This window comes from Diceros bicornis, chromosome 6, assembly GCF_020826845.1.
Source record: "Diceros bicornis minor isolate mBicDic1 chromosome 6, mDicBic1.mat.cur, whole genome shotgun sequence".
Classification (NCBI taxonomy): domain Eukaryota; kingdom Metazoa; phylum Chordata; class Mammalia; order Perissodactyla; family Rhinocerotidae; genus Diceros; species Diceros bicornis.
In genome coordinates, this window is record NC_080745.1 from 1,849,810 (window position 1) to 1,921,898 (window position 72,089).

Sequence of the window (72,089 nt, forward strand, 5' to 3'; positions counted from 1 at the left end):
GCTATATGTTCTGAATGCCCGAATTGGGAATCTGTGTCAAATCTTTGTTAGGAATTATGTGATCCTTACTAGCTGGAAGTAAGGGAGATGGGGCATGAAGTTATTTCTAGGAGTTGGAGACATACCAAGATTAGCTCAGTTCTGGGCTTCTTTGAAATACCTATACAAACTTGTTCCTACATAGTAACTTGCAACTTTGAATGAGAATGTGCTTGCTTAGAGCAACGTGCTATATGATCTGAATGCCCGAATTGGGAATCTGTGTCAAAACTTTGTTAAGAATTATGTAATCCTTACTAGCTGGAAGTAAGGGAGATGGGGCATGAAGTTATTTCTAGGAGTTGGACACATACCAAGTTTAGCTCAGTTCTGGGCATCTTTGAAATACCTATACAAACTTGTTCCTACATAGTAACTTGCAACTTTGAATGAGAATGTGCTTGCTTACAGCAACGTGCTATATGTTCTGAATGCCCGAATTGGGAATCTGTGTCAAAAATTTGTTAGGAATTATGTGATCCTTACTAGCTGGAATTAAGGGAGATGGAGCATGAAGTTATTTCTAGGAGTTGGAGACATATCATGTTTAGCTCAGTTCTGGGCATCTTTGAAATACCTATACAAAGTTGTTCCTACATAGTAACTTGCATCTTTGAATGAGAATGTGCTTGCTTACAGCAACGTGCTATATGTTCTGAATGCCCGAATTGGGAATCTGTGTCAAAACTTTGTTAGGAATTATGTGATCCTTACTAGCTGGAAGTAAGGGAGTTGGGGCATGAAGTTGTTTCTAGGAGTTGGACACATACCAAGTTTATCTCAGTTCTGGGCATCTTTGAAATACCTATACAAACTTGTTCCTACATAGTAACTTGCAACTTTGAATGAGAATGTGCTTGCTTACAGCAACGTGCTACATGTCATGAATGCCCGAATTGGGAATCTGTGTCAAAACTTTGTTAGGAATTATGTGATCCTTACTAGCTGGAAGTAAGGGAGATGGGGCATGAAGTTATTTCTAGGAGTTGGAGACATATCAAGTTTAGCTCAGTTCTGGGCATCTTTGAAATACCTATACAAAGTTGTTCCTACATAGTAACTTGCATCTTTGAATGAGAATGTGCTTGCTTACAGCAACGTGCTATATGTTCTGAATGCCCGAATTGGGAATCTGTGTCAAAACATTGTTAGGAATTATGTGATCCTTACGAGCTGGAAGTAAGGGAGTTGGGGCATGAAGTTATTTCTAGGAGTTGGACACATACCAAGTTTAGCTCAGTTCTGGGCATCTTTGAAATACCTATACAAACTTGTTCCTACATACTAACTTGCAACTTTGAATGAGAATGTGCTTGCTTACAGCAACGTGCTATATGTTCTGAATGCCCGAATTGGGAATCTGTGTCAAAACTTTGTTAGGAATTATGTGATCCTTACTAGATGGAAGTAAGGGAGATGGGGCATGATGTTATTTCTAGGAGTTGGAGACATACAACGTTTAGCTCAGTTCTGGGCATCTTTGAAATACCTATACAAACTTGTTCCTACATAGTAACTTGCAACTTTGAATGAGAATGAGCTTGCTTACAGCAACGTGCTATATATTCTGAATGCCCGAATTGGGAATCTGTGTCAAAACTTTGTTAGGAATTATGTGATCCTTACTAGCTGGAAGTAAGGGAGTTGGGGCATGAAGTTATTTCTAGGAGTTGGACACATACCAAGTTTAGCTCAGTTCTGGGCATCTTTGAAATACCCATACAAACTTGTTCCTACATAGTAACTTGCAACTTTGAATGAGAATGTGCTTGCTTACAGCAATGTGCTATATGTTCTGAATGCCCGAATAGGGAATCTGTGTCAAAACTTTGTTAGGAATTATGTGATCCTTACTAGCTGGAAGTAAGGGAGATGGGGCATGAAGTTATTTCTAGAGGTTGGACACATACAACGTTTAGCTCAGTTCTGGGCATCTTTGAAATACCTATACAAACTTGTTCCTACATAGTAACTTGCAACTTTGAATGAGAAGGTGCTTGCTTACAGCAACGTGCTATATGTTCTGAATGCCCGAATTGGGAATCTGTGTCAAAACTTTGTTATGAATTATGTGATCCTTACTAGCTGGAAGTAAGGGAGTTGGGGCATGAAGTTATTTCTAGAGGTAGGACACATACCAAGTTTAGCTCAGTTCTGGGCATCTTTGAAATACCTATACAAACTTGTTCCTACATAGTAACTTGCAACTTTGAATGAGAATGTGCTTGCTTACAGCAACGTGCTATATGTTCTGAATGCCCGAATTGGGAATCTGTGTCAAAACTTTGTTAGGAATTATGTGATCTTTACTAGCTGGAAGTAAGGGAGATGGGGCATGAAGTTTTTTCTAGGAGTTGGAGACATACAACGTTTAGCTCAGTTCTGGGCATCTTTGAAATACCTATACAAACTTGTTCCTACATAGTAACTTGCAACTTTGAATGAGAATGTGCTTGCTTACAGCAACGTGCTATATGTTCTGAATGCCCGAATAGGGAATCTGTGTCAAAACTTTGTTAGGAATTATGTGATCCTTACTAGCTGGAAGTAAGGGAGTTGGGGCATGAAGGTATTTCTAGGAGTTGGACACATACCACGTTTAGCACAGTTCTGGGCATCTTTGAAATACCGATACACACTTGTTCCTACATAGTAACTTGCAACTTTGAATGAGAATGTGCTTGCTTACAGCAACGTGCTATATGTTCTGAATGCACGAATTGGGAATCTGTGTCAAAACTTTGTTAGGAATTATGTGATCCTTACTAGCTGGAAGTAAGGGAGAAGGGGCATGAAGTTATTTCTAGGAGTTGGACACATACCAAGTTTAGCTCAGTTCTGGGCATCTTTGAAATACCTATAAAAACTTGTTCCTACATAGTAACTTGCAACTTTGAATGAGAATGTGCTTGCTTACAGCAAGGTGCTATATGTTCTGAATGCCCGAATTGGGAATCTGTGTCAAAACTTTGTTAGGAATTATGTGATCCTTACTAGCTGGAAGTAAGGGAGATGGGGCATGAAGTTATTTCTAGGAGTTGGACACATATCAAGTTTAGCTCAGTTCTGGGCATCTTTGAAATACCTATACAAACTTGTTCCTACATAGTAACTTGCAACTTTGAATGAGAATGTGCTTGCTTACAGCAACGTGCTATATGTTCTGAATGCCCGAATTGGGAATCTGTGTCAAAACTTTGTTAGGAATTATGTGATCCTTACTAGATGGAAGTAAGGGAGATGGGGCATGAAGTTATTTCTAGAGGTTGGACAGATGCAACGTTTAGCTCAGTTCTGGGCATCTTTGAAATACCTATACAAACTTGTTCCTACATAGTAACTTGCAACTTTGAATGAGAAGGTGCTTGCTTACAGCAACGTGCTATATGTTCTGAATGCCCGAATTGGGAATCTGTGTCAAAACTTTGTTAGGAATTATGTGATCCTTACTAGCTGGAAGTAAGGGAGTTGGGGCATGAAGTTATTTCTAGGATTTGGAGACATACAACGTTGAGATCAGTTCTGGGCATCTTTGAAATACCTATACAAACTTGTTCCTACATAGTAACTTGCAACTTTGAATGAGAATGTGCTTGCTTACAGCAACGTGCTACATGTCATGAATGCCCGAATTGGGAATCTGTGTCAAAACTTTGTTAGGAATTATGTGATCCTTACTAGCTGGAATTAAGGGAGATGGGGCATGAAGTTATTTCTAGGAGTTGGAGACATATCAAGTTTAGCTCAGTTCTGGGCATCTTTGAAATACCTATACAAAGTTGTTCCTACATAGTAACTTGCATCTTTGAATGAGAATGTGCTTGCTTACAGCAACGTGCTATATGTTCTGAATGCCCGAATTGGGAATCTGTGTCAAAACATTGTTAGGAATTATGTGATCCTTACGAGCTGGAAGTAAGGGAGTTGGGGCATGAAGTTATTTCTAGGAGTTGGACACATACCAAGTTTAGCTCAGTTCTGGGCATCTTTGAAATACCTATACAAACTTGTTCCTACATACTAACTTGCAACTTTGAATGAGAATGTGCTTGCTTACAGCAACGTGCTATATGTTCTGAATGCCCGAATTGGGAATCTGTGTCAAAACTTTGTTAGGAATTATGTGATCCTTACTAGATGGAAGTAAGGGAGATGGGGCATGAAGTTATTTCTAGGAGTTGGAGACATACAACGTTTAGCTCAGTTCTGGGCATCTTTGAAATACCTATACAAACTTGTTCCTACATAGTAACTTGCAACTTTGAATGAGAATGAGCTTGCTTACAGCAACGTGCTATATATTCTGAATGCCCGAATTGGGAATCTGTGTCAAAACTTTGTTAGGAATTATGTGATCCTTACTAGCTGGAAGTAAGGGAGTTGGGGCATGAAGTTATTTCTAGGAGTTGGACACATACCAAGTTTAGCTCAGTTCTGGGCATCTTTGAAATACCCATACAAACTTGTTCCTACATAGTAACTTGCAACTTTGAATGAGAATGTGCTTGCTTACAGCAATGTGCTATATGTTCTGAATGCCCGAATAGGGAATCTGTGTCAAAACTTTGTTAGGAATTATGTGATCCTTACTAGCTGGAAGTAAGGGAGATGGGGCATGAAGTTATTTCTAGAGGTTGGACACATACAACGTTTAGCTCAGTTCTGGGCATCTTTGAAATACCTATACAAACTTGTTCCTACATAGTAACTTGCAACTTTGAATGAGAAGGTGCTTGCTTACAGCAACGTGCTATATGTTCTGAATGCCCGAATAGGGAATCTGTGTCAAAACTTTGTTATGAATTATGTGATCCTTACTAGCTGGAAGTAAGGGAGTTGGGGCATGAAGTTATTTCTAGAGGTAGGACACATACCAAGTTTAGCTCAGTTCTGGGCATCTTTGAAATACCTATACAAACTTGTTCCTACATAGTAACTTGCAACTTTGAATGAGAATGTGCTTGCTTACAGCAACGTGCTATATGTTCTGAATGCCCGAATTGGGAATCTGTGTCAAAACTTTGTTAGGAATTATGTGATCTTTACTAGCTGGAAGTAAGGGAGATGGGGCATGAAGTTTTTTCTAGGAGTGGGAGACATACAACGTTTAGCTCAGTTCTGGGCATCTTTGAAATACCTATACAAACTTGTTCCTACATAGTAACTTGCAACTTTGAATGAGAATGTGCTTGCTTACAGCAACGTGCTATATGTTCTGAATGCCCGAATAGGGAATCTGTGTCAAAACTTTGTTAGGAATTATGTGATCCTTACTAGCTGGAAGTAAGGGAGTTGGGGCATGAAGGTATTTCTAGGAGTTGGACACATACCACGTTTAGCACAGTTCTGGGCATCTTTGAAATACCGATACACACTTGTTCCTACATAGTAACTTGCAACTTTGAATGAGAATGTGCTTGCTTACAGCAACGTGCTATATGTTCTGAATGCACGAATTGGGAATCTGTGTCAAAACTTTGTTAGGAATTATGTGATCCTTACTAGCTGGAAGTAAGGGAGATGGGGCATGAAGTTATTTCTAGGAGTTGGACACATACCAAGTTTAGCTCAGTTCTGGGCATCTTTGAAATACCTATAAAAACTTGTTCCTACATAGTAACTTGCAAGTTTGAATGAGAATGTGCTTGCTTACAGCAACGTGCTATATGTTCTGAATGCCCGAATTGGGAATCTCTGTCAAAACTTTGTTAGGAATTATGTGATCCTTACTAGCTGGAAGTAAGGGAGATGGGGCATGAAGTTATTTCTAGGAGTTGGACACATATCAAGTTTAGCTCAGTTCTGGGCATCTTTGAAATACCTATACAAACTTGTTCCTACGTAGTAACTTGCAACTTTGAATGAGAATGTGCTTGCTTACAGCAACGTGCTATATGTTCTGAATGCCCGAATTGGGAATCTGTGTCAAAACTTTGTTAGGAATTATGTGATCCTTACTAGCTTTATGTAAGGGAGATGGGGCATGAAGTTATTTCTAGGAGTTGGAGACATACCAAGTTTACCTCAGTTCTGGGCATCTTTGAAATACCTATACAAACTTGTTCCTACATAGTAACTTGCAACTTTGAATGAGAATGTGCTTGCTTACACCAATGTGCTATATGTTCTGAATGCCCGAATTGGGAATCTGTGTCAAAACTTTGTTAGGAATTATGTGATCCTTAATAGCTGGAAGTAAGGGAGATGGGGCATGAAGTTATTTCTAGAGGTTGGACACATACAACGTTTAGCTCAGTTCTGGGCATCTTTGAAATACCTATACAAACTTGTTCCTACATAGTAACTTGCAACTTTGAATGAGAATGTGCTTCCTTACAGCAAGGTGCTATATGTTCTGAATGCCCGAATTGGGAATCTGTGTCAAAACTTTGTTAGGAATTATGTGATCCTTACTAGCTGGAAGTAAGGGAGTTGGGGCATGAAGGTATTTCTAGGAGTTGGACACATACCAAGTTTCGCTCAGTTCTGGGCATCTTTGAAATACCCATACAAACCTGTTCCTACATAGTAACTTGCAACTTTGAATGAGAATGTGCTTGCTTACAGCAATGTGCTACATGTTCTGAATGCCCGAATTGGGAATCTGTGTCAAAACTTTGTTAGGAATTATGTGATCCTTACTAGCTGGAAGAAAGGGAGTTGGGGCATGAAGTTATTTCTAGGATTTGGAGACATACAACGTTTAGCTCAGTTCTGGGCATCTTTGAAATACCTATACAAACTTGTTCCTACATAGTAACTTGCAACTTTGAATGAGAATGTGCTTGCTTACAGCAACGTGCTATATGATCTGAATGCCCGAATTGGGAATCTGTGTCAAAACTTTGTTAGGAATTATGTGATCCTTACTAGATGGAAGTAAGGGAGATGGGGCATGAAGTTATTTCTAGAGGTTGGACAGATGCAACGTTTAGCTCAGTTCTGGGCATCTTTGAAATACCTATACAAACTTGTTCCTACATAGTAACTTGCAACTTTGAATGAGAAGGTGCTTGCTTACAGCAACGTGCTATATGTTCTGAATGCCCGAATTGGGAATCTGTGTCAAAACTTTGTTAGGAATTATGTGATCCTTACTAGCTGGAAGTAAGGGAGATGTGGCATGAAGTTATTTCTAGGATTTGGAGACATACAACGTTGAGATCAGTTCTGGGCATCTTTGAAATACCTATACAAACTTGTTCCTACATAGTAACTTGCAACTTTGAATGAGAATGTGCTTGCTTACAGCAACGTGCTATATGTTCTGAATGCCCGAATTGGGAATCTGTGTCAAAAATTTGTTAGGAATTATGTGATCCTTACTAGCTGGAATTAAGGGAGATGGGGCATGAAGTTATTTCTAGGAGTTGGAGACATATCATGTTTAGCTCAGTTCTGGGCATCTTTGAAATACCGATACAAAGTTGTTCCTACATAGTAACTTGCATCTTTGAATGAGAATGTGCTTGCTTACAGCAAAGTGCTATATGATCTGAATGCCCGAATTGGGAATCTGTGTCAAAAATTTGTTAGGAATTATGTGATCCTAACTAGCTGGAAGTAAGGGAGTTGGGGCATGAAGTTATTTCTAGGAGTTGGACACATACCAAGTTTATCTCAGTTCTGGGCATCTTTGAAATACCTATACAAACTCGTTCCTACGTAGTAACTTGCAACTTTGAATGAGAATGTGCTTGCTTACAGCAACGTGCTATATGTCATGAATGCCCGAATTGGGAATCTGTGTCAAAACTTTGTTAGGAATTATGTGATCCTTACTAGCTGGAAGTAAGGGAGATGGGGCATGAAGTTATTTCTAGGAGTTGGAGACATATCAAGTTTAGCTCAGTTCTGGGCATCTTTGAAATACCTATACAAAGTTGTTCCTACATAGTAACTTGCATCTTTGAATGAGAATGTGCTTGCTTACAGCAACGTGCTATATGTTCTGAATGCCCGAATTGGGAATCTGTGTCAAAACTTTGTTAGGAATTATGTGATCCTTACTAGCTGGAAGTAAGGGAGATGTGGCATGAAGTTATTTCTAGGAGTTGGACACATACCAAGTTTAGCTCAGTTCTGGGCATCTTTGAAATACCTATAAAAACTTGTTCCTACATAGTAACTTGCAACTTTGAATGAGAATGTGCTTGCTTACAGCAACGTGCTATGTGTTCTGAATGCCCGAATTGGGAATCTGTGTCAAAACTTTGTTAGGAAATATGTGATCATTACTAGCTGGAAGTAAGGGAGATGGGGCATGAAGTTATTTCTAGGAGTTGGACACATATCAAGTTTAGCTCAGTTCTGGGCATCTTTGAAATACCTATATAAACTTGTTCCTACATAGTAACTTGCATCTTTGAATGAGAATGTGCTTGCTTACAGCAACGTGCTATATGTTCTGAATGCCCGAATTGGGAATTTGTGTCAAAACTTTGTTAGAAATTATGTGATCCTTACTAGCTTTATGTAAGGGAGATGGGGCATGAAGTTATTTCTAGGAGTTGGAGACATACCAAGTTTAGCTCAGTTCTGGGCATCTTTGAAATACCTATACAAACTTGTTCCTACATAGTAACTTGCAACTTTGAATGAGAATGTGCTTGCTTACAGCAAGGTGCTATATTTTCTGAATGCCCGAATTGGGAATCTGTGTCAAAACTTTGTTAGGAATTATGTGATCCTTACAAGATGGAAGTAAGGGAGATGGGGCATGAAGTTATTTCTAGGATTTGGACACATACCAAGTTTAGCTCAGTTCTGGGCATCTTTGAAATACCTATACAAACTTGTTCCTACATAGTAACTTGCAACTTTGAATGAGAATGTGCTTGCTTACAGCAAGGTGCTATATTTTCTGAATGCCCGAATTGGGAATCTGTGTCAAAACTTTGTTAGGAATTATGTGATCCTTACTAGCTGGAAGTAAGGGAGTTGGGGCATGAAGTTATTTCTAGGAGTTGGACACATACCAAGTTTAGCTCAGTTCTGGGCATCTTTGAAATGCCTATACAAACTTGTTCCTACATAGTAACTTGCAACTTTGAATGAGAATGTGCTTGCTTACACCAATGTGCTATATGTTCTGAATGCCCGAATTGGGAATCTGTGTAAAAACTTTGTTAGGAATTATGTGATCCTTAATAGCTGGAAGTAAGGGAGATGGGGCATGAAGTTATTTCTAGAGGTTGGACACATACAACGTTTAGCTCAGTTCTGGGCATCTTTGAAATACCTATACAAACTTGTTCCTACATAGTAACTTGCAACTTTGAATGAGAATGTGCTTGCTTACAGCAACGTGCTATATGTTGTGAATGCCCGAATTGGGAATCTGTGTCAAAACTTTGTTAGGAATTATGTGATCCTTACTAGCTGGAAGTAAGGGAGTTGGGGCATGAAGTTATTTCTAGGAGTTGGACACATACCAAGTTTCGCTCAGTTCTGGGCATCTTTGAAATACCCATACAAACTTGTTCCTACATAGTAACTTGCAACTTTGAATGAGAATGTGCTTGCTTACAGCAATGTGCTATATGTTCTGAATGCCCGAATTGGGAATCTGTGTCAAAACTTTGTTAGGAAATATGTGATCCTTACTAGCTGGAAGTAAGGGAGATGGGGCATGAAGTTATTTCTAGATGTTGGACACATACAACGTTTAGCTCAGTTCTGGGCATCTTTGAATACCTATACAAACTTGTTCCTACATAGTAACTTGCAACTTTGAATGAGAATGTGCTTGCTTACAGCAAGGTGCTATATGTTCTGAATGCCCGAATTGGGAATCTGTGTCAAAACTTTGTTAGGAATTATGTGATCTTTACTAGCTGGAAGTAAGGGAGATGGGGCATGAAGTTATTTCTAGGAGTTGGAGACATACAACGTTTAGCTCAGTTCTGGGCATCTTTGAAATACCTATACAAACTTGTTCCTACATAGTAACTTGCAACTTTGAATGAGAATGTGCTTGCTTACAGCAACGTGCTATATGTTCTGAATGCCCGAATAGGGAATCTGTGTCAAAACTTTGTTAGGAATTATGTGATCCTTACTAGCTGGAAGTAAGGGAGTTGGGGCATGAAGGTATTTCTAGGAGTTGGACACATACCACGTTTAGCACAGTTCTGGTCATCTTTGAATTACCGATACAAACTTGTTCCTACATAGTAACTTGCAACTTTGAATGAGAATGTGCTTGCTTACAGCAACGTGCTATATGTTCTGAATGCACGAATTGGGAATCTGTGTCAAAATTTGTTAGGAATTATGTGATCTTTACTAGCTGGAAGTAAGGGAGTTGGGGCATGAAGGTATTTCTAGGATTTGGAGACATACAACGTTTAGCTCAGTTCTGGGCATCTTTGAAATACCTATACAAACTTGTTCCTACATACTAACTTGCAACTTTGAATGAGAATGTGCTTGCTTACAGCAACGTGCTATATGTTCTGAATGCCCGAATTGGGAATCTGTGTCAAAACTTTGTTAAGAATTACGTGATCCTTACTAGCTGGAAGTAAGGGAGTTGGGGCATGAAGTTATTTCTAGAGGTAGGACTCATACCAAATTTAGCTCAGTTCTGGACATCTTTGAAATACCTATACAAACTTGTTCCTACGTAGTAACTTGCAACTTTGAATGAGAATGTGCTTGCTTACAGCAACGTGCTATATATTCTGAATGCACGAATTGGGAATCTGTGTCAAAATTTGTTAGGAATTATGTGATCTTTACTAGCTAGAAGTAAGGGAGTTGGGGCATGAAGGTATTTCTAGGAGTTGGAGACATACCAAGTTTAGCACAGTTCTGGGTATCTTTGAAATACCTATACAAACTTGTTCCTACATAGTAACTTGCAACTTTGAATGAGAATGTGCTTGCTTACAGCAACGTGCTATATGTTCTGAATGCCCGAATTGGGAATCTGTGTCAAAACTTTGTTAGGAATTATGTGATCCTTACTAGCTGGAAGTAAGGGAGATGTGGCATGAAGTTATTTCTAGGAGTTGGACACATACCAAGTTTAGCTCAGTTCTGGGCATCTTTGAAATACCTATAAAAACTTGTTCCTACATAGTAACTTGCAACTTTGAATGAGAATGTGCTTGCTTACAGCAACGTGCTATATGTTCTGAATGCCCGAATTGGGAATCTGTGTCAAAACTTTGTTAGGAAATATGTGATCCTTACTAGCTGGAAGTAAGGGAGATGGGGCATGAAGTTATTTCTAGGAGTTGGACACATATCAAGTTTAGCTCAGTTCTGGGCATCTTTGAAATACCTATATAAACTTGTTCCTACATAGTAACTTGCATCTTTGAATGAGAATGTGCTTGCTTACAGCAACGTGCTACATGTTCTGAATGCCCGAATTCGGAATTTGTGTCAATACTTTGTTAGAAATTATGTGATCCTTACTAGCTTTATGTAAGGGAGATGGGGCATGAAGTTATTTCTAGGAGTTGGAGACATACCAAGTTTAGCTCAGTTCTGGGCATCTTTGAAATACCTATACAAACTTGTTCCTACATAGTGACTTGCAACTTTGAATGAGAATGTGCTTGCTTACTGCAACGTGCTATATTTTCTGAATGCCCGAATTGGGAATCTGTGTCAAAACTTTGTTAGGAATTATGTGATCCTTACAAGATGGAAGTAAGGGAGATGGGGCATGAAGTTATTTCTAGGAGTTGGACACATACCAAGTTTAGCTCAGTTCTGGGCATCTTTGAAATACCTATACAAACTTGTTCCTACATAGTAACTTGCAACTTTGAATGAGAATGTGCTTGCTTACAGCAAGGTGCTATATGTTCTGAATGCCCGAATTGGGAATCTGTGTCAAAACTTTGTTAGGAATTATGTGATCCTTACTAGCTGGAAGTAAGGGAGTTGGGGCATGAAGGTATTTCTAGGAGTTGGACACATACCAAGTTTAGCTCAGTTCTGGGCATCTTTGAAATACCTATACAAACTTGTTCCTACATAGTAACCTGCAACTTTGAATGAGAATGTGCTTGCTTACAGCAAGGTGCTATATGTTCTGAATGCCCGAATTGGGAATCTGTGTCAAAAATTTGTTAGGAATTACGTGATCCTTACTAGCTGGAAGTAAGGGAGTTGGGGCATGAAGTTATTTCTAGAGGTAGGACTCATACCAAGTTTAGCTCAGTTCTGGACATCTTTGAAACACCTATACAAACTTGTTCCTACGTAGTAACTTGCAACTTTGAATGAGAATGTGCTTGCTTACAGCAACGTGCTATATGTTGTGAATGCCCGAATTGGGAATCTGTGTCAAAACTTTGTTAGGAATTATGTGATCCTTACTAGCTGGAAGTAAGGGAGTTGGGGCATGAAGTTATTTCTAGGAGTTGGACACATACCAAGTTTAGCTCAGTTCTGGGCATCTTTGAAATACCTATACAAACTTGTTCCTACATAGTAACTTGCAACTTTGAATGAGAATGTGCTTGCTTACACCAATGTGCTATATGTTCTGAATGCCCGAATTGGGAATCTGTGTCAAAACTTTGTTAGGAATTATGTGATCCTTAATAGCTGGAAGTAAGGGAGATGGGGCATGAAGTTATTTCTAGAGGTTGGACACATACAACGTTTAGCTCAGTTCTGGGCATCTTTGAAATACCTATACAAACTTGTTCCTACATAGTAACTTGCAACTTTGAATGAGAATGTGCTTGCTTACAGCAACGTGCTATATGTTGTGAATGCCCGAATTGGGAATCTGTGTCAAAACTTTGTTAGGAATTATGTGATCCTTACTAGCTGGAAGTAAGGGAGTTGGGGCATGAAGTTATTTCTAGGAGTTGGACACATACCAAGTTTAGCTCAGTTCTGGGCATCTTTGAAATACCCATACAAACTTGTTCCTACATAGTAACTTGCAACTTTGAATGAGAATGTGCTTGCTTACAGCAATGTGCTATATGTTCTGAATGCCCGAATTGGGAATCTGTGTCAAAACTTTGTTAGGAAATATGTGATCCTTACTAGCTGGAAGTAAGGGAGATGGGGCATGAAGTTATTTCTAGAGGTTGGACACATACAACGTTTAGCTCAGTTCTGGGCATCTTTGAATACCTATACAAACTTGTTCCTACATAGTAACTTGCAACTTTGAATGAGAATGTGCTTGCTTACAGCAAGGTGCTATATGTTCTGAATGCCCGAATTGGGAATCTGTGTCAAAACTTTGTTAGGAATTATGTGATCTTTACTAGCTGGAAGTAAGGGAGATGGGGCATGAAGTTATTTCTAGGAGTTGGAGACATACAACGTTTAGCTCAGTTCTGGGCATCTTTGAAATACCTATAAAAACTTGTTCCTACATAGTAACTTGCAACTTTGAATGAGAATGTGCTTGCTTACAGCAACGTGCTATATGTTCTGAATGCCCGAATTGGGAATCTGTGTCAAAACTTTGTTAGGAAATATGTGATCATTACTAGCTGGAAGTAAGGGAGATGGGGCATGAAGTTATTTCTAGGAGTTGGACACATATCAAGTTTAGCTCAGTTCTGGGCATCTTTGAAATACCTATATAAACTTGTTCCTACATAGTAACTTGCATCTTTGAATGAGAATGTGCTTGCTTACAGCAACGTGCTATATGTTCTGAATGCCCGAATTGGGAATTTGTGTCAAAACTTTGTTAGAAATTATGTGATCCTTACTAGCTTTATGTAAGGGAGATGGGGCATGAAGTTATTTCTAGGAGTTGGAGACATACCAAGTTTAGCTCAGTTCTGGGCATCTTTGAAATACCTATACAAACTTGTTCCTACATAGTAACTTGCAACTTTGAATGAGAATGTGCTTGCTTACAGCAAGGTGCTATATTTTCTGAATGCCCGAATTGGGAATCTGTGTCAAAACTTTGTTAGGAATTATGTGATCCTTACTAGCTGGAAGTAAGGGAGTTGGGGCATGAAGGTATTTCTAGGAGTTGGACACATACTAAGTTTAGCTCAGTTCTGGGCATCTTTGAAATACCTATACAAACTTGTTCCTACATAGTAACTTGCAAATTTGAATGAGAATGTGCTTGCTTACAGCAAGGTGCTATATGTTCTGAATGCCCGAATTGGGAATCTGTGTCAAAAATTTGTTAGGAATTATGTGATCCTTACTAGCTGGAAGTAAGGGAGTTGGGGCATGAAGTTATTTGTAGGATTTGGAGACATACAACGTTTAGCTGAGTTCTGGGCATCTTTGAAATACCTATACAAACTTGTTCCTACATACTAACTTGCAACTTTGAATGAGAATGTGCTTGCTTACAGCAACGTGCTATATGTTCTGAATGCCCGAATTGGGAATCTGTGTCAAAACTTTGTTAAGAATTACGTGATCCTTACTAGCTGGAAGTAAGGGAGTTGGGGCATGAAGTTATTTCTAGAGGTAGGACTCATACCAAGTTTAGCTCAGTTCTGGACATCTTTGAAATACCTATACAAACTTGTTCCTACGTAGTAACTTGCAACTTTGAATGAGAATGTGCTTGCTTACAGCAACGTGCTATATGTTGTGAATGCCCGAATTGGGAATCTGTGTCAAAACTTTGTTAGGAATTATGTGATCCTTACTAGCTGGAAGTAAGGGAGTTGGGGCATGAAGTTATTTCTAGGAGTTGGACACATACCAAGTTTAGCTCAGTTCTGGGCATCTTTGAAATACCTATACAAACTTGTTCCTACATAGTAACTTGCAACTTTGAATGAGAATGTGCTTGCTTACACCAATGTGCTATATGTTCTGAATGCCCGAATTGGGAATCTGTGTCAAAACTTTGTTAGGAATTATGTGATCCTTAATAGCTGGAAGTAAGGGAGATGGGGCATGAAGTTATTTCTAGAGGTTGGACACATACAACGTTTAGCTCAGTTCTGGGCATCTTTGAAATACCTATACAAACTTGTTCCTACATAGTAACTTGCAACTTTGAATGAGAATGTGCTTGCTTACAGCAACGTGCTATATGTTGTGAATGCCCGAATTGGGAATCTGTGTCAAAACTTTGTTAGGAATTATGTGATCCTTACTAGCTGGAAGTAAGGGAGTTGGGGCATGAAGTTATTTCTAGGAGTTGGACACATACCAAGTTTCGCTCAGTTCTGGGCATCTTTGAAATACCCATACAAACTTGTTCCTACATAGTAACTTGCAACTTTGAATGAGAATGTGCTTGCTTACAGCAATGTGTTATATGTTCTGAATGCCCGAATTGGGTATCTGTGTCAAAACTTTGTTAGGAAATATGTGATCCTTACTAGCTGGAAGTAAGGGAGATGGGGCATGAAGTTATTTCTAGAGGTTGGACACATACAACGTTTAGCTCAGTTCTGGGCATCTTTGAATACCTATACAAACTTGTTCCTACATAGTAACTTGCAACTTTGAATGAGAATGTGCTTGCTTACAGCAAGGTGCTATATGTTCTGAATGCCCGAATTGGGAATCTGTGTCAAAACTTTGTTAGGAATTATGTGATCTTTACTAGCTGGAAGTAAGGGAGATGGGGCATGAAGTTATTTCTAGGAGTTGGAGACATACAACGTTTAGCTCAGTTCTGGGCATCTTTGAAATACCTATACAAACTTGTTCCTACATAGTAACTTGCAACTTTGAATGCGAATGTGCTTGCTTACAGCAACGTGCTATATGTTCTGAATGCCCGAATAGGGAATCTGTGTCAAAACTTTGTTAGGAATTATGTGATCCTTACTAGCTGGAAGTAAGGGAGTTGGGGCATGAAGGTATTTCTAGGAGTTGGACACATACCACGTTTAGCACAGTTCTGGTCATCTTTGAATTACCGATACAAACTTGTTCCTACATAGTAACTTGCAACTTTGAATGAGAATGTGCTTGCTTACAGCAACGTGCTATATGTTCTGAATGCACGAATTGGGAATCTGTGTCAAAATTTGTTAGGAATTATGTGATCTTTACTAGCTGGAAGTAAGGGAGTTGGGGCATGAAGGTATTTCTAGGATTTGGAGACATACAACGTTTAGCTCAGTTCTGGGCATCTTAGAAATACCTATACAAACTTGTTCCTACATACTAACTTGCAACTTTGAATGAGAATGTGCTTGCTTACAGCAACGTGCTATATGTTCTGAATGCCCGAATTGGGAATCTGTGTCAAAACTTTGTTAAGAATTACGTGATCCTTACTAGCTGGAAGTAAGGGAGTTGGGGCATGAAGTTATTTCTAGAGGTAGGACTCATACCAAATTAGGTCAGTTCTGGACATCTTTGAAATACCTATACAAACTTGTTCCTACGTAGTAACTTGCAACTTTGAATGAGAATGTGCTTGCTTACAGCAACGTGCTATATGTTCTGAATGCACGAATTGGGAATCTGTGTCAAAATTTGTTAGGAATTATGTGATCTTTACTAGCTAGAAGTAAGGGAGTTGGGGCATGAAGGTATTTCTAGGAGTTGGAGACATACCAAGTTTAGCACAGTTCTGGGTATCTTTGAAATACCTATACAAACTTGTTCCTACATAGTAACTTGCAACTTTGAATGAGAATGTGCTTGCTTACAGCAACGTGCTATATGTTCTGAATGCCCGAATTGGGAATCTGTGTCAAAACTTTGTTAGGAAATATGTGATCCTTACTAGCTGGAAGTAAGGGAGATGGGGCATGAAGTTATTTCTAGGAGTTGGACACATATCAAGTTTAGCTCAGTTCTGGGCATCTTTGAAATACCTATATAAACTTGTTCCTACATAGTAACTTGCATCTTTGAATGAGAATGTGCTTGCTTACAGCAACGTGCTACATGTTCTGAATGCCCGAATTGGGAATTTGTGTCAATACTTTGTTAGAAAGTATGTGATCCTTACTAGCTTTATGTAAGGGAGATGGGGCAAGAAGTTATTTCTAGGAGTTGGAGACATACCAAGTTTAGCTCAGTTCTGGGCATCTTTGAAATACCTATACAAACTTGTTCCTACATAGTGACTTGCAACTTTGAATGAGAATGTGCTTGCTTACTGCAACGTGCTATATTTTCTGAATGCCCGAATTGGGAATCTGTGTCAAAACTTTGTTAGGAATTATGTGATCCTTACAAGATGGAAGTAAGGGAGATGGGGCATGAAGTTATTTCTAGGAGTTGGACACATACCAAGTTTAGCTCAGTTCTGGGCATCTTTGAAATACCTATACAAACTTGTTCCTACATAGTAACTTGCAACTTTGAATGAGAATGTGCTTGCTTACAGCAAGGTGCTATATGTTCTGAATGCCCGAATTGGGAATCTGTGTCAAAACTTTGTTAGGAATTATGTGATCCTTACTAGCTGGAAGTAAGGGAGTTGGGGCATGAAGGTATTTCTAGGAGTTGGACACATACCAAGTTTAGCTCAGTTCTGGGCATCTTTGAAATACCTATACAAACTTGTTCCTACATAGTAACTTGCAACTTTGAATGAGAATGTGCTTGCTTACAGCAAGGTGCTATATGTTCTGAATGCCCGAATTGGGAATCTGTGTCAAAAATTTGTTAGGAATTATGTGATCCTTACTAGCTGGAAGTAAGGGAGTTGGGGCATGAAGTTATTTGTAGGATTTGGAGACATACAACGTTTAGCTCAGTTCTGGGCATCTTTGAAATACCTATACAAACTTGTTCCTACATACTAACTTGCAACTTTGAATGAGAATGTGCTTGCTTACAGCAACGTGCTATATGTTCTGAATGCCCGAATTGGGAATCTGTGTCAAAACTTTGTTAAGAATTACGTGATCCTTACTAGCTGGAAGTAAGGGAGTTGGGGCATGAAGTTATTTCTAGAGGTAGGACTCATACCAAGTTTAGCTCAGTTCTGGACATCTTTGAAACACCTATACAAACTTGTTCCTACGTAGTAACTTGCAACTTTGAATGAGAATGTGCTTGCTTACAGCAACGTGCTATATGTTGTGAATGCCCGAATTGGGAATCTGTGTCAAAACTTTGTTAGGAATTATGTGATCCTTACTAGCTGGAAGTAAGGGAGTTGGGGCATGAAGTTATTTCTAGGAGTTGGACACATACCAAGTTTAGCTCAGTTCTGGGCATCTTTGAAATACATATACAAACTTGTTCCTACATAGTAACTTGCAACTTTGAATGAGAATGTGCTTGCTTACACCAATGTGCTATATGTTCTGAATGCCCGAATTGGGAATCTGTGTCAAAACTTTGTTAGGAATTATGTGATCCTTAATAGCTGGAAGTAAGGGAGATGGGGCATGAAGTTATTTCTAGAGGTTGGACACATACAACGTTTAGCTCAGTTCTGGGCATCTTTGAAATACCTATACAAACTTGTTCCTACATAGTAACTTGCAACTTTGAATGAGAATGTGCTTGCTTACAGCAACGTGCTATATGTTGTGAATGCCCGAATTGGGAATCTGTGTCAAAACTTTGTTAGGAATTATGTGATCCTTACTAGCTGGAAGTAAGGGAGTTGGGGCATGAAGTTATTTCTAGGAGTTGGACACATACCAAGTTTAGCTCAGTTCTGGGCATCTTTGAAATACCCATACAAACTTGTTCCTACATAGTAACTTGCAACTTTGAATGAGAATGTGCTTGCTTACAGCAATGTGCTATATGTTCTGAATGCCCGAATTGGGAATCTGTGTCAAAACTTTGTTAGGAAATATGTGATCCTTACTAGCTGGAAGTAAGGGAGATGGGGCATGAAGTTATTTCTAGAGGTTGGACACATACAACGTTTAGCTCAGTTCTGGGCATCTTTGAATACCTATACAAACTTGTTCCTACATAGTAACTTGCAACTTTGAATGAGAATGTGCTTGCTTACAGCAAGGTGCTATATGTTCTGAATGCCCGAATTGGGAATCTGTGTCAAAACTTTGTTAGGAATTATGTGATCTTTACTAGCTGGAAGTAAGGGAGATGGGGCATGAAGTTATTTCTAGGAGTTGGAGACATACAACGTTTAGCTCAGTTCTGGGCATCTTTGAAATACCTATACAAACTTGTTCCTACATAGTAACTTGCAACTTTGAATGAGAATGTGCTTGCTTACAGCAACGTGCTATATGTTCTGAATGCCCGAATAGGGAATCTGTGTCAAAACTTTGTTAGGAATTATGTGATCCTTACTAGCTGGAAGTAAGGGAGTTGGGGCATGAAGGTATTTCTAGGAGTTGGACACATACCACGTTTAGCACAGTTCTGGTCATCTTTGAAATACCGATACAAACTTGTTCCTACATAGTAACTTGCAACTTTGAATGAGAATATGCTTGCTTACAGCAACGTGCTATATGTTCTGAATGCACGAATTGGGAATCTGTGTCAAAATTTGTTAGGAATTATGTGATCTTTACTAGCTGGAAGTAAGGGAGTTGGGGCATGAAGGTATTTCTAGGATTTGGAGACATACAACGTTTAGCTCAGTTCTGGGCATCTTTGAAATACCTATACAAACTTGTTCCTACATACTAACTTGCAACTTTGAATGAGAATGTGCTTGCTTACAGCAACGTGCTATATGTTCTGAATGCCCGAATTGGGAATCTGTGTCAAAACTTTGTTAAGAATTACGTGATCCTTACTAGCTGGAAGTAAGGGAGTTGGGGCATGAAGTTATTTCTAGAGGTAGGACTCATACCAAGTTTAGCTCAGTTCTGGACATCTTTGAAATACCTATACAAACTTGTTCCTACGTAGTAACTTGCAACTTTCAATGAGAATGTGCTTGCTTACAGCAACGTGCTATATGTTGTGAATGCCCGAATTGGGAATCTGTGTCAAAACTTTGTTAGGAATTATGTGATCCTTACTAGCTGGAAGTAAGGGAGTTGGGGCATGAAGTTATTTCTAGGAGTTGGACACATACCAAGTTTAGCTCAGTTCTGGGCATCTTTGAAATACCTATACAAACTTGTTCCTACATAGTAACTTGCAACTTTGAATGAGAATGTGCTTGCTTACACCAATGTGCTATATGTTCTGAATGCCCGAATTGGGAATCTGTGTCAAAACTTTGTTAGGAATTATGTGATCCTTAATAGCTGGAAGTAAGGGAGATGAGGCATGAAGTTATTTCTAGAGGTTGGACACATACAACGTTTAGCTCAGTTCTGGGCATCTTTGAAATACCTATACAAACTTGTTCCTACATAGTAACTTGCAACTTTGAATGAGAATGTGCTTGCTTACAGCAACGTGCTATATGTTGTGAATGCCCGAATTGGGAATCTGTGTCAAAACTTTGTTAGGAAGTATGTGATCCTTACCAGCTGGAAGTAAGCGAGATGGGGCATGATGTTATTTCTAGGAGTTGGATACATACAACGTTTAGCTCAGTTCTGGGCATCTTTGAAATACCTATACAAACTTGTTCCTACATAGTAACTTGCAACTTTGAATGAGAATGTGCTTACTTACAGCAACGTGCTATATGTTCTGAATGCCCGAATTGGGAATCTGTGTCAAAACTTTGTTAGGAATTATGTGATCCTTACTAGATGGAAGTAAGGGAGATGGGGCATGAAGTTATTTCTAGGAGTTGGAGACATACAACGTTTAGCTCAGTTCTGGGCATCTTTGAAATACCTATACAAACTTGTTCCTACATAGTAACTTGCATCTTTGAATGAGAATGTGCTTGCTTACAGCAACGTGCTATATGTTCTGAATGCCCGAATTGGGAATGTGTGTCAAAATTTGTTAGGAATTATGTGATCCTTACTAGCTGGAATTAATGGAGATGGGGCATGAAGTTATTTCTAGGAGTTGGAGACATACCAAGTTTAGATCAGTTCTGGGCATCTTTGAAATACCTATACAAACTTGTGCCTACATAGTAACTTGCAACCTTGAATGAGAATGTGCTTGCTTACAGCAACGTGCTATATGTTCTGAATGCCCGAATTGGGAATCTTTGACAAAACTTTGTTAGGAATTATGTGATCCTTACTAGCTGAAAGTAAGGGAGATGGGGCATGAAGTTATTTCTAGGAGTTGGAGACATACCAAGTTTATCTCAGTTCTGGGCATCTTTGAAATACCTATACAAACTTGTTCCTACATAGTAACTTGCAACTTTGAATGAGAATGTGCTCGCTTGCAGCAACGTGCTATATGTTCTGAATGCCCGAATTGGGAATCTGTGTCAAATCTTTGTTAGGAATTATGTGATCCTTACTAGTTGGAAGTAAGGGAGATGGGGCATGAAGTTATTTCTATGAGTTGGAGACATACCAAGTTTAGCTCAGTTCTGGGCATCTTTGAAATACCTATACAAACTTGTTCCTACATAGTAACTTGCAACTTTGAATGAGAATGTGCTTGCTTAGAGCAACGTGCTATATGTTCTGAATGCCCGAATTGGGAATCTGTGTCAAATCTTTGTTAGGAATTATGTGATCCTTACTAGCTGGAAGTAAGTGAGATGGGGCATGAAGTTATTTCTTGGAGTTGGACACATACCAAGTTTACCTCAGTTCTGGGCATCTTTGAAATACCTATACAAACTTGTTCCTACATAGTAACTTGCAACTTTGAATGAGAATGTGCTTGCTTACAGCAACGTGCTATATGTTCTGAATGCCCGAATTGGGAATCTGTGTCAAAACTTTGTTAGGAATTATGTGATCCTTACTAGCTGGAATTAAGGGAGATGGGGCATGAAGTTGGTCTAGGAGTTGGAGACATATCATGTTTAGCTCAGTTCTGGGCATCTTTGAAATACCTATACAAAGTTGTTCCTACATAGTAACTTGCATCTTTGAATGAGAATGTGCTTGCTTACAGCAACGTGCTATATGTTCTGAATGCCCGAATTGGGAATCTGTGTCAAAACTTTGTTAGGAATTATGTGATCCTTACTAGCTGGAAGTAAGGGAGTTGGGGCATGAAGTTATTTCTAGGAGTTGGACACATACCAAGTTTAGCTCAGTTCTGGGCATCTTTGAAATACCTATACAAACTTGTTCCTACATAGTAACTTGCAACTTTGAATGAGAATGTGCTTGCTTACAGCAACGTGCTATATGTACTGAATGCCCGAATTGGGAATCTGTGTCAAAACTTTGCTAGGAATTATGTGATCCTTACTAGCTGGAAGTAAGTGAGATGGGGCATGAAGTTATTTCTAGGAGTTGGAGACATATCAAGTTTAGCTCAGTTCTGGGCATCTTTGAAATACCTATACAAAGTTGTTCCTACATAGTAACTTGCGTCTTTGAATGACAATGTGCTTGCTTACAGCAACGTGCTATATGTTCTGAATGCCCGAATTGGGAATCTGTGTCAAAACTTTGTTAGGAATTATGTGATCCTTACTAGCTGGAAGTAAGGGAGTTGGGGCATGAAGTTATTTCTAGGAGTTGGACACATACCAATTTTAGCTCAGTTCTGGGCATCTTTGAAATACCTATACAAACTTGTTCCTACATAGTAACTTGCATCTTTGAATGAGAATGTGCTTGCTTACAGCAACGTGCTATATGTTCTGAATGCCCGATTTGGGAATCTGTGTCAAATCTTTGTTAGGAATTATGTGATCCTTACTAGATGGAAATAAGGGAGATGGGGAATGAAGTTATTTCTAGGAGTTGGAGACATACAACGTTTAGCTCAGTTCTGGGCATCTTTGAAATACCTATACAAACTTGTTCCTACATAGAAATTTGCATCTTTGAATGAGAATGTGCTTGCTTGCAGCAACGTGCTATATGTTCTGAATGCCCGAATTGGGAATCTGTGTCAAAACTTTGTTAGGAATTATGTGATACTTACTAGCTGGAAGTAAGGGAGATGGGGCATGAAGTTATTTCTAGGAGTTGGAGACATACCAAGTTTAGCTCAGTTCTGGGCATCTTTGAAATACCTATACAAACTTGTGCCTACATAGTAACTTGCAACCTTGAATGAGAATGTGCTTGCTTACAGCAACGTGCTATATGTTCTGAATGCCCGAATTGGGAATCTTTGAGAAATCTTTGTTAGGAATTATGTGATCCTTACTAGCTGGAAGTAAGGGAGATGGGGCATGAAGTTATTTCTAGGAGTTGGAGACATACCAAGTTTAGCTCAGTTCTGGGCATCTTTGAAATACCTATACAAACTTGTTCCTACATAGTAACTTGCAACTTTGAATGAGAATGTGCTTGCTTGCAGCAACGTGCTATATGTTCTGAATGCCCGAATTGGGAATCTGTGTCAAATCTTTGTTAGGAATTATGTGATCCTTACTAGCTGGAAGTAAGGGAGATGGGGCATGAAGTTATATCTTGGAGTTGGACACATACCAAGTTTAGCTCAGTTCTGGGCATCTTTGAAATACCTATACAAACTTGTTCCTACATAGTAACTTGCATCCTCAATGAGAATGTGCTTGCTTACAGCAATGTGCTATATGTTCTGAATGCCCTAATTGGGAATCTGTGTCAAAACTTTGTTAGGAATTATGTAATCCTTACTAGCTGGAGGTAAGGGAGTTGGGGCATGAAGTTATTTCTTGGAGTTGGACACATACCAAGTTTAGCTCAGTTCTGGGCATCTTTGTAATACCTGTACAAACTTGTTCCTACATAGTAACTTGCAACTTTGAATGAGAATGTGCTTGCTTACAGCAACGTGCTATATGTTCTGAATGCCCGAATTTGGAATCTGTGTCAAAACTTTGTTAGGTATTATGTGATCCTTACTAGCTGGAAGTAAGGGAAATGGGGCATGAAATTATTTCTAGGAGTTGGACACATACCATGTTTAGCTCAGTTCTGGGCATCTTTGAAATACCTATACAAACTTGTTCCTACATAGTAACTTGCAACTGTGAATGAGAATGTGCTTGCTTACAGCAACGTGCTATATGTTCTGAATGCCCGAATTGGGAATCTGTGTCAAATCTTTGTTAGGAATTATGTGATCCTTACTAGCTGGAAGTAAGGGTGATGGGGCATGAAGTTATTTCTAGGAATTGGAAACATACCAAGTTTAGCTCAGTTCTGGGTATATTTGAAATAGCTATACAAACTTGTTCCTACATAGTAACTTGCAACTTTGAATGAGAATGTGCTTGCTTAGAGCAACGTGCTATATGTTCTGAATGCCCGAATTGGGAATCTGTGTCAAAACTTTGTTAGGAATTATGTGATCCTTAACTAGCTGGAAGTAAGGGAGTTCGGGCATGAAGGTATTTCTAGGAGTTGGACACATACCAAGTTTAGCACAGTTCTGGGCATCTTTGAAATACCTATACAAACTTGTTCCTACATAGTAACTTGCAACTTTGAATGAGAATGTGCTTGCTTACAGCAACGTGCTATATGTTCTGAATGCCCGAATTGGGAATCTGTGTCAAAACTTTGTTAGGAATTATGTGATCCTTACTAGCTGGAAGTAAGGGAGATGGGGCATGAAGTTATTTCTAGGAGTTGGAGACATACCAAGTTTAGCTCAGTTCTGGGCATCTTTGAAATACCTATACAAACTTGTTCCCACATAGTAACTGGCAACTTTGAATGAGAATGTGCTTGCTTGCAGCAACGTGCTATATGTTCTGAATGCCCGAATTCGGAATCTGTGTCAAAACTTTGTTAGGAATTATGTGATCCTTAGTAGCTGGAAGTAAGGGAGATGGGGCATGAAGTTATTTCTAGGAGTTGGAGACATACCAAGTTTAGCTCAGTTCTGGGCATCTTTGAAATACCTATACAAACTTGTTCCTACATAGTAACTTGCAACTTTGAATGAGAATGTGCTTGCTTAGAGCAACGTGCTATATGTTCTGAAGGCCCGAATTGGGAATCTGTGTCAAAATTTGTTAGGAATTATGTGATCCTTACTAGCTGGAAGTAAGGGAGTTGGGGCATGAAGGTATTTCTAGGAGTTGGACACATACAGAGTTTAGCACAGTTCTGGGCATCTTTGAAATACCTATACAAACTTGTACCTACATAGTAACTTGCAACTTTGAATGAGAATGTGCTTGCTTACAGCAACGTGCTATATGTTCTGAGTGCCCGAATTGGGAATCTTTGTCAAAACTTTGGTAGGAATGATGTGATCCTTACTAGATGGAAGTAAGGGTGATGGGGCATGAAGTTATTTCTAGGAGTGTGGAGACATACAACGTTTAGCTCAGTTCTGGGCATCTTTCAAATGCCTATACAAACTTGTTCCTACATAGTAACTTGCAACTTTGAATGAGAATGTGCTTGCTTACAGCAACGTGCTATATGTTCTGAATGCCCGAATTGGGAATCTGTGTCAAAACTTTGTTAGGAATTATGTGATCCTTACTAGCTGGAAGTAAGGGAGATGGGGCATGAAGTTATTTCTAGGAGTTGGAGACATACCAAGTTTAGCTCAGTTCTGGGCATCTTTGAAATACCTATACAAACTTGTTCCTACATAGTAACTTGCATCTTTGAATGAGAATGTGCTTGCTTACAGCAACGTGCTATATGTTCTGAATGCCCGATTTGGGAATCTGTGTCAAATCTTTGTTAGGAATTATGTGATCCTTACTAGATGGAAATAAGGGAGATGGGGAATGAAGTTATTTCTAGGAGTTGGAGACATACAACGTTTAGCTCAGTTCTGGGCATCTTTGAAATACCTATACAAACTTGTTCCTACATAGTAACTTGCAACTTTGAATGAGAATGTGCTTGCTTACAGCAACGTGCTATATGTTCTGAATGCCCGAATTGGGAATCTGTGTCAAAACTTTGTTAGGAATTATGTGATCCTTACTAGCTGGAAGTAAGGGAGATGGGGCATGAAGTTATTTCTAGGAGTTGGACACATACCAAGTTTAGCTCAGTTCTGGGCATCTTTGAAATACCTATACAAACTTGTTCCTACATAGTAACTTGCAACTTTGAATGAGAATGTGCTTGCTTACAGCAACGTGCTATATGTTCTGAATGCCCGAATTGGGAATCTGTGTCAAAACTTTGTTAGGAATTATGTGATCCTTACTAGATGGAAGTAAGGGAGATGGGGAATGAAGGTATTTCTAGGAGTTGGAGACATACAACGTTTAGCTCAGTTCTGGGCATCTTTGAAATATCTATACAAACTTGTTCCTACATAGTAACTTGCATCTTTGAATGAGAATGTGCTTGCTTACAGCAACGTGCTATATGTTCTGAATGCCCGATTTGGGAATCTGTGTCAAATCTTTGTTAGGAATTATGTGATCCTTACTAGATGGAAATAAGGGAGATGGGGAATGAAGTTATTTCTAGGAGTTGGAGACATACAACGTTTAGCTCAGTTCTGGGCATCTTTGAAATACCTATACAAACTTGTTCCTACATAGAAATTTGCATCTTTGAATGAGAATGTGCTTGCTTGCAGCAACGTGCTATATGTTCTGAATGCCCGAATTGGGAATCTGTGTCAAAACTTTGTTAGGAATTATGTGATCCTTAACTAGCTGGAAGTAAGGGAGTTCGGGCATGAAGGTATTTCTAGGAGTTGGACACATACCAAGTTTAGCACAGTTCTGGGCATCTTTGAAATACCTATACAAACTTGTTCCTACATAGTAACTTGCAACTTTGAATGAGAATGTGCTTGCTTACAGCAACGTGCTATATGTTCTGAATGCCCGAATTGGGAATCTGTGTCAAAACTTTGTTAGGAATTATGTGATCCTTACTAGCTGGAAGTAAGGGAGATGGGGCATGAAGTTATTTCTAGGAGTTGGAGACATACCAAGTTTAGCTCAGTTCTGGGCATCTTTGAAATACCTACACAAACTTGTTCCTACATAGTAACTTGCAACTTTGAATGAGAATGTGCTTGCTTGCAGCAACGTGCTATATGTTCTGAATGCCCGAATTCGGAATCTGTGTCAAAACTTTGTTAGGAATTATGTGACCCTTACTAGCTGGAAGTAAGGGAGATGGGGCATGAAGTTATTTCTAGGAGTTGGAGACATACCAAGTTTAGCTCAGTTCTGGGCATCTTTGAAATACCTATACAAACTTGTTCCTACATAGTAACTTGCAACTTTGAATGAGAATGTGCTTGCTTAGAGCAACGTGCTATATGTTCTGAAGGCCCGAATTGGGAATCTGTGTCAAAATTTGTTAGGAATTATGTGATCCTTACTAGCTGGAAGTAAGGGAGTTGGGGCATGAAGGTATTTCTAGGAGTTGGACACATACAGAGTTTAGCACAGTTCTGGGCATCTTTGAAATACCTATACAAACTTGTACCTACATAGTAACTTGCAACTTTGAATGAGAATGTGCTTTCTTACAGCAACGTGCTATATGTTCTGAGTGCCCGAATTGGGAATCTTTGTCAAAATTTTGGTAGGAATGATGTGATCCTTACTAGATGCAAGTAAGGGAGATGGGGCATGAAGTTATTTCTAGGAGTGTGGAGACATACAACGTTTAGCTCAGTTCTGGGCATCTTTGAAATACCTATACAAACTTGTTTCTACATAGTAACTTGCAACTTTGAATGAGAATGTGCTTGCTTACAGCAACGTGCTATATGTTCTGAATGCCCGAATTGGGAATCTGTGTCAAAACTTTGTTAGGAATTATGTGATCCTTACTAGCTGGAAGTAAGGGAGATGGGGAATGAAGGTATTTCTAGGAGTGTGGAGACATACAACGTTTAGCTCAGTTCTGGGCATCTTTCAAATGCCTATACAAACTTGTTCCTACATAGTAACTTGCAACTTTGAATGAGAATGTGCTTGCTTACAGCAACGTGCTATATGTTCGTATTGCCCGAATTGGGAATCTGTGTCAAAATTTGTTAGGAATTATGTGATCCTTACTAGATGGAAGTAAGGGAGATGGGGCATGAAGTTATTTCTAGAAGTTGGAGACATATCAAGTTTAGCTCAGTTCTGGGCATCTTTGAAATACCTATACAAACTTGTTCCTACATAGTAACTTGCATCTTTGAATGAGAATGTGCTTGCTTACAGCAACGTGCTATATGTTCTGAATGCCCGATTTGGGAATCTGTGTCAAATCTTTGTTAGGAATTATGTGATCCTTACTAGATGGAAATAAGGGAGATGGGGAATGAAGTTATTTCTAGGAGTTGGAGACATACAACGTTTAGCTCAGTTCTGGGCATCTTTGAAATACCTATACAAACTTGTTCCTACATAGTAACTTGCAACTTTGAATGAGAATGTGCTTGCTTACAGCAACGTGCTATATGTTCTGAATGCCCGAATTGGGAATCTGTGTCAAAACTTTTTTAGGAATTATGTGATCCTTACTAGCTGGAAGTAAGGGAGATGGGGCATGAAGTTATTTCTAGGAGTTGGACACATACCAAGTTTAGCTCAGTTCTGGGCATCTTTGAAATACCTATACAAACTTGTTCCTACATAGTAACTTGCAACATTGAATGAGAATGTGCTTGCTTACAGCAACGTGCTATATGTTCTGAATGCCCGAATTGGGAATCTGTGTCAAAACTTTGTTAGGAATTATGTGATCCTTACTAGATGGAAGTAAGGGAGATGGGGAATGAAGGTATTTCTAGGAGTTGGAGACATACAACGTTTAGCTCAGTCCTGGGCATCTTTGAAATACCTATACAAACTTGTTCCTACATAGTAACTTGCAACTTTGAATGAGAATGTGCTTGCTTACAGCAACGTGCTATATGTTCTGAATGCCCGAATAGGGAATCTGTGTCAAAACTTTGTTAGGAATTATGTGATCCTTAACTAGCTGGAAGTAAGGGAGTTCGGGCATGAAGGTATTTCTAGGAGTTGGACACATACCAAGTTTAGCACAGTTCTGGGCATCTTTGAAATACCTATACAAACTTGTTCCTACATAGTAACTTGCAACTTTGAATGAGAATGTGCTTGCTTACAGCAACGTGCTATATGTTCTGAATGCCCGAATTGGGAATCTGTGTCAAAACTTTGTTAGGAATTATGTGATCCTTACTAGCTGGAAGTAAGGGAGTTGGGGCATGAAGTTATTTCTAGGAGTTGGACACATACCAAGTTTAGCTCAGTTCTGGGCATCTTTGAAATACCTATACAAACTTGTTCCTACATAGTAACTTGCAACTTTGAATGAGAATGTGCTTGCTTACAGCAACGTGCTATATGTACTGAATGCCCGAATTGGGAATCTGTGTCAAAACTTTGTTAGGAATTATGTGATCCTTACTAGCTGGAAGTAAGGGAGATGGGGCATGAAGGTATTTCTAGGAGTTGGAGACATATCAAGTTTAGCTCAGTTCTGGGCATCTTTGAAATACCTATACAAAGTTGTTCCTACATAGTAACTTGCGTCTTTGAATGAGAATGTGCTTGCTTACAGCAACGTGCTATATGTTCTGAATGCCCGAATTGGGAATCTGTGTCAAAACTTTGTTAGGAATTATGTGATCCTTACTAGCTGGAAGTAAGGGAGTTGGGGCATGAAGTTATTTCTAGGAGTTGGACACATACCAATTTTAGCTCAGTTCTAGGCATCTTTGAAATACCTATACAAACTTGTTCCTACATAGTAACTTGCATCTTTGAATCAGAATGTGCTTGCTTACAGCAACGTGCTATATGTTCTGAATGCCCGATTTGGGAATCTGTGTCAAATCTTTGTTAGGAATTATGTGATCCTTACTAGATGGAAATAAGGGAGATGGGGAATGAAGTTATTTCTAGGAGTTGGAGACATACAACGTTTAGCTCAGTTCTGGGCATCTTTGAAATACCTATACAAACTTGTTCCTACATAGAAATTTGCATCTTTGAATGAGAATGTGCTTGCTTGCAGCAACGTGCTATATGTTCTGAATGCCCGAATTGGGAATCTGTGTCAAAACTTTGTTAGGAATTATGTGATACTTACTAGCTGGAAGTAAGGGAGATGGGGCATGAAGTTATTTCTAGGAGTTGGAGACATACCAAGTTTAGCTCAGTTCTGGGCATCTTTGAAATACCTATACAAACTTGTGCCTACATAGTAAGTTGCAACCTTGAATGAGAATGTGCTTGCTTACAGCAACGTGCTATATGTTCTGAATGCCCGAATTGGGAATCTTTGAGAAATCTTTGTTAGGAATTATGTGATCCTTACTAGCTGGAAGTAAGGGAGATGGGGCATGAAGTTATTTCTAGGAGTTGGAGACATACCAAGTTTATCTCAGTTCTGGCCATCTTTGAAATACCTATACAAACTTGTTCCTACATAGTAACTTGCAACTTTGAATGAGAATGTGCTTGCTTGCAGCAACGTGCTATATGTTCTGAATGCCCGAATTGGGAATCTGTGTCAAATCTTTGTTAGGAATTATGTGATCCTTACTAGCTGGAAGTAAGGGAGATGGGGCATGAAGTTATATCTTGGAGTTGGACACATACCAAGTTTAGCTCAGTTCTGGGCATCTTTGAAATACCTATACAAACTTGTTCCTACATAGTAACTTGCATCTTTGAATGAGAATGTGCTTGCTTACAGCAATGTGCTATATGTTCTGAATGCCCTAATTGGGAATCTGTGTCAAAACTTTGTTAGGAATTATGTAATCCTTACAAGCTGGAGGTAAGGGAGTTGGGGCATGAAGTTATTTCTTGGAGTTGGACACATACCAAGTTTAGCTCAGTTCTGGGCATCTTTGTAATACCTGTACAAACTTGTTCCTACATAGTAACTTGCAACTTTGAATGAGAATGTGCTTGCTTACAGCAACGTGCTATATGTTCTGAATGCCCGAATTTGGAATCTGTGTCAAAACTTTGTTAGGAATTATGTGATCCTTACTAGCTGGAAGTAAGGGAAATGGGGCATGAAATTATTTCTAGGAGTTGGACACATACCATGTTTAGCTCAGTTCTGGGCATCTTTGAAATACCTATACAAACTTGTTCCTACATAGTAACTTGCAACTGTGAATGAGAATGTGCTTGCTTACAGCAACGTGCTATATGTTCTGAATGCCCGAATTGGGAATCTGTGTCAAATCTTTGTTAGGAATTATGTGATCCTTACTAGCTGGAAGTAAGGGTGATGGGGCATGAAGTTATTTCTAGGAATTGGAAACATACCAAGTTTAGCTCAGTTCTGGGTATATTTGAAATAGCTATACAAACTTGTTCCTACATAGTAACTTGCAACTTTGAATGAGAATGTGCTTGCTTAGAGCAACGTGCTATATGTTCTGAATGCCCGAATTGGGAATCTGTGTCAAAACTTTTTTAGGAATTATGTGATCCTTAACTAGCTGGAAGTAAGGGAGTTCGGGCATGAAGGTATTTCTAGGAGTTGGACACATACCAAGTTTAGCACAGTTCTGGGCATCTTTGAAATACCTATACAAACTTGTTCCTACATAGTAACTTGCAACTTTGAATGAGAATGTGCTTGCTTACAGCAACGTGCTATATGTTCTGAATGCCCGAATTGGGAATCTGTGTCAAAACTTTGTTAGGAATTATGTGATCCTTACTAGCTGGAAGTAAGGGAGATGGGGCATGAAGTTATTTCTAGGAGTTGGAGACATACCAAGTTTAGCTCAGTTCTGGGCATCTTTGAAATACCTATACAAACTTGTTCCCACATAGTAACTGGCAACTTTGAATGAGAATGTGCTTGCTTGCAGCAACGTGCTATATGTTCTGAATGCCCGAATTCGGAATCTGTGTCAAAACTTTGTTAGGAATTATGTGATCCTTACTAGCTGGAAGTAAGGGAGATGGGGCATGAAGTTATTTCTAGGAGTTGGAGACATACCAAGTTTAGCTCAGTTCTGGGCATCTTTGAAATACCTATACAAACTTGTTCCTACATAGTAACTTGCAACTTTGAATGAGAATGTGCTTGCTTAGAGCAACGTGCTATATGTTCTGAAGGCCCGAATTGGGAATCTGTGTCAAAATTTGTTAGGAATTATGTGATCCTTACTAGCTGGAAGTAAGGGAGTTGGGGCATGAAGGTATTTCTAGGAGTTGGACACATACAGAGTTTAGCACAGTTCTGGGCATCTTTGAAATACCTATACAAACTTGTACCTACATAGTAACTTGCAACTTTGAATGAGAATGTGCTTGCTTACAGCAACGTGCTATATGTTCTGAGTGCCCGAATTGGGAATCTTTGTCAAAACTTTGGTAGGAATGATGTGATCCTTACTAGATGGAAGTAAGGGTGATGGGGCATGAAGTTATTTCTAGGAGTGTGGAGACATACAACGTTTAGCTCAGTTCTGGGCATCTTTCAAATGCCTATACAAACTTGTTCCTACATAGTAACTTGCAACTTTGAATGAGAATGTGCTTGCTTACAGCAACGTGCTATATGTTCTGAATGCCCGAATTGGGAATCTGTGTCAAAACTTTGTTAGGAATTATGTGATCCTTACTAGCTGGAAGTAAGGGAGATGGGGCATGAAGTTATTTCTAGGAGTTGGAGACATACCAAGTTTAGCTCAGTTCTGGGCATCTTTGAAATACCTATACAAACTTGTTCCTACATAGTAACTTGCATCTTTGAATGAGAATGTGCTTGCTTACAGCAACGTGCTATATGTTCTGAATGCCCGATTTGGGAATCTGTGTCAAATCTTTGTTAGGAATTATGTGATCCTTACTAGATGGAAATAAGGGAGATGGGGAATGAAGTTATTTCTAGGAGTTGGAGACATACAACGTTTAGCTCAGTTCTGGGCATCTTTGAAATACCTATACAAACTTGTTCCTACATAGTAACTTGCAACTTTGAATGAGAATGTGCTTGCTTACAGCAACGTGCTATATGTTCTGAATGCCCGAATTGGGAATCTGTGTCAAAACTTTGTTAGGAATTATGTGATCCTTACTAGCTGGAAGTAAGGGAGATGGGGCATGAAGTTATTTCTAGGAGTTGGACACATACCAAGTTTAGCTCAGTTCTGGGCATCTTTGAAATACCTATACAAACTTGTTCCTACATAGTAACTTGCAACTTTGAATGAGAATGTGCTTGCTTACAGCAACGTGCTATATGTTCTGAATGCCCGAATTGGGAATCTGTGTCAAAACTTTGTTAGGAATTATGTGATCCTTACTAGATGGAAGTAAGGGAGATGGGGAATGAAGGTATTTCTAGGAGTTGGAGACATACAACGTTTAGCTCAGTTCTGGGCATCTTTGAAATACCTATACAAACTTGTTCCTACATAGTAACTTGCAACTTTGAATGAGTATGTGCTTGCTTACAGCAACGTGCTATATGTTCTGAATGCCCGAATAGGGAATCTGTGTCAAAACTTAGTTAGGAATTATGTGATCCTTAACTAGCTGGAAGTAAGGGAGTTCGGGCATGAAGGTATTTCTAGGAGTTGGACACATACCAAGTTTAGCACAGTTCTGGGCATCTTTGAAATACCTATACAAACTTGTTCCTACATAGTAACTTGCAACTTTGAATGAGAATGTGCTTGCTTACAGCAACGTGCTATATGTTCTGAATGCCCGAATTGGGAATCTGTGTCAAAACTTTGTTAGGAATTATGTGATCCTTACTAGCTGGAAGTAAGGGAGATGGGGCATGAAGTTATTTCTAGGAGTTGGAGACATACCAAGTTTAGCTCAGTTCTGGGCATCTTTGAAATACCTATACAAACTTGTTCCTACATAGTAACTTGCATCTTTGAATGAGAATGTGCTTGCTTACAGCAACGTGCTATATGTTCTGAATGCCCGATTTGGGAATCTGTGTCAAATCTTTGTTAGGAATTATGTGCTCCTTACTAGATGGAAATAAGGGAGATGGGGCATGAAGTTATTTCTAGGAGTTGGAGACATACAACGTTTAGCTCAGTTCTGGGCATCTTTGAAATACCTATACAAACTTGTTCCTACATAGTAACTTGCAACTTTGAATGAGAATGTGCTTGCTTACAGCAACGTGCTATATGTTCTGAATGCCCGAATTGGGAATCTGTGTCAAAACTTTGTTAGGAATTATGTGATCCTTACTAGCTGGAAGTAAGGGAGATGGGGCATGAAGTTATTTCTAGGAGTTGGACACATACCAAGTTTAGCTCAGTTCTGGGCATTTTTGAAATACCTATACAAACTTGTTCCTACATAGTAACTTGCAACATTGAATGAGAATGTGCTTGCTTACAGCAACGTGCTATATGTTCTGAATGCCCGAATTGGGAATCTGTGTCAAAACTTTGTTAGGAATTATGTGATCCTTACTAGATGGAAGTAAGGGAGATGGGGAATGAAGGTATTTCTAGGAGTTGGAGACATACAAAGTTTAGCTCAGTTCTGGGCATCTTTGAAATACCTATACAAACTTGTTCCTACATAGTAACTTGCAACTTTGAATGAGAATGTGCTTGCTTACAGCAACGTGCTATATGTTCTGAATGCCCGAATAGGGAATCTGTGTCAAAACTTTGTTAGGAATTATGTGATCCTTAACTAGCTGGAAGTAAGGGAGTTCGGGCATGAAGGTATTTCTAGGAGTTGGACACATACCAAGTTTAGCACAGTTCTGGGCATCTTTGAAATACCTATACAAACTTGTTCCTACATAGTAACTTGCAACTTTGAATGAGAATGTGCTTGCTTACAGCAACGTGCTATATGTTCTGAATGCCCGAATTGGGAATCTGTGTCAAAACTTTGTTAGGAATTATGTGATCCTTACTAGCTGGAAGTAAGGGAGATGGGGCATGAAGTTATTTCTAGGAGTTGGAGACATACCAAGTTTAGCTCAGATCTGGGCATCTTTGAAATACCTATACAAACTTGTTCCTACATAGTAACTTGCAACTTTGAATGAGAATGTGCTTGCTTAGAGCAACGTGCTATATGTTCTGAAGGCCCGAATTGGGAATCTGTGTCAAAATTTGTTAGGAATTATGTGATCCTTACTAGCTGGAAGTAAGGGAGTTGGGGCATGAAGGTATTTCTAGGAGTTGGACACATACAGAGTTTAGCACAGTTCTGGGCATCTTTGAAATACCTATACAAACTTGTACCTACATAGTAACTTGCAACTTTGAATGAGAATGTGCTTTCTTACAGCAACGTGCTATATGTTCTGAATGCCCGAATTGGGAATCTTTGAGAAATCTTTGTTAGGAATTATGTGATCCTTACTAGCTGGAAGTAAGGGAGATGGGGCATGAAGTTATTTCTAGGAGTTGGAGACATACCAAGTTTATCTCAGTTCTGGCAATCTTTGAAATACCTATACAAACTTGTTCCTACATAGTAACTTGCAACTTTGAATGAGAATGTGCTTGCTTGCAGCAACGTGCTATATGTTCTGAATGCCCGAATTGGGAATCTGTGTCAAATCTTTGTTAGGAATTATGTGATCCTTACTAGCTGGAAGTAAGGGAGATGGGGCATGAAGTTATATCTTGGAGTTGGACACATACCAAGTTTAGCTCAGTTCTGGGCATCTTTGAAATACCTACACAAACTTGTTCCTACATAGTAACTTGCATCTTTGAATGATCATGTGCTTGCTTACAGCAATGTGCTATATGTTCTGAATGCCCTAATTGGGAATCTGTGTCAAAACTTTGTTAGGAATTATGTAATCCTTACTAGCTGGAGGTAAGGGAGTTGGGGCATGAAGTTATTTCTTGGAGTTGGACACATACCAAGTTTAGCTCAGTTCTGGGCATCTTTGTAATACCTGTACAAACTTGTTCCTACATAGTAACTTGCAACTTTGAATGAGAATGTGCTTGCTTACAGCAACGTGCTATATGTTCTGAATGCCCGAATTTGGAATCTGTGTCAAAACTTTGTTAGGAATTATGTGATCCTTACTAGCTGGAAGTAAGGGAAATGGGGCATGAAATTATTTCTAGGAGTTGGACACATACCATGTTTAGCTCAGTTCTGGGCATCTTTGAAATACCTATACAAACTTGTTCCTACATAGTAACTTGCAACTGTGAATGAGAATGTGCTTGCTTACAGCAACGTGCTATATGTTCTGAATGCCCGAATTGGGAATCTGTGTCAAATCTTTGTTAGGAATTATGTGATCCTTACTAGCTGGAAGTAAGGGAGATGGGGCATGAAGTTTTTTCTAGGAGTTGGAGACATACCAAGTTTAGCTCAGTTCTGGGCATCTTTGAAATACCTATACAAACTTGTTCATACATAGTAACTTGCATCTTTGAATGAGAATGTGCTTGCTTACAGCAACGTGCTATATGTTCTGAATGCCCGATTTGGGAATCTGTGTCAAATCTTTGTTAGGAATTATGTGATCCTTACTAGATGGAAATAAGGGAGATGGGGAATGAAGTTATTTCTAGGAGTTGGAGACATACAACGTTTAGCTCAGTTCTGGGCATCTTTGAAATACCTATACAAACTTGTTCCTACATAGTAACTTGCAACTTTGAATGAGAATGTGCTTGCTTACAGCAACGTGCTATATGTTCTGAATGCCCGAATTGGGAATCTGTGTCAAAACTTTGTTAGGAATTATGTGATCCTTACTAGCTGGAAGTAAGGGAGATGGGGCATGAAGTTATTTCTAGGAGTTGGACACATACCAAGTTTAGCTCAGTTCTGGGCATCTTTGAAATACCTATACAAACTTGTTCCTACATAGTAACTTGCAACTTTGAATGAGAATGTGCTTGCTTACAGCAACGTGCTATATGTTCTGAATGCCCGAATTGGGAATCTGTGTCAAAACTTTGTTAGGAATTATGTGATCCTTACTAGATGGAAGTAAGGGAGATGGGGAATGAAGGTATTTCTAGGAGTTGGAGACATACAACGTTTAGCTCAGTTCTGGGCATCTTTGAAATACCTATACAAACTTGTTCCTACATAGTAACTTGCAACTTTGAATGAGTATGTGCTTGCTTACAGCAACGTGCTATATGTTCTGAATGCCCGAATAGGGAATCTGTGTCAAAACTTTGTTAGGAATTATGTGATCCTTAACTAGCTGGAAGTAAGGGAGTTCGGGCATGAAGGTATTTCTAGGAGTTGGACACATACCAAGTTTAGCACAGTTCTGGGCATCTTTGAAATACCTATACAAACTTGTTCCTACATAGTAACTTGCAACTTTGAATGAGAATGTGCTTGCTTACAGCAACGTGCTATATGTTCTGAATGCCCGAATTGGGAATCTGTGTCAAAACTTTGTTAGGAATTATGTGATCCTTACTAGCTGGAAGTAAGGGAGATGGGGCATGAAGTTATTTCTAGGAGTTGGAGACATACCAAGTTTAGCTCAGTTCTGGGCATCTTTGAAATACCTATACAAACTTGTTCCTACATAGTAACTTGCATCTTTGAATGAGAATGTGCTTGCTTACAGCAACGTGCTATATGTTCTGAATGCCCGATTTGGGAATCTGTGTCAAATCTTTGTTAGGAATTATGTGATCCTTACTAGATGGAAATAAGGGAGATGGGGAATGAAGTTATTTCTAGGAGTTGGAGACATACAACGTTTAGCTCAGTTCTGGGCATCTTTGAAATACCTATACAAACTTGTTCCTACATAGTAACTTGCAACTTTGAATGAGAATGTGCTTGCTTACAGCAACGTGCTATATGTTCTGAATGCCCGAATTGGGAATCTGTGTCAAAACTTTGTTAGGAATTATGTGATCCTTACTAGCTGGAAGTAAGGGAGATGGGGCATGAAGTTATTTCTAGGAGTTGGACACATACCAAGTTTAGCTCAGTTCTGGGCATTTTTGAAATACCTATACAAACTTGTTCCTACATAGTAACTTGCAACATTGAATGAGAATGTGCTTGCTTACAGCAACGTGCTATATGTTCTGAATGCCCGAATTGGGAATCTTTGTGAAATCTTTGTTAGGAATTATGTGATCCTTACTAGCTGGAAGTAAGGGAGATGGGGCATGAAGTTATTTCTAGGAGTTGGAGACATACCAAGTTTATCTCAGTTCTGGCCATCTTTGAAATACCTATACAAACTTGTTCCTACATAGTAACTTGCAACTTTGAATGAGAATGTGCTTGCTTGCAGCAACGTGCTATATGTTCTGAATGCCCGAATTGGGAATCTGTGTCAAATCTTTGTTAGGAATTATGTGATCCTTACTAGCTGGAAGTAAGGGAGATGGGGCATGAAGTTATATCTTGGAGTTGGACACATACCAAGTTTAGCTCAGTTCTGGGCATCTTTGAAATACCTATACAAACTTGTTCCTACATAGTAACTTGCATCTTTGAATGAGAATGTGCTTGCTTACAGCAATGTGCTATATGTTCTGAATGCCCTAATTGGGAATCTGTGTCAAAACTTTGTTAGGAATTATGTAATCCTTACTAGCTGGAGGTAAGGGAGTTGGGGCATGAAGTTATTTCTTGGAGTTGGACACATACCAAGTTTAGCTCAGTTCTGGGCATCTTTGTAATACCTGTACAAACTTGTTCCTACATAGTAACTTGCAACTTTGAATGAGAATGTGCTTGCTTACAGCAACGTGCTATATGTTCTGAATGCCCGAATAGGGAATCTGTGTCAAAACTTTGTTAGGAATTATGTGATCCTTACTAGCTGGAAGTAAGGGAAATGGGGCATGAAATTATTTCTAGGAGTTGGACACATACCATGTTTAGCTCAGTTCTGGGCATCTTTGAAATACCTATACAAACTTGTTCCTACATAGTAACTTGCAACTGTGAATGAGAATGTGCTTGCTTACAGCAACGTGCTATATGTTCTGAATGCCCGAATTGGGAATCTGTGTCAAATCTTTGTTAGGAATTATGTGATCCTTACTAGCTGGAAGTAAGGGTGATGGGGCATGAAGTTATTTCTAGGAATTGGAAACATACCAAGTTTAGCTCAGTTCTGGGTATATTTGAAATAGCTATACAAACTTGTTCCTACATAGTAACTTGCAACTTTGAATGAGAATGTGCTTGCTTAGAGCAACGTGCTATATGTTCTGAATGCCCGAATTGGGAATCTGTGTCAAAACTTTGTTAGGAATTATGTGATCCTCAACTAGCTGGAAGTAAGGGAGTTCGGGCATGAAGGTATTTCTAGGAGTTGGACACATACCAAGTTTAGCACAGTTCTGGGCATCTTTGAAATACCTATACAAACTTGTTCCTACATAGTAACTTGCAACTTTGAATGAGAATGTGCTTGCTTACAGCAACGTGCTATATGTTCTGAATGCCCGAATTGGGAATCTGTGTCAAAACTTTGTTAGGAATTATGTGATCCTTACTAGCTGGAAGTAAGGGAGATGGGGCATGAAGTTATTTCTAGGAGTTGGAGACATACCAAGTTTAGCTCAGTTCTGGGCATCTTTGAAATACCTATACAAACTTGTTCCCACATAGTAACTGGCAACTTTGTATGAGAATGTGCTTCCTTGCAGCAACGTGCTATATGTTCTGAATGCCCGAATTGGGAATCTGTGTCAAAACTTTGTTAGGAATTATGTGATCCTTACTAGATGGAAGTAAGGGAGATGGGGCATGAAGTTATTTCTAGGAGTTGGAGACATACCAAGTTTAGCTCAGTTCTGGGCATCTTTGAAATACCTATACAAACTTGTTCCTACATAGTAACTTGCAACTTTGAATGAGAATGTGCTTGCTTAGAGGCAACGTGCTATATGTTCTGAAGGCCCGAATTGGGAATCTGTGTCAAAATTTGTTAGGAATTATGTGATCCTTACTAGCTGGAAGTAAGGGAGTTGGGGCATGAAGGTATTTCTAGGAGTTGGACACATAGAGAGTGTAGCACAGTTCTGGGCATCTTTGAAATACCTATACAAACTTGTACCTACATAGTAACTTGCAACTTTGAATGAGAATGTGCTTGCTTACAGCAACGTGCTATATGTTCTGAGTGCCCGAATTGGGAATCTTTGTCAAAACTTTGGTAGGAATGATGTGATCATTACTAGATGGAAGTAAGGGTGATGGGGCATGAAGTTATTTCTAGGAGTGTGGAGACATACAACGTTTAGTTCAGTTCTGGGCATCTTTCAAATGCCTATACAAACTTGTTCCTACATAGTAACTTGCAACTTTGAATGAGAATGTGCTTGCTTACAGCAACGTGCTATATGTTCTGAATGCCCGAATTGGGAATCTGTGTCAAAACTTTGTTAGGAATTATGTGATCCTTACTAGCTGGAAGTAAGGGAGATGGGGCATGAAGTTATTTCTAGGAGTTGGAGACATACCAAGTTTAGCTCAGTTCTGGGCATCTTTGAAATACCTATACAAACTTGTTCATACATAGTAACTTGCATCTTTGAATGAGAATGTGCTTGCTTAGAGCAACGTGCTATATGTTCTGAATGCCCGATTTGGGAATCTGTGTCAAAACTTTGTTAGGAATTATGTGATCCTTACTAGCTGGAAGTAAGGGAGATGGGGCATGAAGTTATTTCTAGGAGTTGGACACATACCAAGTTTAGCTCAGTTCTGGGCATCTTTGAAATACCTATACAAACTTGTTCCTACATAGTAACTTGCAACTTTGAATGAGAATGTGCTTGCTTACAGCAACGTGCTATATGTTCTGAATGCCCGAATTGGGAATCTGTGTCAAAACTTTGTTAGGAATTATGTGATCCTTACTAGCTGGAAGTAAGGGAGATGGGGCATGAAGTTATTTCTAGGAGTTGGACACATACCAAGTTTAGCTCAGTTCTGGGCATCTTTGAAATACCTATACAAACTTGTTCCTACATAGTAACTTGCAACTTTGAATGAGAATGTGCTTGCTTACAGCAACGTGCTATATGTTCTGAATGCCCGAATTGGGAATCTGTGTCAAAACTTTGTTAGGAATTATGTGATCCTTACTAGATGGAAGTAAGGGAGATGGGGAATGAAGGTATTTCTAGGAGTTGGAGACATACAACGTTTAGCTCAGTTCTGGGCATCTTTGAAATACCTATACAAACTTGTTCCTACATAGTAACTTGCAACTTTGAATGAGTATGTGCTTGCTTACAGCAACGTGCTATATGTTCTGAATGCCCGAATAGGGAATCTGTGTCAAAACTTTGTTAGGAATTATGTGATCCTTAACTAGCTGGAAGTAAGGGAGTTCGGGCATGAAGGTATTTCTAGGAGTTGGACACATACCAAGTTTAGCACAGTTCTGGGCATCTTTGAAATACCTATACAAACTTGTTCCTACATAGTAACTTGCAACTTTGAATGAGAATGTGCTTGCTTACAGCAACGTGCTATATGTTCTGAATGCCCGAATTGGGAATCTGTGTCAAAACTTTGTTAGGAATTATGTGATCCTTACTAGCTGGAAGTAAGGGAGAAGGGGCATGAAGTTATTTCTAGGAGTTGGAGACATACCAAGTTTAGCTCAGTTCTGGGCATCTTTGAAATACCTATACAAACTTGTTCCTACATAGTAACTTGCATCTTTGAATGAGAATGTGCTTGCTTACAGCAACGTGCTATATGTTCTGAATGCCCGATTTGGGAATCTGTGTCAAATCTTTGTTAGGAATTATGTGATCCTTACTAGATGGAAATAAGGGAGATGGGGAATGAAGTTATTTCTAGGAGTTGGAGACATACAACGTTTAGCTCAGTTCTGGGCATCTTTGAAATACCTATACAAACTTGTTCCTACATAGTAACTTGCAACTTTGAATGAGAATGTGCTTGCTTACAGCAACGTGCTATATGTTCTGAATGCCCGAATTGGGAATCTGTGTCAAAACTTTGTTAGGAATTATGTGATCCTTACTAGCTGGAAGTAAGGGAGATGGGACATGAAGTTATTTCTAGGAGTTGGACACATACCAAGTTTAGCTCAGTTCTGGGCATTTTTGAAATACCTATACAAACTTGTTCCTACATAGTAACTTGCAACATTGAATGAGAATGTGCTTGCTTACAGCAACGTGCTATATGTTCTGAATGCCCGAATTGGGAATCTGTGTCAAAACTTTGTTAGGAATTATGTGATCCTTACTAGATGGAAGTAAGGGAGATGGGGAATGAAGGTATTTCTAGGAGTTGGAGACATACAACGTTTAGCTCAGTTCTGGGCATCTTTGAAATACCTATACAAACTTGTTCCTACATAGTAACTTGCAACTTTGAATGAGAATGTGCTTGCTTACAGCAACGTGCTATATGTTCTGAATGCCCGAATAGGGAATCTGTGTCAAAACTTTGTTAGGAATTATGTGATCCTTAACTAGCTGGAAGTAAGGGAGTTCGGGCATGAAGGTATTTCTAGGAGTTGGACACATACCAAGTTTAGCACAGTTCTGGGCATCTTTGAAATACCTATACAAACTTGTTCCTACATAGTAACTTGCAACTTTGAATGAGAATGTGCTTGCTTACAGCAACGTGCTATATGTTCTGAATGCCCGAATTGGGAATCTGTGTCAAATCTTTGTTAGGAATTATGTGATCCTTACTAGCTGGAAGTAAGGGAGATGGGGCATGAAGTTATTTCTAGGAGTTGGAGACATACCAAGTTTAGCTCAGTTCTGGGCATCTTTGAAATACCTACACAAACTTGTTCCTACATAGTAACTTGCAACTTTGAATGAGAATGTGCTTGCTTGCAGCAACGTGCTATATGTTCTGAATGCCCGAATTCGGAATCTGTGTCAAAACTTTGTTAGGAATTATGTGACCCTTACTAGCTGGAAGTAAGGGAGATGGGGCATGAAGTTATTTCTAGGAGTTGGAGACATACCAAGTTTAGCTCAGTTCTGGGCATCTTTGAAATACCTATACAAACTTGTTCCTACATAGTAACTTGCAACTTTGAATGAGAATGTGCTTGCTTAGAGCAACGTGCTATATGTTCTGAAGGCCCGAATTGGGAATCTGTGTCAAAATTTGTTAGGAATTATGTGATCCTTACTAGCTGGAAGTAAGGGAGTTGGGGCATGAAGGTATTTCTAGGAGTTGGACACATACAGAGTTTAGCACAGTTCTGGGCATCTTTGAAATACCTATACAAACTTGTTCCTACATAGTAACTTGCAACTTTGAATGAGAATGTGCTTTCTTACAGCAACGTGCTATATGTTCTGAATGCCCGAATTGGGAATCTTTGTCAAAATTTTGGTAGGAATGATGTGATCCTTACTAGATGCAAGTAAGGGAGATGGGGCATGAAGTTATTTCTAGGAGTGTGGAGACATACAACGTTTAGCTCAGTTCTGGGCATCTTTGAAATACCTATACAAACTTGTTTCTACATAGTAACTTGCAACTTTGAATGAGAATGTGCTTGCTTACAGCAACGTGCTATATGTTCTGAATGCCCGAATTGGGAATCTGTGTCAAAACTTTGTTAGGAATTATGTGATCCTTACTAGCTGGAAGTAAGGGAGATGGGGAATGAAGGTATTTCTAGGAGTGTGGAGACATACAACGTTTAGCTCAGTTCTGGGCATCTTTCAAATGCCTATACAAACTTGTTCCTACATAGTAAAATGCAACTTTGAATGAGAATGTGCTTGCTTACAGCAACGTGCTATATGTTCTGAATGCCCGAATTCGGAATCTGTGTCAAAACTTTGTTAGGAATTATGTGATCCTTACTAGCTGGAAGTAAGGGAGATGGGGCATGAAGTTTTTTCTAGGAGTTGGAGACATACCAAGTTTAGCTCAGTTCTGGGCATCTTTGAAATACCTATACAAACTTGTTCCTACATAGTAACTTGCAACTTTGAATGAGAATGTGCTTGCTTAGAGCAACGTGCTATATGTTCTGAAGGCCCGAATTGGGAATCTGTGTCAAAATTTGTTAGGAATTATGTGATCCTTACTAGCTGGAAGTAAGGGAGTTGGGGCATGAAGGTATTTCTAGGAGTTGGACACATTCAGAGTTTAGCACAGTTCTGGGCATCTTTGAAATACCTATACAAACTTGTACCTACATAGTAACTTGCAACTTTGAATGAGAATGTGCTTGCTTACAGCAACGTGCTATATGTTCTGAGTGCCCGAATTGGGAATCTTTGTCAAAACTTTGGTAGGAATGATGTGATCCTTACTAGATGGAAGTAAGGGTGATGGGGCATGAAGTTATTTCTAGGAGTGTGGAGACATACAACGTTTAGCTCAGTTCTGGGCATCTTTCAAATGCCTATACAAACTTGTTCCTACATAGTAACTTGCAACTTTGAATGAGAATGTGCTTGCTTACAGCAACGTGCTATATGTTCTGAATGCCCGAATTGGGAATCTGTGTCAAAACTTTGTTAGGAATTATGTGATCCTTACTAGCTGGAAGTAAGGGAGATGGGGCATGAAGTTATTTCTAGGAGTTGGAGACATACCAAGTTTAGCTCAGTTCTGGGCATCTTTGAAATACCTATACAAACTTGTTCCTACATAGTAACTTGCATCTTTGAATGAGAATGTGCTTGCTTACAGCAACGTGCTATATGTTCTGAATGCCCGATTTGGGAATCTGTGTCAAATCTTTGTTAGGAATTATGTGATCCTTACTAGATGGAAATAAGGGAGATGGGGAATGAAGTTATTTCTAGGAGTTGGAGACATACAACGTTTAGCTCAGTTCTGGGCATCTTTGAAATACCTATACAAACTTGTTCCTACACAGTAACTTGCAACTTTGAATGAGAATGTGCTTGCTTACAGCAACGTGCTATATGTTCTGAATGCCCGAATTGGGAATCTGTGTCAAAACTTTGTTAGGAATTATGTGATCCTTACTAGCTGGAAGTAAGGGAGATGGGGCATGAAGTTATTTCTAGGAGTTGGACACATACCAAGTTTAGCTCAGTTCTGGGCATCTTTGAAATACCTATACAAACTTGTTCCTACATAGTAACTTGCAACTTTGAATGAGAATGTGCTTGCTTACAGCAACGTGCTATATGTTCTGAATGCCCGAATTGGGAATCTGTGTCAAAACTTTGTTAGGAATTATGTGATCCTTACTAGCTGGAAGTAAGGGAGATGGGGCATGAAGTTATTTCTAGGAGTTGGAGACATACCAAGTTTAGCTCAGTTCTGGGCATCTTTGAAATACCTATACAAACTTGTTCCTACATAGTAACTTGCATCTTTGAATGAGAATGTGCTTGCTTACAGCAACGTGCTATATGTTCTGAATGCCCGATTTGGGAATCTGTGTCAAATCTTTGTTAGGAATTATGTGATCCTTACTAGATGGAAATAAGGGAGATGGGGAATGAAGTTATTTCTAGGAGTTGGAGACATACAACGTTTAGCTCAGTTCTGGGCATCTTTGAAATACCTATACAAACTTGTTCCTACATAGTAACTTGCAACTTTGAATGAGAATGTGCTTGCTTACAGCAACGTGCTATATGTTCTGAATGCCCGAATTGGGAATCTGTGTCAAAACTTTGTTAGGAATTATGTGATCCTTACTAGCTGGAAGTAAGGGAGATGGGGCATGAAGTTATTTCTAGGAGTTGGACACATACCAAGTTTAGCTCAGTTCTGGGCATTTTTGAAATACCTATACAAACTTGTTCCTACATAGTAACTTGCAACATTGAATGAGAATGTGCTTGCTTACAGCAACGTGCTATATGTTCTGAATGCCCGAATTGGGAATCTGTGTCAAAACTTTGTTAGGAATTATGTGATCCTTACTAGATGGAAGTAAGGGAGATGGGGAATGAAGGTATTTCTAGGAGTTGGAGACATACAACGTTTAGCTCAGTTCTGGGCATCTTTGAAATACCTATACAAACTTGTTCCTACATAGTAACTTGCAACTTTGAATGAGAATGTGCTTGCTTACAGCAACGTGCTATATGTTCTGAATGCCCGAATAGGGAATCTGTGTCAAAACTTTGTTAGGAATTATGTGATCCTTAACTAGCTGGAAGTAAGGGAGTTCGGGCATGAAGGTATTTCTAGGAGTTGGACACATACCAAGTTTAGCACAGTTCTGGGCATCTTTGAAATACCTATACAAACTTGTTCCTACATAGTAACTTGCAACTTTGAATGAGAATGTGCTTGCTTACAGCAACGTGCTATATGTTCTGAATGCCCGAATTCGGAATCTGTGTCAAAACTTTGTTAGGAATTATGTGATCCTTACTAGCTGGAAGTAAGGGAGATGGGGCATGAAGTTATTTCTAGGAGTTGGAGACATACCAAGTTTAGCTCAGTTCTGGGCATCTTTGAAATACCTACACAAACTTGTTCCTACATAGTAACTTGCAACTTTGAATGAGAATGTGCTTGCTTGCAGCAACGTGCTATATGTTCTGAATGCCCGAATTGGGAATCTGTGTCAAAACTTTGTTAGGAATTATGTGACCCTTACTAGCTGGAAGTAAGGGAGATGGGGCATGAAGTTATTTCTAGGAGTTGGAGACATACAAAGTTTAGCTCAGTTCTGGGCATCTTTGAAATACCTATACAAACTTGTTCCTACATAGTAACTTGCAACTTTGAATGAGAATGTGCTTGCTTAGAGCAACGTGCTATATGTTCTGAAGGCCCGAATTGGGAATCTGTGTCAAAATTTGTTAGGAATTATGTGATCCTTACTAGCTGGAAGTAAGGGAGTTGGGGCATGAAGGTATTTCTAGGAGTTGGACACATACAGAGTTTAGCACAGTTCTGGGCATCTTTGAAATACCTATACAAACTTGTACCTACATAGTAACTTGCAACTTTGAATGAGAATATGCTTTCTTACAGCAACGTGCTATATGTTCTGAGTGCCCGAATTGGGAATCTTTGTCAAAATTTTGGTAGGAATGATGTGATCCTTACTAGATGCAAGTAAGGGAGATGGGGCATGAAGTTATTTCTAGGAGTGTGGAGACATACAACGTTTAGCTCAGTTCTGGGCATCTTTGAAATACCTATACAAACTTGTTTCTACATAGTAACTTGCAACTTTGAATGAGAATGTGCTTGCTTACAGCAACGTGCTATATGTTCTGAATGCCCGAATTGGGAATCTGTGTCAAAACTTTGTTAGGAATTATGTGATCCTTACTAGCTGGAAGTAAGGGAGATGGGGAATGAAGGTATTTCTAGGAGTGTGGAGACATACAACGTTTAGCTCAGTTCTGGGCATCTTTCAAATGCCTATACAAACTTGTTCCTACATAGTAACTTGCAACTTTGAATGAGAATGTGCTTGCTTACAGCAACGTGCTATATGTTCGTATTGCCCGAATTGGGAATCTGTGTCAAAATTTGTTAGGAATTATGTGATCCTTACTAGATGGAAGTAAGGGAGATGGGGCATGAAGTTATTTCTAGAAGTTGGAGACATATCAAGCTTAGCTCAGTTCTGGGCATCTTTGAAATACCTATACAAACTTGTTCCTACATAGTAACTTGCATCTTTGAATGAGAATGTGCTTGCTTACAGCAACGTGCTATATGTTCTGAATGCCCGATTTGGGAATCTGTGTCAAATCTTTGTTAGGAATTATGTGATCCTTACTAGATGGAAATAAGGGAGATGGGGAATGAAGTTATTTCTAGGAGTTGGAGACATACAACGTTTAGCTCAGTTCTGGGCATCTTTGAAATACCTATACAAACTTGTTCCTACATAGTAACTTGCAACTTTGAATGAGAATGTGCTTGCTTACAGCAACGTGCTATATGTTCTGAATGCCCGAATTGGGAATCTGTGTCAAAACTTTGTTAGGAATTATGTGATCCTTACTAGCTGGAAGTAAGGGAGATGGGGCATGAAGTTATTTCTAGGAGTTGGAGACATACCAAGTTTAGCTCAGTTCTGGGCATCTTTGAAATACCTATACAAACTTGTTCCTACATAGTAACTTGCAACATTGAATGAGAATGTGCTTGCTTACAGCAACGTGCTATATGTTCTGAATGCCCGAATTGGGAATCTGTGTCAAAACTTTGTTAGGAATTATGTGATCCTTACTAGATGGAAGTAAGGGAGATGGGGAATGAAGGTATTTCTAGGAGTTGGAGACATACAACGTTTATCTCAGTTCTGGGCATCTTTGAAATACCTATACAAACTTGTTCCTACATAGTAACTTGCAACTTTGAATGAGAATGTGCTTGCTTACAGCAACGTGCTATATGTTCTGAATGCCCGAATAGGGAATCTGTGTCAAAACTTTGTTAGGAATTATGTGATCCTTAACTAGCTGGAAGTAAGGGAGTTCGGGCATGAAGGTATTTCTAGGAGTTGGACACATACCAAGTTTAGCACAGTTCTGGGCATCTTTGAAATACCTATACAAACTTGTTCCTACATAGTAACTTGCAACTTTGAATGAGAATGTGCTTGCTTACAGCAACGTGCTATATGTTCTGAATGCCCGAATTGGGAATCTGTGTCAAAACTTTGTTAGGAATTATGTGATCCTTACTAGCTGGAAGTAAGGGAGATGGGGCATGAAGTTATTTCTAGAAGTTGGAGACATACCAAGTTTAGCTCAGTTCTGGGCATCTTTGAAATACCTATACAAACTTGTTCCTACATAGTAACTTGCATCTTTGAATGAGAATGTGCTTGCTTACAGCAACGTGCTATATGTTCTGAATGCCCGATTTGGGAATCTGTGTCAAATCTTTGTTAGGAATTATGTGATCCTTACTAGATGGAAATAAGGGAGATGGGGAATGAAGTTATTTCTAGGAGTTGGAGACATACAACGTTTAGCTCAGTTCTGGGCATCTTTGAAATACCTATACAAACTTCTTCCTACATAGTAACTTGCAACTTTGAATGAGAATGTGCTTGCTTGCAGCAACGTGCTATATGTTCTGAATGCCCGAATTCGGAATCTGTGTCAAAACTTTGTTAGGAATTATGTGATCCTTACTAGCTGGAAGTAAGGGAGATGGGGCATGAAGTTATTTCTAGGAGTTGGAGACATACCAAGTTTAGCTCAGTTCTGGGCATCTTTGAAATACCTATACAAACTTGTTCCTACATAGTAACTTGCAACTTTGAATGAGAATGTGCTTGCTTAGAGCAACGTGCTATATGTTCTGAAGGCCCGAATTGGGAATCTGTGTCAAAATTTGTTAGGAATTATGTGATCCTTACTAGCTGGAAGTAAGGGAGTTGGGGCATGAAGGTATTTCTAGGAGTTGGACACATACAGAGTTTAGCACAGTTCTGGGCATCTTTGAAATACCTATACAAACTTGTACCTACATAGTAACTTGCAACTTTGAATGAGAATGTGCTTGCTTACAGCAACGTGCTATATGTTCTGAGTGCCCGAATTGGGAATCTTTGTCAAATCTTTGGTAGGAATGATGTGATCCTTACTAGATGGAAGTAAGGGTGATGGGGCATGAAGTTATTTCTAGGAGTGTGGAGACATACAACGTTTAGCTCAGTTCTGGGCATCTTTCAAATGCCTATACAAACTTGTTCCTACATAGTAACTTGCAACTTTGAATGAGAATGTGCTTGCTTACAGCAACGTGCTATATGTTCGTATTGCCCGAATTGGGAATCTGTGTCAAAATTTGTTAGGAATTATGTGATCCTTACTAGATGGAAGTAAGGGAGATGGGGCATGAAGTTATTTCTAGAAGTTGGAGACATATCATGTTTAGCTCAGTTCTGGGCATCTTTGAAATACCTATACAAACTTGTTCCTACATAGTAACTTGCATCTTTGAATGAGAATGTGCTTGCTTACAGCAACGTGCTATATGTTCTGAATGCCCGATTTGGGAATCTGTGTCAAATCTTTGTTAGGAATTATGTGATCCTTACTAGATGGAAATAAGGGAGATGGGGAATGAAGTTATTTCTAGGAGTTGGAGACATACAACGTTTAGCTCAGTTCTGGGCATCTTTGAAATACCTATACAAACTTGTTCCTACATAGTAACTTGCAACTTTGAATGAGAATGTGCTTGCTTACAGCAACGTGCTATATGTTCTGAATGCCCGAATTGGGAATCTGTGTCAAAACTTTGTTAGGAATTATGTGATCCTTACTAGCTGGAAGTAAGGGAGATGGGGCATGAAGTTATTTATAGGAGTTGGACACATACCAAGTTTAGCTCAGTTCTGGGCATCTTTGAAATACCTATACAAACTTGTTCCTACATAGTAACTTGCAACATTGAATGAGAATGTGCTTGCTTACAGCAACGTGCTATATGTTCTGAATGCCCGAATTGGGAATCTGTGTCAAAACTTTGTTAGGAATTATGTGATCCTTACTAGATGGAAGTAAGGGAGATGGGGAATGAAGGTATTTCTAGGAGTTGGAGACATACAACGTTTATCTCAGTTCTGGGCATCTTTGAAATACCTATACAAACTTGTTCCTACATAGTAACTTGCAACTTTGAATGAGAATGTGCTTGCTTACAGCAACGTGCTATGTGTTCTGAATGCCCGAATAGGGAATCTGTGTCAAAACTTTGTTAGGAATTATGTGATCCTTAACTAGCTGGAAGTAAGGGAGTTCGGGCATGAAGGTATTTCTAGGAGTTGGACACATACCAAGTTTAGCACAGTTCTGGGCATCTTTGAAATACCTATACAAACTTGTTCCTACATAGTAACTTCCAACTTTTTATGAGAATGTGCTTGCTTACAGCAACGTGCTATATGTTCTGAATGCCCGAATTGGGAATCTGTGTCAAAACTTTGTTAGGAATTATGTGATCCTTACTAGCTGGAACTAAGGGAGATGGGGCATGAAGTTATTTCTAGGAGTTGGAGACATACCAAGTTTAGCTCACTTCTGGGCATCTTTGAAATACCTATACAAACTTGTTCCTACATAGTAACTTGCATCTTTGAATGAGAATGTGCTTGCTTACAGCAACGTGCTATATGTTCTGAATGCCCGATTTGGGAATCTGTGTCAAATCTTTGTTAGGAATTATGTGATCCTTACTAGATGGAAATAAGGGAGATGGGGAATGAAGTTATTTCTAGGAGTTGGAGACATACAACGTTTAGCTCAGTTCTGGGCATCTTTGAAATACCTATACAAACTTGTTCCTACATAGTAACTTGCAACTTTGAATGAGAATGTGCTTGCTTACAGCAACGTGCTATATGTTCTGAATGCCCGAATTGGGAATCTGTGTCAAAACTTTGTTAGGAATTATGTGATCCTTACTAGCTGGAAGTAAGGGAGATGGGGCTTGAAGTTATTTCTAGGAGTTGGATACATACCAAGTTTAGCTCAGTTCTGGGCATTTTTGAAATACCTATACAAACTTGTTCCTACATAGTAACTTGCAACATTGAATGAGAATGTGCTTGCTTACAGCAACGTGCTATATGTTCTGAATGCCCGAATTGGGAATCTGTGTCAAAACTTTGTTAGGAATTATGTGATCCTTACTAGATGGAAGTAAGGGAGATGGGGAATGAAGGTATTTCTAGGAGTTGGAGACATACAACGTTTAGCTCAGTTCTGGGCATCTTTGAAATACCTATACAAACTTGTTCCTACATAGTAACTTGCAACTTTGAATGAGAATGTGCTTGCTTACAGCAACGTGCTATATGTTCTGAATGCCCGAATAGGGAATCTGTGTCAAAACTTTGTTAGGAATTATGTGATCCTTAACTAGCTGGAAGTAAGGGAGTTCGGGCATGAAGGTATTTCTAGGAGTTGGACACATACCAAGTTTAGCACAGTTCTGGGCATCTTTGAAATACCTATACAAACTTGTTCCTACATAGTAACTTGCAACTTTGAATGAGAATGTGCTTGCTTACAGCAACGTGCTATATGTTCTGAATGCCCGAATTGGGAATCTGTGTCAAAACTTTGTTAGAAATTATGTGATCCTTACTAGCTGGAAGTAAGGGAGATGGGGCATGAAGTTATTTCTAGGAGTTGGAGACATACCAAGTTTAGCTCAGTTCTGGGCATCTTTGAAATACCTACACAAACTTGTTCCTACATAGTAACTTGCAACTTTGAATGAGAATGTGCTTGCTTGCAGCAACGTGCTATATGTTCTGAAGGCCCGAATTGGGAATCTGTGTCAAAATTTGTTAGGAATTATGTGATCCTTACTAGCTGGAAGTAAGGGAGTTGGGGCATGAAGGTATTTCTAGGAGTTGGACACATACAGAGTTTAGCACAGTTCTGGGCATCTTTGAAATACCTATACAAACTTGTACCTACATAGTAACTTGCAACTTTGAATGAGAATGTGCTTTCTTACAGCAACGTGCTATATGTTCTGAGTGCCCGAATTGGGAATCTTTGTCAAAATTTTGGTAGGAATGATGTGATCCTTACTAGATGGAAGTAAGGGAGATGGGGCATGAAGTTATTTCTAGGAGTGTGGAGACATACAACGTTTAGCTCAGTTCTGGGCATCTTTGAAATACCTATACAAACTTGTTTCTACATAGTAACTTGCAACTTTGAATGAGAATGTGCTTGCTTACAGCAACGTGCTATATGTTCTGAATGCCCGAATTGGGAATCTGTGTCAAAACTTTGTTAGGAATTATGTGATCCTTACTAGCTGGAAGTAAGGGAGATGGGGAATGAAGGTATTTCTAGGAGTTGGAGACATACAACGTTTAGCTCAGTTCTGGGCATCTTTGAAATACCTATACAAACTTGTTCCTACATAGTAACTTGCAACTTTGAATGAGAATGTGCTTGCTTACAGCAACGTGCTATATGTTCTGAATGCCCGAATAGGGAATCTGTGTCAAAACTTTGTTAGGAATTATGTGATCCTTAACTAGCTGGAAGTAAGGGAGTTCGGGCATGAAGGTATTTCTAGGAGTTGGACACATACCAAGTTTAGCACAGTTCTGGGCATCTTTGAAATACCTATACAAACTTGTTCCTACATAGTAACTTGCAACTTTGAATGAGAATGTGCTTGCTTACAGCAACGTGCTATATGTTCTGAATGCCCGAATAAGGAATCTGTGTCAAAACTTTGTTAGGAATTATGTGATCCTTAACTAGATGGAAGTAAGGGAGTTCGGGCATGAAGGTATTTCTAGGAGTTGGACACATACCAAGTTTAGCTCAGTTCTGGGCATCTTTGAAATACCTATACAAACTTGTTCCTACATAGTAACTTGCATCTTTGAATGAGAATGTGCTTGCTTACAGCAACGTGCTATATGTTCTGAATGCCCGATTTGGGAATCTGTGTCAAATCTTTGTTAGGAATTATGTGATCCTTACTAGATGGAAATAAGGGAGATGGGGAATGAAGTTATTTCTAGGAGTTGGAGACATACAACGTTTAGCTCAGTTCTGGGCATCTTTGAAATACCTATACAAACTTGTTCCTACATAGTAACTTGCAACTTTGAATGAGAATGTGCTTGCTTACAGCAACGTGCTATATGTTCTGAATGCCCGAATTGGGAATCTGTGTCAAAACTTTGTTAGGAATTATGTGATCCTTACTAGCTGGAAGTAAGGGAGATGGGGCATGAAGTTATTTCTAGGAGTTGGACACATACCAAGTTTAGCTCAGTTCTGGGCATTTTTGAAATACCTATACAAACTTGTTCCTACATAGTAACTTGCAACATTGAATGAGAATGTGCTTGCTTACAGCAACGTGCTATATGTTCTGAATGCCCGAATTGGGAATCTGTGTCAAAACTTTGTTAGGAATTATGTGATCCTTACTAGATGGCAGTAAGGGAGATGGGGAATGAAGGTATTTCTAGGAGTTGGAGACATACAACGTTTAGCTCAGTTCTGGGCATCTTTGAAATACCTATACAAACTTGTTCCTACATAGTAACTTGCAACTTTGAATGAGAATGTGCTTGCTTACAGCAACGTGCTATATGTTCTGAATGCCCGAATAGGGAATCTGTGTCAAAACTTTGTTAGGAATTATGTGATCCTTAACTAGCTGGAAGTAAGGGAGTTCGGGCATGGAGGTATTTCTAGGAGTTGGACACATACCAAGTTTAGCACAGTTCTGGGCATCTTTGAAATACCTATACAAACTTGTTCCTACATAGTAACTTGCAACTGTGAATGAGAATGTGCTTGCTTACAGCAACGTGCTATATGTTCTGAATGCCCGAATTGGGAATCTGTGTCAAAACATTGTTAGAAATTATGTCATCCTTACTAGCTGGAAGTAAGGGAGATGGGGCATGAAGTTATTTCTAGGAATTGGAAACATACCAAGTTTAGCTCAGTTCTGGGTATCTTTGAAATAGCTATACAAACTTGTTCCTACATAGTAACTTGCAACTTTGAATGAGAATGTGCTTGCTTAGAGCAACGTGCTGTATGTCATGAATGCCCGAATTGGGAATCTGTGTCAAAACTTTGTTAGGAATTATGTGATCCTTACTAGATGGAAGTAAGGGAGATGGGAAATGAAGGTATTTCTAGGAGTTGGAGACATACAACGTTTAGCTCAGTTCTGGGCATCTTTGAAATACCTATACAAACTTGTTCCTACATAGTAACTTGCAACTTTGAATGAGAATGTGCTTGCTTACAGCAACGTGCTATATGTTCTGAATGCCCGAATAGGGAATCTGTGTCAAAACTTTGTTAGGAATTATGTGATCCTTAACTAGCTGGAAGTAAGGGAGTTCGGGCATGAAGGTATTTCTAGGAGTTGGACACATACCAAGTTTAGCACAGTTCTGGGCATCTTTGAAATACCTATACAAACTTGTTCCTACATAGTAACTTGCAACTTTGAATGAGAATGTGCTTGCTTACAGCAACGTGCTATATGTTCTGAATGCCCGAATTGGGAATCTGTGTCAAAACTTTGTTAGGAATTATGTGATCCTTACTAGCTGGAAGTAAGGGAGATGGGGCATGAAGTTATTTCTAGGAGTTGGAGACATACCAAGTTTAGCTCAGTTCTGGGCATCTTTGAAATACCTATACAAACTTGTTCCTACATAGTAACTGGCAACTTTGAATGAGAATGTGCTTGCTTGCAGCAACGTGCTATATGTTCTGAATGCCCGAATTCGGAATCTGTGTCAAAACTTTGTTAGGAATTATGTGATCCTTACTAGCTGGAAGTAAGGGAGATGGGGCATGAAGTTATTTCTAGGAGTTGGAGACATACCAAGTTTAGCTCAGTTCTGGGCATCTTTGAAATACCTATACAAACTTGTTCCTACATAGTAACTTGCAACTTTGAATGAGAATGTGCTTGCTTAGAGCAACGTGCTATATGTTCTGAAGGCCCGAATTGGGAATCTGTGTCAAAATTTGTTAGGAATTATGTGATCCTTACTAGCTGGAAGTAAGGGAGTTGGGGCATGAAGGTATTTCTAGGAGTTGGACACATACAGAGTTTAGCACAGTTCTGGGCATCTTTGAAATACCTATACAAACTTGTACCTACATAGTAACTTGCAACTTTGAATGAGAATGTGCTTGCTTACAGCAACGTGCTATATGTTCTGAGTGCCCGAATTGGGAATCTTTGTCAAAACTTTGGTAGGAATGATGTGATCCTTACTAGATGGAAGTAAGGGAGATGGGGCATGAAGTTATTTCTAGGAGTGTGGAGACATACAACGTTTAGCTCAGTTCTGGGCATCTTTGAAATACCTATACAAACTTGTTCCTACATAGTAACTTGCAACTTTGAATGAGAATGTGCTTGCTTACAGCAACGTGCTATATGTTCTGAGTGCCCGAATTGGGAATCTGTGTCAAAACTTTGTTAGGAATTATGTGATCCTTACTAGCTGGAAGTAAGGGAGATGGGGAATGAAGGTATTTCTAGGAGTTGGAGACATACAACGTTTAGCTCAGTTCTGGGAATCTTTGAAATACCTATACAAACTTGTTCCTACATAGTAACTTGCAACTTTGAATGAGAATGTGCTTGCTTACAGCAACGTGCTATATGTTCTGAATGCCCGAATTGGGAATCTGTGTCAAAACTTTGTTAGGAATTATGTGATCCTTACTAGCTGGAAGTAAGGGAGATGGGGCATGAAATTTTTTCTAGGAGTTGGACACATACCAAGTTTAGCTCAGTTCAGGGCATCTTTGAAATACCTATACAAACTTGTTCCTACATAGTAACTTGCAACTTTGAATGAGAATGTGCTTGCTTACAGCAACGTGCTGCTATATGTTCTGGACGCCCGAATTGGGAATCTGTGTCAAAACGTTGTTAGAAATTATGTGATCCTTACTAGCTGGAAGTAAGGGAGATGGGGCATGAAGTTATTTCTAGAAGTTGGAGACCTACCAAGTTTAGCTCAGTTCTGGGCATCTTTGAAATACCTATACAAACTTGTTCCTACATAGTAACTTGCAACTTTGGATGAGAATGTGCTTGCTTGCAGCAACGTGCTATATGTTCTGAATGCCCGAATTGGGATTCTGTGTCAAATCTTTGTTAGGAATTATGTGATCCTTACTAGCTGGAAGTAAGGGAGATGGGGCATGAAGTTATTTCTAGGAGTTGGAGACATACCAAGTTTAGCTCAGTTCTGGGCATCTTTGAAATACCTATACAAACTTGTTCCTACATAGTAACTTGCAACTTTGAATGAGAATGTGCTTGCTTAGAGCAACGTGCTATATGTTCTGAAGGCCCGAATTGGGAATCTGTGTCAAAATTTGTTAGGAATTATGTGATCCTTACTAGCTGGAAGTAAGGGAGTTGGGGCATGAAGGTATTTCTAGGAGTTGGACACCTACAGAGTTTAGAACAGTTCTGGGCATCTTTGAAATACCTATATAAACTTGTACCTACATAGTAACTTGCAACTTTGAATGAGAATGTGCTTGCTTACAGCAACGTGCTATATGTTCTGAGTGCCCGAATTGGGAATCTTTGTCAAAACTTTGGTAGGAATGATGTGATCCTTACTAGATGGAAGTAAGGGAGATGGGGCATGAAGTTATTTCTAGGAGTGTGGAGAAATACAACGTTTAGCTCAGTTCTGGGCATCTTTGAAATACCTATACAAACTTGTTCCTACATAGTAACTTGCAACTTTGAATGAGAATGTGCTTGCTTGCAGCAACGTGCTATATGTTCTGAATGCCTGAATTGGGAATCTGTGTCAAAACTTTGTTAGGAATTATGTGATCCTTACTAGCTGGAAGTAAGGGAGATGGGGCATGAAGTTATTTCTAGGAGTTGGACACATACCAAGTTTAGCTCAGTTCTGGGCATCTTTGAAATACCTATACAAACTTGTTCCTACATAGTAACTTGCAACATTGAATGAGAATGTGCTTGCTTACAGCAACGTGCTATATGTTCTGAATGCCCGAATTGGGAATCTGTGTCAAATCTTTGTTAGGAATTATGTAATCCTTACTAGCTGGAAGTAAGGGAGATGGGGCATGAAGTTATTTCTAGGAGTTGGAGACATACCAAGTTTAGCTCAGTTCTGGGCATCTTTGAAATACCTATACAAACTTGTTCCTACATTGTAACTTGCAACTTTGAATGAGAATGTGCTTGCTTACAGCAACGTGCTATATGTTCTGAATGCCCTAATTGGGAATCTGTGTCAAATCTTTGTTAGGTATTATGTGATCCTTACTAGCTGGAAGTAAGCGAGATGGGGCATGAAGTTATTTCTAGGAGTTTGAGACATACAACGTTTACCTCAGTTCTGGGCATCTTTGAAATAACTATACAAACTTGTTCCTACATAGTAACTTGCAACTTTGAATGAGAATGTGCTTACTTACAGCAACGTGCTGTATGTTCTGAATGCCCGAATTGGGAATCTGTGTCAAAACTTTGTTAGAAATTATGTGATCCTTACTAGCTGGAAGTAAGGGAGTTGGGGCATGAAGTTATTTCTAGGAGTTGGACACATACCAAGTTTAGCTCAGTTCTGGGCATCTTTGAAATACCTATACAAACTTGTTCCTACATAGTAACTTGCATCTTTGAATGAGAATGTGCTTGCTTACAGCAACGTGCTGTATGTTCTGAATGCACGAATTGGGAATCTGTGTCAAAACTTTGTTAGGAATTATGTGATCCTTACTAGCTGGAAGTAAGGGAGATGGGGCATGAAGGTATTTCTAGGAGTTGGAGACATACAACGTTTAGCTCAGTTCTGGGCATCTTTGAAATACCTATACAAACTTGTTCCTACATAGTAACTTCCAACTTTGAATGAGAATGTGCTTGCTTACACCAACGTGCTATATGTTCTGAATGCCCGAATTGGGAATCTGTGTCAAAACTTTGTTAGGAATTATGTGATCCTTACTAGCTGGAAGTAAGGGAGATGGGGCATGAAGTTATTTCTAGGATTTGGAGACATATCAAGTTTAGCTCAGTTCTGGGCATTTTGAAATACCTATACAAACTTGTTCCTACATAGTAACTTGCATCTTTGAATGAGAATGTGCTTGCTTACAGCAACGTGCTATATGTTCTGAATGCCCGAATTGGGAATCTGTGTCAAAACTTTGTTAGAAATTATGTGATCCTTACTAGCTGGAAGTAAGAGTGTTGGGGCAAGAAGTTATTTCTAGGAGTTGGACACATACCAAGTTTAGCTCAGTTCTGGGCATCTTTGAAATACCTATACAAACTTGTTCCTACATAGTAACTTGCAACTTTGAATGAGGATGTGCTTGCTTAGAGCAACGTGCTATATGTTCTGAATGCCCGAATTGGGAATCTGTGTCAAAACTTTGGTAGGAATGATGTGATCCTTACTAGCTGGAAGTAAGGGAGATGGGGCATGAAGTTATTTCTAGGAGTGTGGAGACATACAACGTTTAGCTCAGTTCTGGGCATCTTTGAAATACCTATACAAACTTGTTCCTACATAGTAACTTGCAACTTTGAATGAGAATGTGCTTGCTTACAGCAACGTGCTATATGTTCTGAGTGCCCGAATTGGGAATCTGTGTCAAAACTTTGTTAGGAATTATGTGATCCTTACTAGCTGGAAGTAAGGGAGATGGGGAATGAAGGTATTTCTAGGAGTTGGAGACATACAACGTTTAGCTCAGTTCTGGGAATCTTTGAAATACCTATACAAACTTGTTCCTACATAGTAACTTGCAACTTTGAATGAGAATGTGCTTGCTTACAGCAACGTGCTATATGTTCTGAATGCCCGAATTGGGAATCTGTGTCAAAACTTTGTTAGGAATTATGTGATCCTTACTAGCTGGAAGTAAGGGAGATGGGGCATGAAATTTTTTCTAGGAGTTGGACACATACCAAGTTTAGCTCAGTTCAGGGCATCTTTGAAATACCTATACAAACTTGTTCCTACATAGTAACTTGCAACTTTGAATGAGAATGTGCTTGCTTACAGCAACGTGCTGCTATATGTTCTGGACGCCCGAATTGGGAATCTGTGTCAAAACGTTGTTAGAAATTATGTGATCCTTACTAGCTGGAAGTAAGGGAGATGGGGCATGAAGTTATTTCTAGAAGTTGGAGACCTACCAAGTTTAGCTCAGTTCTGGGCATCTTTGAAATACCTATACAAACTTGTTCCTACATAGTAACTTGCAACTTTGGATGAGAATGTGCTTGCTTGCAGCAACGTGCTATATGTTCTGAATGCCCGAATTGGGATTCTGTGTCAAATCTTTGTTAGGAATTATGTGATCCTTACTAGCTGGAAGTAAGGGAGATGGGGCATGAAGTTATTTCTAGGAGTTGGAGACATACCAAGTTTAGCTCAGTTCTGGGCATCTTTGAAATACCTATACAAACTTGTTCCTACATAGTAACTTGCAACTTTGAATGAGAATGTGCTTGCTTAGAGCAACGTGCTATATGTTCTGAAGGCCCGAATTGGGAATCTGTGTCAAAATTTGTTAGGAATTATGTGATCCTTACTAGCTGGAAGTAAGGGAGTTGGGGCATGAAGGTATTTCTAGGAGTTGGACACCTACAGAGTTTAGAACAATTCTGGGCATCTTTGAAATACCTATATAAACTTGTACCTACATAGTAACTTGCAACTTTGAATGAGAATGTGCTTGCTTACAGCAACGTGCTATATGTTCTGAGTGCCCGAATTGGGAATCTTTGTCAAAACTTTGGTAGGAATGATGTGATCCTTACTAGATGGAAGTAAGGGAGATGGGGCATGAAGTTATTTCTAGGAGTGTGGAGACATACAACGTTTAGCTCAGTTCTGGGCATCTTTGAAATACCTATACAAACTTGTTCCTACATAGTAACTTGCAACTTTGAATGAGAATGTGCTTGCTTGCAGCAACGTGCTATATGTTCTGAATGCCTGAATTGGGAATCTGTGTCAAAACTTTGTTAGGAATTATGTGATCCTTACTAGCTGGAAGTAAGGGAGATGGGGCATGAAGTTATTTCTAGGAGTTGGACACATACCAAGTTTAGCTCAGTTCTGGGCATCTTTGAAATACCTATACAAACTTGTTCCTACATAGTAACTTGCAACATTGAATGAGAATGTGCTTGCTTACAGCAACGTGCTATATGTTCTGAATGCCCGAATTGGGAATCTGTGTCAAATCTTTGTTAGGAATTATGTAATCCTTACTAGCTGGAAGTAAGGGAGATGGGGCATGAAGTTATTTCTAGGAGTTGGAGACATACCAAGTTTAGCTCAGTTCTGGGCATCTTTGAAATACCTATACAAACTTGTTCCTACATTGTAACTTGCAACTTTGAATGAGAATGTGCTTGCTTACAGCAACGTGCTATATGTTCTGAATGCCCTAATTGGGAATCTGTGTCAAATCTTTGTTAGGTATTATGTGATCCTTACTAGCTGGAAGTAAGCGAGATGGGGCATGAAGTTATTTCTAGGAGTTTGAGACATACAACGTTTACCTCAGTTCTGGGCATCTTTGAAATAACTATACAAACTTGTTCCTACATAGTAACTTGCAACTTTGAATGAGAATGTGCTTACTTACAGCAACGTGCTGTATGTTCTGAATGCCCGAATTGGGAATCTGTGTCAAAACTTTGTTAGAAATTATGTGATCCTTACTAGCTGGAAGTAAGGGAGTTGGGGCATGAAGTTATTTCTAGGAGTTGGACACATACCAAGTTTAGCTCAGTTCTGGGCATCTTTGAAATACCTATACAAACTTGTTCCTACATAGTAACTTGCAACTTTGAATGAGAATGTGCTTACTTACAGCAACGTGCTGTATGTTCTGAATGCCCGAATTGGGAATCTGTGTCAAAACTTTGTTAGAAATTATGTGATCCTTACTAGCTGGAAGTAAGGGAGTTGGGGCATGAAGTTATTTCTAGGAGTTGGACACATACCAAGTTTAGCTCAGTTCTGGGCATCTTTGAAATACCTATACAAACTTGTTCCTACATAGTAACTTGCATCTTTGAATGAGAATGTGCTTGCTTACAGCAACGTGCTGTATGTTCTGAATGCACGAATTGGGAATCTGTGTCAAAACTTTGTTAGGAATTATGTGATCTTTACTAGCTGGAAGTAAGGGAGATGGGGCATGAAGGTATTTCTAGGAGTTGGAGACATACAACGTTTAGCTCAGTTCTGGGCATCTTTGAAATACCTATACAAACTTGTTCCTACATAGTAACTTGCATCTTTGAATGAGAATGTGCTTGCTTACAGCAACGTGCTATATGTTCTGAATGCCCGAATTGGGAATCTGTGTCAAAACTTTGTTAGAAATTATGTGATCCTTACTAGCTGGAAGTAAGAGTGTTGGGGCAAGAAGTTATTTCTAGGAGTTGGACACATACCAAGTTTAGCTCAGTTCTGGGCATCTTTGAAATACCTATACAAACTTGTTCCTACATAGTAACTTGCAACTTTGAATGAGAATGTGCTTGCTTAGAGCAACGTGCTATATGTTCTGAATGCCCGAATTGGGAATCTGTGTCAAAACTTTGGTAGGAATGATGTGATCCTTACTAGATGGAAGTAAGGGTGATGGGGCATGAAGTTATTTCTAGGAGTGTGGAGACATACAACGTTTAGCTCAGTTCTGGGCATCTTTCAAATGCCTATACAAACTTGTTCCTACATAGTAACTTGCAACTTTGAATGAGAATGTGCTTGCTTACAGCAACGTGCTATATGTTCGTATTGCCCGAATTGGGAATCTGTGTCAAAATTTGTTAGGAATTATGTGATCCTTACTAGATGGAAGTAAGGGAGATGGGGCATGAAGTTATTTCTAGAAGTTGGAGACACATCAAGTTTAGCTCAGTTCTGGGCATCTTTGAAATACCTATACAAACTTGTTCCTACATAGTAACTTGCATCTTTGAATGAGAATGTGCTTGCTTACAGCAACGTGCTATATGTTCTGAATGCCCGATTTGGGAATCTGTGTCAAATCTTTGTTAGGAATTATGTGATCCTTACTAGATGGAAATAAGGGAGATGGGGAATGAAGTTATTTCTAGGAGTTGGAGACATACAACGTTTAGCTCAGTTCTGGGCATCTTTGAAATACCTATACAAACTTGTTCCTACATAGTAACTTGCAACTTTGAATGAGAATGTGCTTGCTTACAGCAACGTGCTATATGTTCTGAATGCCCGAATTGGGAATCTGTGTCAAAACTTTGTTAGGAATTATGTGATCCTTACTAGCTGGAAGTAAGGGAGATGGGGCATGAAGTTATTTCTAGGAGTTGGAGACATACCAAGTTTAGCTCAGTTCTGGGCATCTTTGAAATACCTATACAAACTTGTTCCTACATAGTAACTGGCAACTTTGAATGAGAATGTGCTTGCTTGCAGCAACGTGCTATATGTTCTGAATGCCCGAATTCGGAATCTGTGTCAAAACTTTGTTAGGAATTATGTGATCCTTACTAGCTGGAAGTAAGGGAGATGGGGCATGAAGTTATTTCTAGGAGTTGGAGACATACCAAGTTTAGCTCAGTTCTGGGCATCTTTGAAATACCTATACAAACTTGTTCCTACATAGTAACTTGCAACTTTGAAAGAGAATGTGCTTGCTTAGAGCAACGTGCTATATGTTCTGAAGGCCCGAATTGGGAATCTGTGTCAAAATTTGTTAGGAATTATGTGATCCTTACTAGCTGGAAGTAAGGGAGTTGGGGCATGAAGGTATTTCTAGGAGTTGGACACATACAGAGTTTAGCACAGTTCTGGGCATCTTTGAAATACCTATACAAACTTGTACCTACATAGTAACTTGCAACTTTGAATGAGAATGTGCTTGCTTACAGCAACGTGCTATATGTTCTGAGTGCCCGAATTGGGAATCTTTGTCAAAACTTTGGTAGGAATGATGTGATCCTTACTAGATGGAAGTAAGGGTGATGGGGCATGAAGTTATTTCTAGGAGTGTGGAGACATACAACGTTTAGCTCAGTTCTGGGCATCTTTCAAATGCCTATACAAACTTGTTCCTACATAGTAACTTGCAACTTTGAATGAGAATGTGCTTGCTTACAGCAACGTGCTATATGTTCGTATTGCCCGAATTGGGAATCTGTGTCAAAATTTGTTAGGAATTATGTGATCCTTACTAGATGGAAGTAAGGGAGATGGGGCATGAAGTTATTTCTAGAAGTTGGAGACATATCAAGTTTAGCTCAGTTCTGGGCATCTTTCAAATACCTATACAAACTTGTTCCTACATAGTAACTTGCATCTTTGAATGAGAATGTGCTTGCTTACAGCAACGTGCTATATGTTCTGAATGCCCGATTTGGGAATCTGTGTCAAATCTTTGTTAGGAATTATGTGATCCTTACTAGATGGAAATAAGGGAGATGGGGAATGAAGTTATTTCTAGGAGTTGGAGACATACAACGTTTAGCTCAGTTCTGGGCATCTTTGAAATACCTATACAAACTTGTTCCTACATAGTAACTTGCAATTTTGAATGAGAATGTGCTTGCTTACAGCAACGTGCTATATGTTCTGAATGCCCGAATTGGGAATCTGTGTCAAAACTTTGTTAGGAATTATGTGATCCTTACTAGCTGGAAGTAAGGGAGATGGGGCATGAAGTTATTTCTAGGAGTTGGACACATACCAAGTTTAGCTCAGTTCTGGGCATCTTTGAAATACCTATACAAACTTGTTCCTACATTGTAACTTGCAACATTGAATGAGAATGTGCTTGCTTACAGCAACGTGCTATATGTTCTGAATGCCCGAATTGGGAATCTGTGTCAAAACTTTGTTAGGAATTATGTGATCCTTACTAGATGGAAGTAAGGGAGATGGGGAATGAAGGTATTTCTAGGAGTTGGAGACATACAACGTTTAGCTCAGTTCTGGGCATCTTTGAAATACCTATACAAACTTGTTCCTACATAGTAACTTTCAACTTTGAATGAGAATGTGCTTGCTTACAGCAACGTGCTATATGTTCTGAATGCCCGAATAGGGAATCTGTGTCAAAACTTTGTTAGGAATTATGTGATCCTTAACTAGCTGGAAGTAAGGGAGTTCGGGCATGAAGGTATTTCTAGGAGTTGGACACATACCAAGTTTAGCACAGTTCTGGGCATCTTTGAAATACCTATACAAACTTGTTCCTACATAGTAACTTGCAACTTTGAATGAGAATGTGCTTGCTTACAGCAACGTGCTATATGTTCTGAATGCCCGAATTGGGAATCTGTGTCAAAACTTTGTTAGGAATTATGTGATCCTTACTAGCTGGAAGTAAGGGAGATGGGGCATGAAGTTATTTCTAGGAGTTGGAGACATACCAAGTTTAGCTCAGTTCTGGGCATCTTTGAAATACCTATACAAACTTGTTTCTACATAGTAACTTGCAACTTTGAATGAGAATGTGCTTGCTTACAGCAACGTGCTATATGTTCTGAATGCCCGAATTGGGAATCTGTGTCAAAACTTTGTTAGGAATTATGTGAGCCTTACTAGCTGGAAGTAAGGGAGATGGGGAATGAAGGTATTTCTAGGAGTTGGAGACATACAACGTTTAGCTCAGTTCTGGGAATCTTTGAAATACCTATACAAACTTGTTCCTACATAGTAACTTGCAACTTTGAATGAGAATGTGCTTGCTTACAGCAACGTGCTATGTGTTCTGAATGCCCGAATAGGGAATCTGTGTCAAAACTTTGTTAGGAATTATGTGATCCTTAACTAGCTGGAAGTAAGGGAGTTCGGGCATGAAGGTATTTCTAGGAGTTGGACACATACCAAGTTTAGCACAGTTCTGGGCATCTTTGAAATACCTATACAAACTTGTTCCTACATAGTAACTTGCAACTTTGAATGAGAATGTGCTTGCTTACAGCAACGTGCTATATGTTCTGAATGCCCGAATTGGGAATCTGTGTCAAAAATTTGTTAGGATTTATGTGATCCTTACTAGCTGGAAGTAAGGGAGATGGGGCATGAAATTTTTTCTAGGAGTTGGACACATACCAAGTTTAGCTCAGTTCTGGGCATCTTTGAAATACCTATACAAACTTGTTCCTACATAGTAACTTGCAACATTGAATGAGAATGTGCTTGCTTACAGCAACGTGCTGCTATATGTTCTGGACGCCCTAATTGGGAATCTGTGTCAAAACTTTGTTAGGAATTATGTGATCCTTACTAGCTGGAAGTAAGGGAAATGGGGCATGAAATTATTTCTAGGAGTTGGACACATACCAAGTTTAGCTCAGTTCTGGGCATCTTTGAAATACCTATACAAACTTGTTCCTACATAGTAACTTGCAACTGTGAATGAGAATGTGCTTGCTTACAGCAACGTGCTATATGTTCTGAATGCCCTAATTGGGAATCTGTGTCAAAACATTGTTAGAAATTATGTGATCCTTACTCGCTGGAAGTAAGGGAGATGGGGCATGAAGTTATTTCTAGGAATTGGAAACATACCAAGTTTAGCTCAGTTCTGGGTATCTTTGAAATAGCTATACAAACTTGTTCCTACATAGTAACTTGCAACTTTGAATGAGAATGTGCTTGCTTAGAGCAACGTGCTATATGTCATGAATGCCCGAATTGGGAATCTGTGTCAAAACTTTGTTAGGAATTATGTGATCCTTACTAGATGGAAGTAAGGGAGATGGGAAATGAAGGTATTTCTAGGAGTTGGAGACATACAACGTTTAGCTCAGTTCTGGGCATCTTTGAAATACCTATACAAACTTGTTCCTACATAGTAACTTGCAACTTTGAATGAGAATGTGCTTGCTTACAGCAACGTGCTATATGTTCTGAATGCCCGAATAGGGAATCTGTGTCAAAACTTTGTTAGGAATTATGTGATCCTTAACTAGCTGGAAGTAAGGGAGTTCGGGCATGAAGGTATTTCTAGGAGTTGGACACATACCAAGTTTAGCACAGTTCTGGGCATCTTTGAAATACCTATACAAACTTGTTCCTACATAGTAACTTGCAACTTTGAATGAGAATGTGCTTGCTTACAGCAACGTGCTATATGTTCTGAATGCCCGAATTGGGAATCTGTGTCAAAACTTTGTTAGGAATTATGTGATCCTTACTAGCTGGAAGTAAGGGAGATGGGGCATGAAGTTATTTCTAGGAGTTGGAGACATACCAAGTTTAGCTCAGTTCTGGGCATCTTTGAAATACCTATACAAACTTGTTCCTACATAGTAACTTGCAACTTTGAATGAGAATGTGCTTGCTTGCAGCAACGTGCTATATGTTCTGAATGCCCGAATTCGGAATCTGTCTCAAAACTTTGTTAGGAATTATGTGATCCTTACTAGCTGGAAGTAAGGGAGTTGGGGCATGAAGGTATTTCTAGGAGTTGGACACATACAGAGTTTAGCACAGTTCTGGGCATCTTTGAAATACCTATACAAACTTGTACCTACATAGTAACTTGCAACTTTGAATGAGAATGTGCTTGCTTACAGCAACGTGCTATATGTTCTGAGTGCCCGAATTGCGAATCTTTGTCAAAACTTTGGTAGGAATGATGTGATCCTTACTAGATGGAAGTAAGGGAGATGGGGCATGAAGTTATTTCTAGGAGTGTGGAGACATACAACGTTTAGCTCAGTTCTGGGCATCTTTGAAATACCTATACAAACTTGTTCCTACATAGTAACTTGCAACTTTGAATGAGAATGTGCTTGCTTACAGCAACGTGCTATATGTTCTGAATGCCCGAATTGGGAATCTGTGTCAAAACTTTGTTAGGAATTATGTGATCCTTACTAGCTGAAAGTAAGGGAGATGGGGAATGAAGGTATTTCTAGGAGTTGGAGACATACAACGTTTAGCTCAGTTCTGGGAATCTTTGAAATACCTATACAAACTTGTTCCTACATAGTAACTTGCAACTTTGAATGAGAATGTGCTTGCTTACAGCAACGTGCTATATGTTCTGAATGCCCGAATTGGGAATCTGTGTCAAAACTTTGTTAGGAATTATGTGATCCTTACTAGCTGGAAGTAAGTGAGATGGGGCATGAAATTTTTTCTAGGAGTTGGACACATACGAAGTTTAGCTCAGTTCAGGGCATCTTTGAAATACCTATACAAACTTGTTCCTACATAGTAACTTGCAACTTTGAATGAGAATGTGCTTGCTTACAGCAACGTGCTGCTATATGTTCTGGACGCCCGAATTGGGAATCTGTGTCAAAACGTTGTTAGAAATTATGTGATCCTTACTAGCTGGAAGTAAGGGAGATGGGGCATGAAGTTATTTCTAGAAGTTGGAGACCTACCAAGTTTAGCTCAGTTCTGGGCATCTTTGAAATACCTATACAAACTTGTTCCTACATAGTAACTTGCAACTTTGAATGAGAATGTGCTTGCTTGCAGCAACGTGCTATATGTTCTGAATGCCCGAATTGGGATTCTGTGTCAAATCTTTGTTAGGAATTATGTGATCCTTACTAGCTGGAAGTAAGGGAGATGGGGCATGAAGTTATTTCTAGGAGTTGGAGACATACCAAGTTTAGCTCAGTTCTGGGCATCTTTGAAATACCTATACAAACTTGTTCCTACATAGTAACTTGCAACTTTGAATGAGAATGTGCTTGCTTAGAGCAACGTGCTATATGTTCTGAATGCCCGAATTGGGAATCTGTGTCAAAATTTGTTATGAATTATGTGATCCTTACTAGCTGAAAGTAAGGGAGTTGGGGTATGAAGGTATTTCTAGGAGTTGGACACCTACAGAGTTTAGAACAGTTCTGGGCATCTTTGAAATACCTATACAAACTTGTACCTACATAGTAACTTGCAACTTTGAATGAGAATGTGCTTGCTTACAGCAACGTGCTATATGTTCTGAGTGCCCGAATTGGGAATCTTTGTCAAAACTTTGGTAGGAATGATGTGATCCTTACTAGATGGAAGTAAGGGAGATGGGGCATGAAGATATTTCTAGGAGTGTGGAGACATACAACGTTTAGCTCAGTTCTGGGCATCTTTGAAATACCTATACAAACTTGTTCCTACATAGTAACTTGCAACTTTGAATGAGAATGTGCTTGCTTGCAGCAACGTGCTATATGTTCTGAATGCCCGAATTGGGAATCTGTGTCAAAACTTTGTTAGGAATTATGTGATCCTTACTAGCTGGAAGTAAGGGAGATGGGGCACGAAGTTATTTCTAGGAGTTGGACACATACCAAGTTTAGCTCAGTTCTGGGCATCTTTGAAATACCTATACAAACTTGTTCCTACATAGTAACTTGCAACATTGAATGAGAATGTGCTTGCTTACAGCAACGTGCTATATGTTCTGAATGCCCGAATTGGGAATCTGTGTCAAAACTTTGTTAGGAATTATGTGATCCTTACTAGCTGGAAGTAAGGGAGATGGGGCATGAAGTTATTTTAGGAGTTGGAGACATACCAAGTTTAGCTCAGTTCTGGGCATCTTTGAAATACCTATACAAACTTGTTCCTACATTGTAACTTGCAAATTTGAATGAGAATGTGCTTGCTTACAGCAACGTGCTATATGTTCTGAATGCCCTAATTGGGAATCTGTGTCAAATCTTTGTTAGGTATTATGTGATCCTTACTAGCTGGAAGTAAGCGAGATGGGGCATGAAGTTATTTCTAGGAGTTTGAGACATACAACGTTTACCTCAGTTCTGGGCATCTTTGAAATAACTATACAAACTTGTTCCTACATAGTAACTTGCAACTTTGAATGAGAATGTGCTTACTTACAGCAACGTGCTGTATGTTCTGAATGCCCGAATTGGGAATCTGTGTCAAAACTTTGTTAGAAATTATGTGATCCTTACTAGCTGGAAGTAAGGGAGTTGGGGCATGAAGTTATTTCTAGGAGTTGGACACATACCATGTTTAGCTCAGTTCTGGGCATCTTTGAAATACCTATACAAACTTGTTCCTACATAGTAACTTGCATCTTTGAATGAGAATGTGCTTGCTTACAGCAACGTGCTGTATGTTCTGAATGCACGAATTGGGAATCTGTGTCAAAACTTTGTTAGGAATTATGTGATCCTTACTAGCTGGAAGTAAGGGAGATGGGGCATGAAGGTATTTCTAGGAGTTGGAGACATACAACGTTTAGCTCAGTTCTGGGCATCTTTGAAATACCTATACAAACTTGTTCCTACATAGTAACTTGCAACTTTGAATGAGAATGTGCTTGCTTACAGCAACGTGCTATATGTTCTGAATGCCCGAATTGGGAATCTGTGTCAAAACTTTGTTAGGAATTATGTGATCCTTACTAGCTGGAAGTAAGGGAGATGGGGCATGAAGTTATTTCTAGGAGTTGGAGACATACCAAGTTTAGCTCAGTTCTGGGCATCTTTGAAATACCTATACAAACTTGTTTCTACATAGTAACTTGCAACTTTGAATGAGAATGTGCTTGCTTACAGCAACGTGCTATATGTTCTGAATGCCCGAATTGGGAATCTGTGTCAAAACTTTGTTAGGAATTATGTGAGCCTTACTAGCTGGAAGTAAGGGAGATGGGGAATGAAGGTATTTCTAGGAGTTGGAGACATACAACGTTTAGCTCAGTTCTGGGAATCTTTGAAATACCTATACAAACTTGTTCCTACATAGTAACTTGCAACTTTGAATGAGAATGTGCTTGCTTACAGCAACGTGCTATGTGTTCTGAATGCCCGAATAGGGAATCTGTGTCAAAACTTTGTTAGGAATTATGTGATCCTTAACTAGCTGGAAGTAAGGGAGTTCGGGCATGAAGGTATTTCTAGGAGTTGGACACATACCAAGTTTAGCACAGTTCTGGGCATCTTTGAAATACCTATACAAACTTGTTCCTACATAGTAACTTGCAACTTTGAATGAGAATGTGCTTGCTTACAGCAACGTGCTATATGTTCTGAATGCCCGAATTGGGAATCTGTGTCAAAAATTTGTTAGGATTTATGTGATCCTTACTAGCTGGAAGTAAGGGAGATGGGGCATGAAATTTTTTCTAGGAGTTGGACACATACCAAGTTTAGCTCAGTTCTGGGCATCTTTGAAATACCTATACAAACTTGTTCCTACATAGTAACTTGCAACATTGAATGAGAATGTGCTTGCTTACAGCAACGTGCTGCTATATGTTCTGGACGCCCTAATTGGGAATCTGTGTCAAAACTTTGTTAGGAATTATGTGATCCTTACTAGCTGGAAGTAAGGGAAATGGGGCATGAAATTATTTCTAGGAGTTGGACACATACCAAGTTTAGCTCAGTTCTGGGCATCTTTGAAATACCTATACAAACTTGTTCCTACATAGTAACTTGCAACTGTGAATGAGAATGTGCTTGCTTACAGCAACGTGCTATATGTTCTGAATGCCCTAATTGGGAATCTGTGTCAAAACATTGTTAGAAATTATGTGATCCTTACTCGCTGGAAGTAAGGGAGATGGGGCATGAAGTTATTTCTAGGAATTGGAAACATACCAAGTTTAGCTCAGTTCTGGGTATCTTTGAAATAGCTATACAAACTTGTTCCTACATAGTAACTTGCAACTTTGAATGAGAATGTGCTTGCTTAGAGCAACGTGCTATATGTCATGAATGCCCGAATTGGGAATCTGTGTCAAAACTTTGTTAGGAATTATGTGATCCTTACTAGATGGAAGTAAGGGAGATGGGAAATGAAGGTATTTCTAGGAGTTGGAGACATACAACGTTTAGCTCAGTTCTGGGCATCTTTGAAATACCTATACAAACTTGTTCCTACATAGTAACTTGCAACTTTGAATGAGAATGTGCTTGCTTACAGCAACGTGCTATATGTTCTGAATGCCCGAATAGGGAATCTGTGTCAAAACTTTGTTAGGAATTATGTGATCCTTAACTAGCTGGAAGTAAGGGAGTTCGGGCATGAAGGTATTTCTAGGAGTTGGACACATACCAAGTTTAGCACAGTTCTGGGCATCTTTGAAATACCTATACAAACTTGTTCCTACATAGTAACTTGCAACTTTGAATGAGAATGTGCTTGCTTACAGCAACGTGCTATATGTTCTGAATGCCCGAATTGGGAATCTGTGTCAAAACTTTGTTAGGAATTATGTGATCCTTACTAGCTGGAAGTAAGGGAGATGGGGCATGAAGTTATTTCTAGGAGTTGGAGACATACCAAGTTTAGCTCAGTTCTGGGCATCTTTGAAATACCTATACAAACTTGTTCCTACATAGTAACTTGCAACTTTGAATGAGAATGTGCTTGCTTGCAGCAACGTGCTATATGTTCTGAATGCCCGAATTCGGAATCTGTCTCAAAACTTTGTTAGGAATTATGTGATCCTTACTAGCTGGAAGTAAGGGAGTTGGGGCATGAAGGTATTTCTAGGAGTTGGACACATACAGAGTTTAGCACAGTTCTGGGCATCTTTGAAATACCTATACAAACTTGTACCTACATAGTAACTTGCAACTTTGAATGAGAATGTGCTTGCTTACAGCAACGTGCTATATGTTCTGAGTGCCCGAATTGCGAATCTTTGTCAAAACTTTGGTAGGAATGATGTGATCCTTACTAGATGGAAGTAAGGGAGATGGGGCATGAAGTTATTTCTAGGAGTGTGGAGACATACAACGTTTAGCTCAGTTCTGGGCATCTTTGAAATACCTATACAAACTTGTTCCTACATAGTAACTTGCAACTTTGAATGAGAATGTGCTTGCTTACAGCAACGTGCTATATGTTCTGAAT